This window comes from Strongylocentrotus purpuratus, unplaced genomic scaffold (assembly GCF_000002235.5).
Source record: "Strongylocentrotus purpuratus isolate Spur 01 unplaced genomic scaffold, Spur_5.0 spur5_scaffold_10, whole genome shotgun sequence".
Lineage (NCBI taxonomy): Eukaryota > Metazoa > Echinodermata > Echinoidea > Camarodonta > Strongylocentrotidae > Strongylocentrotus > Strongylocentrotus purpuratus.
In genome coordinates this window covers 324225-396313 of record NW_022145595.1, presented here as the reverse complement: position 1 = coordinate 396313, position 72089 = coordinate 324225, and the positions used below count along the sequence as shown (strand labels likewise).

The window sequence follows — 72089 nt, the reverse complement described above, 5'->3', positions numbered from 1 at the left end:
GTAGTCTTTTTTAGTCTGTTTTGTGTAGATTGTTTTGTTTTTACTGTCCCTTAATATTCTGGATTCGTGGATGGTTTTGGTTGTGCCCGGAACTCCCTGAATGAGTTCCTTCATGGTGTCGTGGTTGATGACCATAGAATTGGCAGCATTCAAGGTAAAGCCTCTCACTTTACAGACCGTATTCCCCTTGTTTGTACGATAGCTGTAATTTTTTGGCCCCGCGCACAACCATGTTTCTATAAACTCCTCACCCGTTTCGTCGATCTCATCAGTGAGGTCCCCTACATAATCGCCAGTGGTAGGATCAAGGTGTTGAACAAGAGGGTCTGTCTTGAAAACGACGCTATCGGTATCGTAGTATAAAACCCTATCGTCTAATTGTTCAAGTACAGTGTACAACTTAAGTCGCGCTAAAGCGGTTGTGAAAGAGGCTAAGATAATGTTCGTATTCACATTATGATCGACGAAACCTTTTGCCATGGTATGGTGTACCTCGATCAAATGTTCATTCAAAACAATAATATCCTGGACGACAATAGATTTGTCATTCAACATGTCCAATAATGCCGCGCTTGTTCTAACAAAAACGGTCTTTCTCAAATTGCTTCTTTCGGCAAACTTTCCCCAAAGTACATTGATAATCGATTTCGCAATAGCACGCAAGCCGGGATTTTTTTCGATTTTTGCCGGATCCAGAGCGATACCCTCGTGTTCGAGGTAATCCGCGATGTATCGCTCTTTGTCTTCCGCTGTGACGACATGAGCGGGGTAACCCGAGGATTCTTGCTTTATTTGCATGAATTTATCGATGTATGCGGCAAATAGCCCACCTTCGCGCTCCTGACGATTGTATTGTGCAGAAGCTGGAAAGTGCCATACTTCTTCTAACTGCAAGTTAGAATACCCCATTTCCATTGCTTTTTTCAACTCCTCCGACACCCACGTCCCCTTTAATGCGCGCTCGCTGTCGGTATGGGTACAAGGGCCTTGGTTTAAAGTTGTCGTGCATGTTCTACATAGAGTGAAAGTCAACTTACCCCCCGAACGGAAAGGCAAGACAGGGTGAAACAATTTCTTTGGCGGTAGAATGGTACATTTGACGAGGCCAAAGATGCTTTCTAAGGGAGGGAAATTCGAGTGCATGATGGTGGGGTGACCGACGGGGTATTTGGCAGATTTATTGATGAAAGGGTAGAGGCTTGTAAAGTCGTAATATTTGATCTTTTCACCTGGTTTTGCCTGGTAGAAAAGTGAACATCCACCCGTCCTCCCACCATAAAAAGAATCCCTGGGATTGAGTGGCTCCCGAAAGACGTCTTGGAGGTGTGCAATGTGGGGGTTGACATCCGGGTATTTCCGTATTTCTTTCCATTCACACTCCCACGTGTAGCACACGGTGTAACCGGCATCTCTCAAGAGCTTGATTCTATGCATCGTCTCTTTGTATAATTGTCCCGCTGTTTTGCCTAGCTTTTTGTTTTTGAACCCCGGTTTGGGAAAGCAAGTGGTACACCCATGGTAGAAACAGCCTAGAAATTCCCAGATGTATTTCTTTCCATCCTCCCCCTCCCCATACCCGTCTACATAACGACCATGCACTTTCCTTTCCCCCCCGTTGAAGTGGTGTTTGATGTCAATACCACTTAGCATTGCCTCGTGGTGTAACCACTCTCCCGCTATAAGAGATTGGTTCTTTGCGTGGGCGTAACCGTCCTGGGGGATAAGCGCTATTGTTTTGGGTTTTAGATTATTAGTACGAAACAAAAGGTTGCAAGCACTGGGGAGGGTTAAACAACGTAAGAAAGGGTCGATTCCACCTTCGTTTGTCTCTGTCATACTGATGTATTTGAAATTGGCGCGGAAAACCTTACAACTTTGATGTAAGATGTGAACGTCACTTTGACAATAGTCAAGCATTTCTTTCTTGAAATCGAAAACATAGTTTTCTTTGAACAGCGCGTCGTACCATGCATGAAATTCCATCAGGGCACTTTTCCCCATACTTCCAACACCGTAGAACTTTTTGTCTGGCAAAGGTCCTACGTAATTTGCATTTGCAGCGGTGTTGAAAAGATGGGGAAAGTGCCCTTTCTTCATTTCATCCAGGCCGAAGGTTTTGGGCAATTTTGAGAGGGCCATCTGAAAGAAGTTCAAGGAGTCTTTGACTTCGATTTTAGGGTCTTTTGTTTGGAGGCTTATGATTTTCGCACCATTCAGTATGACATGCGGTTGGACTCCTTGTTCTACCAGATGATTCAGTAGAAAGTAGGAATCATACGCCTTGGCATTGTGCGCTATGGCTACCGATTGATGGTTTTCAACAGAAAACAGCCATTTTGAAAAGTCAACGAGGGTGGAATCGCCCGAGAATGCGACGGACCTTCCCTCCGGAGGGCCACACCGTTCGCAATGTTGGTTTTCGTCTTGCTTACCGTCCATGCAATGTACACACTCCCAAGTGGCATGAACATAATTTGGAACATGTAAACCCGTTTCCTGCGTGCATTCGAAATCGAAAAAAATATACTTTGTAGGGAAATCTTCCTTGCTTTTTCCTGTTTTTCTCTTTTTGGCGCGACGCGTGGAAGGCTTTGCATTTTCATGTTGGAAAAAAGGACTCTGCGGGGGTACCTTCATATAACATTTATGATAGCGGCCATCTACGGTCATTTTACATGTATTGCATTTCATATTTGAACATTTATGAGCCGACCTTTCTATGCCTATCAAGTCGGTGTCGAAAATTTTCTCACAACTTTGACATTTGAAGGTCCTCTGGCAAGAGGTTTTACCATCAAAAATGTGAACGCTATGCATTTTAAAGCAACCTTCCGTAAGAAAGGTCACGTTGCATTTGTCACATACAAGGCTTGTGTTCACGGTCTCACGGAACGTATCGCGATCACAATTCGTCGATTGACAATCTAAACACATTCGACAACAGCTGTGATATCTCGGATCGCGATACGTCTCGTGACACTCGGTACACACAAACCTGGCACATAGAAATGCTTCGTGGTTCACTATCACATCGTAGTGATTGCCCGTCAAATATAAAAAGAGGGGTTCACCCGTCGGAGGACCCGCATAAATGAGAGCCTCTTTACGGCGACCCCTGTAAACCATCAATCTATAAGCTGGTGAAAGAACAGCTTGAAAGGCATTGTATTGACTACTGTCGACCTCGCCTTCTGGTACACCCGCCAATCTGTGCAATGCACGCGCCTCGGATAAAAAGGCAGCCGGTGAAGCGCGATCGTTCCTAGACCAATTTCGGTACTTTTGATGTTTCAGTTTTTGATATTTCGCAATGAGGATGGCTTTCGCAAAACACATACCATCATCACCCGCGGGAACTGTGACGATGGATTTTTTTTTCAGAGCAGCAAGAGTTGCGGATATGCCATCATACTTGCGCGCACGACCCCCCGCAGGGTTCACAACATGATGGAATCGAATCGTGAATCCGGGATTGATAAAAAAATCCTGATTGCTATTGAGTACCTCTTCGATTCGATCCAAAATTGCGTCTATATCGAAATCCCTCACGGTGGCCCAGGGAAAAGCGATGGGGACGTTTAATTGATCAGACACCAGAACGAGTCTGACATAGTCTCGCTCCGATGTATTTGCCAAAATCAAAGTCCTAAGTTCCTCGAGAGACGAGCGAATGTATTCAAGCATGTCTTCGATCGTGGCAAAGGGTTTTGAATCACTTTTAAAGTCATACCATACCTCCCTAACCCCAAAACGTTTTGACATCCTCTGGTCAACAAACACCCATTTTGGAGAGGATGGTAAAAGATCGGGAATATCTGAGAAAACTTCCTCTTCTTCTTCTTCTTCTTCTTTTCCACCCTCCTCGGGGTATATAACGATGGAAGGGTCCGTTGTGTTTTTTGTTTTTCTTTTTTTCTTCCCACCGGTTGAAGTGTCAGAGTGTATGCGTTTCCCCCCAATTTGTTTTTTTAACCCCTTTTGTACATTAGTGGGCGGAGGATTTGGGTAATCCTCTTCATCGGAAGAGAAGTTAAAATTAACGTGGGGTGGAGGGACATTTTTGGAGCTATAGCGCGCTCCTGGGCCATCGTGATTGGACGTTGCTGGGATTTCGCGAGGTGCAATTGGAGGCGTTGCAATTTCAGACGCGCCAGAGCCACGCGCTGATTGTCCAGCGTTAGCGGGTGTATCGAGGGCATGGTCACTATTATTGGAAGAACCCCCATCTCTTGGTAAAAAATCGTTAAAAGCATCACGTTCACTTACCCCGTTTGTAGTACCATGATGAGCGCTGGTGGTGGATGAAGATGCACGGCGAACCCCATCCCGTACACTTTCTGCGGCTTTTTCAACCGTGGATTGTAATTGAGAAGATGAAAGAGGAAAGAAGGAGACAACCAACTTTCTCAATTTCTCCTTAAAATTCAATGAACGTTGAGAGTTAGATTCGTGGGAAGACATACCGGTTAAAAAATGATAGAACTGATAGAACACCCTAACAATATATGACACTTGGCCGTTAATCAATACAGACACCTTAAGACCCCGCCGTGAAATGATGATCCCTGGAGAGGGGTTACGTATATATCAGGTCGTGGGAGACAAAAGAAGTCCAAACAGGTCCACACATGAACGATCTTATTGAAGACTGGTTTAAAAACGTTTTGTTTACGTCTGTAAAGTTTAATTGAACCGTCCCGTCGAGGTCTGGGTCGTTCTTTGCCTTCATTAAACCGTCTCGTCGAGGTCTACGGCGTTCTCTTTCACCGTCAAGACACATACCGTCCCGTGGGGGTCTGCGGCGTTCTCTCTCACCTCCCTGACACATTTGTTTATAAATATCGCCCTGCAAAAGGGATCTGTGTAGCGTTTCCCCGTTGCAAGCGGTCCCTCTATCAATCCTTTCTGTAATAAGACTATGTCGAAATAGGCTCAATCACGCGTGACGTCATCGATAGGGTTCCTACGTATTTGCTCAGCTTCCCACTTGAAAGACCCAATAAGGTCACCCCTGCGAGAATAAAATGTCTGCCACGTTGCCACGTCCATCATCATACCATTTGCAGACACCCTTATACTATCTCGTTCATTGTTAGGAAGTAGAAACTTTCCAAGGAACATATACACCTGTCCTTCGATTTTACACACGCATGCATGGAGGGCTGTTTTCTTGTATTTTGTCAAGAATGTCCTAACCCCCGTGGATAATTGGACGTCATAGATATTGTCGTTGTCAGGGGCATTTGCAGCACCGATTACTGCCTCGTTGATTTCATCCGTATGTACCATGAAATGTTGAAACTCGTCTTGCATTAGAACTAACGAGGAACCATCTAATACAATCTCACCCTCTACCCGGTTAAATGTTCTAAAATGGGCGAACAATGACCCACTTTTTAATATAAGAGCAAACGCTTTCATTCCTCCGTCTTCCGATAGAACGTATTCCTCTAGGCGATGGGCAGTAGCACGTCGATAAAATCTTACCCCTAATCCAAGTCCCATATCACGAGTTCTATATATTGACGGTCCACAATACGGTCGAAAGCTGTTGGCGCGGTGTACACGGCGTATGTACTCGGTCTCGATAGACATGATGCTTTGAAGAATAGTCTCGGTTTGAGGATGTAGCGTAATGTAAAAATGTCACTTAAACTATCTCATATTTATAGATGGGATAGTAGTAGCCTTTCAATAACCACCGGTGTAGACACCGACAGTTTAACATGGAGGAGTTCACCCTCTCCCCTTTGATACGCCCAGACACCCTGTGTATAGGTGCTACCCGCTTAACCCTGCAATCAAATCAACGTTGTATTGTTTTTTTGTTTTTGTTTTGTTCTCGCTGTATATTCTTTAATCAGACCGTCTAGTCTATAGCAGGATGGTACGTTGTGTTTTCGTTCTTGTTAAACATGCTTGGATTAGACCGTTTGTGGTATAACAATAAAACTTCTTTAAAAAGTCTTTCAAAGAGTAATTGCCATTTGAAACAGCGAGACGATCGCTGAAACGTTTAACAAGCTGTTCTCCTCGGTTTCTTTCAAAGAGTAATTGCCATTTGAAACAGCGAGACGATCGCTAAAATGTTTAACAAACTGTTCTCCTCGGTTTCTTTCAAAGAGTAATTGCTAATTGTAACATGTTACACAGAGATGATTACTGTCGTTTTTTAACGAGCTGTTCCCCTCGATAGATGCCTGCGTTGATTTTCTTCGCCACCGTTAGAAGAGATTTAAAGCTACTCGCTGGCAGTGTAATCCCTTTCTTTGTCGGAAAAAAAAGGCCTCCTGAACCATAAAACTCCCGAATGTCAACGTACACCTTCCCCTGAAAACTCCTCACTGTTGCATATTTTGGTCGTTTACTATCACCGCCTATATTAAACTTGCAAATATCCATGCCACTGGAAGTAGCCTCTATGGCGGGGGGTTTGCTAGCCACGGCGATCTCATACTCTGGTTTGGGTTGTCCATGCACAGCTTTCTCTTCAAAACCCTCATCCTTCTCTATTTCACGCGAGGCGGTCGCTGGTACAGGGTCTGTGTACGCATGCAAGTCCATTTTTAACTCGTTTTCACGAGAGTTGTCCCTCGTCGGTGACATCGACGTCGAGCGTGATGAATTGTAATAGCTGTACATCGTTGATGGAAGGTCGGGATGTTGATACGACAAGCGTGTTCGATTCCCACCTTTATAGCTTCGGCCTCCTTTAATGATTATGTAATTGTCTATATTTAGAACTTTTACGCTCTTGTCCCTACTTGTTTCGTAAAGAACGTTTTTCTTACGTTTACAATTTCTTTACTTTTCTTTTGTTTAAGGATTATACATGAAATTTCTTGTTTCGTACTTGGCCAACTTCATGGTCTTGTCGAGGCGTGTCGCATGGATGACGTCATTGGGTCGTTGTGCAATACCATGACGTCATTTGCACCGTGGTACCCATGACGTCATTTGTTTTTTCGTCAAGCACTACGTCATCGTTTATAATCCACCTATTGTTTTTAAGGATTATCTTTTCATAACTCTTTCATACGTGTCTAATCCCTTCGTCATTCATCCCTCGCGTTATAATCCCTTCCGATATCATCCATACATTTATAATCCATCGTTGCTATTCCATAGCGAGGTAATCCCTCCTTTGTCTTTCATTTCTTTAATCCTCTTTCCTTCATATTCTATTGTTTTTGCTTTTAATCCATTTCATAATTTATTATCCGTTAATCCATAATTCATACTTCATATTTTAATCCATATTTCATATTTTAATCCATATTTCATATTTCATATTTCATATTTCATATTTCATACTTTCATAATTATTGATCCATATTTCCATAATTCATATTCCATTGTTTGTAAACAATAGGATCATATCATAATTCATATTTCTATTGTTTGTAAACAATAGGGATTAGTATGACGCTATACGTACACCTATACTACTTTGGACTCTTTCACCAGAGCACTTCTTGGAATTTTTTTCGCGAAAACGGCTAAACAGTTGTGTAAAAAAAAATATGCGCTGCCCGGCAGCTGGGCAGAGGGTACGCAGGGTATAGCTGCCGATCATGTCATTTTTAGCGCGTGAAGCGCTACAAGTTTCCTATAGTTATACGGGCGGATACCATACCTAGCGCGCATTATGCCATATGAGTACCCGGTATAGGGCCAATGGGGTCCTGATATATGTGGTACCCCGGGGTCTAATTGAGTTTACGAGCTACGTATACCTCGTACACTGGAAGGCCCCGGATTTATTTAGAGATGGGACTTTGGGAGAGATTTAGGCATTTACAATGTAATGTAGGCTCGAGTATTTAGGAGCAAATCCGAAAAATCCGGGGGAAAATGAGGGAGAAAAGAGGGGAAAGGAATAAATGAAAAAAGGGACGCGTGTCTTAGGATTTTTTTTATGAAAAGGGGACCCATGAGTGTCTAAGGATCTTTCCTGAAAAAGTCACCCTTCCGAGCGGCACATCCCCGTATACCCAATATACGTGAGTACCCCCCGGGTAAAGAAGGAGAAAGGAAATCCATCAGATTAAAACAAAGAAATAGATGACGAACGAGAAAAGGATAGATTGAAGGAGAAACAAAAGAAATACATAACAAAAAAGAGAAGAGGTTAGGGTTAGAATAAAGGAGAACAAAAGAATAACATAACGAAGGAGAACTGCAGGGGGATAGATTGTGAAAAAACAAAGAAATATGTAACGAAGGAGAAAAAGGATAGATTGAAGAAAAAAGAAAGAAATACATGACAAAAGAGAAGAGGATAGATTGAAGGAGAACACAGAAATAAATAATGAAAGAGAAGAGAGGATAGATTTAACCAGAAACAAATAACGAGTATGTCATATGTGCAGCTCCAGCAATCCAACACTGCTAAGGGTAATGCTAGACTCTGTCTATGGTCGTTTGCACAGTATATTTGACTGAAGTGGCTTTTGTGTAAAAAGAAAAATATGCGCGAGCGGGCCCCTGAATACATTTCCGCTTTCTCTCTCATTAGGAAAGATGGTTAAATCTATCTCGCTGATGCCACATAATAAACAAACATCAAAAGGTCGCACACCATACTCAATGCTACACAAGACTGCTTCTGACCACTGTGCCCCTGACGGATAAATACCATTTTACGTAGTTTGCATGCAAGAGGGCGCACCTGCTTGTTGTGGGCAGGGGGTCTCAACTCCGCTTCTGCATCCGTCTAGCCATGGGTAGATTTTGGAGATCCTTTAGCCAACTTAACAAGTGATATTTTCATATTTTTAGTGTACAAATAATGAGTCATTCTCACCTCGACTTCAATGATCTTCATATTGTGCCCCATCCCCAATGAAATTTCAATTTTGTCTCGTTCTTTTCATTCTTGCATTCGTCGCCACTGATTTTTTTTGTAATTTGCCACCCCCCCCCAACAGTAACATTTCCTCAGTCATACAGCATTATCATTACAGAGTGCCTAAATCATCATAATCACCAGCATCATCACATAAATTTCACAAAATAAGAAAATGAAAAGAACAGAATTAAGCAGTATTAACTAATTTATTAACTTTTATGAACTCATTTATCAACATATTTTGTTTCTATAAAGATCTTTTAAAATCCGACATGACATCAACACAAGGATGACATATGGATGGGGGGGGGGGGGGGGTGCTGTCTCTTGAATTCAATTTTTTTAGTTGTAAAAGTTTACTGTAGATTTTGAGAAAAAAATATTCAATAATATCAACATGCTATTTTATTATGTAAAGCACAGGTATATACTGAGTTTTATGAGTAGTTTATCTTACGTTGGACATTATTGTTGTTGTTTTTACTACTACCTGTATTATCATTATTATAACTGCTATTATCATGATCATTGTCATTATTATTACTATTTTTAATATTGTTATTATTATTAATGTTATTAATTATATTACTACAGTATTAATATTGAACTACATCATTTTATCCCCCCCCCCCCTCTTCAATTTACTATCCAGTTCAGCATCCCTAATATTTTTGTCAGAACTTGACTTAAGATTAAATATCAAAAAACTATGTTACATGTACACGCATTTAAAAGAACCAATGATTATTTTCATGATCCTCGATATATCTTCTTCTTCTTCTTCTTCTGGTAATCTTCAAAAGGCGTTGTAGCCTATCACGAAGATGAACTAATACTTTAGTATCTAATGGTGTGAGGAAGACAGATTGTTTTTAAGTGGGATAAGGAGAGTAGATGCCTCAGGAGTAGTCCCTGGCAGTTCTCTGGACTGTCAGCATGCACTATATTTGCTGGAAGTCAGTTCCATTAACTTTGGGACAGAGTGTTGGGCAAATACAAACTTGTCTATGTCGCTTCTGGCTTGCTGCAACTGGAGGGTCATGTCATGGTACTTCCTGCTCGTGATTTGTTAAAGCCCGTCTGTACTAGTTTGGCCAGGGGGATTGGCAAAGTCACTGACAGGTGGTTATCTCATCAAATCAGCTCTCAATTAATATAAGAAAAAGAGGATCATGGGGAACCAACAGGCACCGATTAGGCATTGTTTGCTATATAGAGGGCGCAAGTAGCTATTAGTAGTGCAGTGGGAAAATTTCAAGGGAGAGCGGAGAGACCATTGACTATTTTGTGCACCATTCCCAGCTTTCTTGCAGAGTGCCTTGTAGCTGTAGATATAGTAGGCAACTAAATGTGCTGATCATCTCAGTCAAACTGCTGGTTCTCTTGTGGTCCCCATTGTGAAGTAGCGTCCTGGACATCTGAGATGTTGTAGGGATCCCAGACACCGGAACAGTTCTCAAGATGAGGGTGGACTAGGGACTTGTACAAAAGAAGCCTGGGTGTCAAACCTTCTGCATGGGACAACCTGCATAATAAAAACAAAAAGAAAGGAGAAATCAAATAAGATTAAAACTGCTGCATTATATTTGATTTTCAAAAATAGGACCTCCCTACTTTTTTTAGGTCTTGCATTTTAATTTTATTAAAAAATGATAAACTTATGTCTTTCTGATAGGGCCTTTTTTGAAGAGAAGAGTAAAAGTTTATATGTATTTCCAATTATTTTAAAAGTAACTTCCAATTTATAAAGTTATTATTTGCTAGACTTTTGTGAACAAAAGTTTGTTAGATATAATGTAATATTTAGGGAAAAATGCCTTTGAGTATGTCTTTTAATATGCTGAGAGAATAAACTGTAGCAACACCATAGTTTGTCACCTAAAAAGAGGTAGATAATAAATGAGAATTACAACACCAGATGACAGTTCCCTAAATGTTTGTATATAGTCCAAGACGAGTGCGGTGTTCGCAGGGGCGTACGCAGGATTTTTTCAAGGGGGGGTTTTAAAATCTGGCCCAAAATATTTTGCTCCCGAAAATTTGATAAATCGCGCCGGCCGAAAAGTCGCTCATTGGGGGGGGGGGGGGGGGGGGGGGGGGGGGGGGGGGGGGGGGGGGGGGGGGGGGGGGGGGGGGGGGGGTAAGAGGACACTTTTTTTTTTTTGGTATCGAAATTTGAAAAATTGACATTTTGCTCCGTTGGGGGGGGGGGGGTAAGGTCATCTTTTTGAGGTCGGTCATGGGATTTTTTTTTTTTTTTTTTTTTTTTTTAAAAAAACAACAAAACAAAACAACAAAAACAAAAGGGGGGGTTTTAGGGAAATTTAGGGGGGGGGGGTTACATACAAAAAAAAATTACCAAAGGGGGGGGGGGGGTTTAACCCCCCCCCCCCCCCCCCCCCTGTGTACGCGCCTGGGTGTTCGCATGGGCTTAGATTATACAGCCTGAATATTTTCCTATTCCTGATTAGATCTACACCATAACATTTGATGATCAGGTCCTGGTGCTCTTTGTTGCACTTCTGTGATCATTATCTGCTTCTGTATTCCATAGGATCTACAATTAAAAGAAAACAGAAGCTTAGTAAGGTTCCTGCTAATATCAAATGCATGCATTAGTTATCAGTTTATAACTTTGTTCGCATGTCCTTTAGAGAAAGAAATATCCATGTCATATGTAGGTTGGATCCAGAATTCTCAAAAAAAGTTAGGCCCCCTACCGTAAGAAATCCTAGCTGCATCCGCACCTGCTAGACACATCTTATCATTGTTTCATAGTTTATTTCAATTCCATCAATATTTATGTAAAAACTTTGTTAACATTCTTTGCAGTTCAAGTTAAATTGCATTTGTAAATTACAACATACCACGCTATCGAGATAGGAGCAATTAAGGGGCAAATAAATAGGGACAACATGCACAAACCGGCTGAAGTGGTTACGCAGTTGTGTCATCATTTTTCATATTCTATGCAAGTAAAGAATCACAGTGGAGCGATGTGAAATACCTTGACCTTTTATTAACACTTCTTTCTCCTCAATATTTCTTCTCTTTCTTCTTCTTCTTCCTTTCTCCTTAATTTGCCTTGTTTCGTCTTCTTCTTTGTCTTTTCTTCTTTGTCTTCTTTATCCTCCTCCTCTTCTTCTCGATCCCTCTCTCTCTCTCAATTCTTCCTCTACTTTCCCTCCTCGCCTATACCCCTCCATCATCCCCCTCCATTACTTCATCTGCTTGTTCTTTCTCCATCCCGTTTCTTTCTCTCCCTCCTACTTCCTCCTTTTCTCCTACTTCCTCCTTTTCTTCCACTCATCTATTCCTAATATAATGACTTGGTTATACACTTGTTTACAATTTAACCTATAATGTACCCTTAAAGTTGATACTCTAAGCAAATAAATGTCCCTTAATTTGTTACCTACGGCAAGTATATGTTAGTTTTAAGTTTTTCAATTACTTAGTATATCACAAAAAAATTCTGTCTACTCGAAATCCTCAATTGAAATGTCGAAAATATCCGCCTCTCTTTGCATAGAAAATCAGTCACGGCGCTGGTCTACTATTTATGACCTCACGTCCGGGAAAGAGTATATTCACGTACCCGGATGTTCCATAGCAAACATGTGCAGAGTGATACGATTTTCTGCATATTTTTGTTTCAAAGGCTGAAAAGTCTAATAAATCATAATTCTATGTACAATTCTTTACCTTCCCCTAGTACTTCATAGTATTAATATCAATTCCCCTTTTAAAAATTATGACATATTCATGCCAACGATGTGCTATTAGTCGATATTTTCACCATGTAATTTTTGTTTTGGTGTTGAAATCGGCCCAGGCACGGAGTGGACAGTAGCTGCATGTCTACCCATGCACAGTTCATTTCCATACACAGCGATCTCCCGATGGTTTTTTTTTTTCCTTTTCCCCATGTTTTTCGCCTTCCTTGGCCCTGAAGATCCTTCATCTACCAATTCTGACACCGGTAGTCAGGAGCAAGTCTTTGTTTTTCTTAGCTGGCAACGTCGCTTTCATTCTCTTGCAATTGCCGATAAACATAACTAGCGCACGTACGTTCCATCACAAGCAAGCAGCGCCTAGAGCAGCGGCTTGGTCTTACCTCCCGATTCTGCTCGCTTCACGAACGTTCATGCAAGAGCCGCATCACTCGCCAAAATATTATAGAGGAAGCGCGCTTGCATGATCTCGTTCAAGTTTTATATTTTACAACATAAAATGTTTAACAGGTACTGTATCCTTTTTTGAGGCAGTCACACACATCTATGATACTATCATACTATGGTACTATTATAGTTCTAGACCTATTCGTTTTACAAAACTGCTCCTGTACTTATCTGATGACAATATAATGCATCCGCCTATTCATACGTGCACGATTTAACTTTAATTCCTAAGCAGTAAACTCGTCTTAAATCTCTACCAAATAGGTGAATATGAGGATATAAAAAGAAATCAGCGACTGGAAAATGTTGCTTCGTTACCCGGCCCCCCCACTCAGGTTTGGAAATGACCGCATGCGTGTTGCCAAAATGTCCGGTAAAGGGGTACTTTTCGTGCGACAAAGTCCGGCCCGAGAATGTAAAAAAAGGGGGTGTATTTGACTTTCACCCGGAGATTTCTTTAAAAAAGGGGTGTTTTTCTCTCATCTCTTTGTAATTAAAAAAGGGGGTTATAAAAAATCTTGAAGTTGAACATAGAAAAATTGATGAAATCCCGCGATCAGATTTCAGAAATTCCTGCTAGTTTTGAAAGCTCATTCAGGATTATTTCATTATGAAAAGTAAAAACATTGAGTCCCATGCACTCCCGTCCCAGTACAGGGGCAGTACGGACTTCTCAAAATCTGTGAGAGAGAGAGAGAGAGAGAGATAACAACAGAACGTATAGTCTTTACGGCGCGCTCATCATGCATATCGGGCTAGGCTCGGCATCAAGCCGGGGCATCAAGATGGGCTATGAGGCGTGGGCCCTGCCAAAATTGTCATGATTGGGACGTCTTTGAGCAGGACCCACAGTCTCCTCGTTGTGGATGTTGTGGATATTGTGGCTGTCTACCTGTGGCTCACAGGGTGGCACATTCAGGTGAGTAGTTTGCCCTATTGTTTGATCGCAATAATAACACTTTCAAACTCATTTTCCTACACCCATGAAAATGAATATGTGGGACTTGAATCTAGACCTAGTATGTAGTTTTGTACTGTAGTGTAGGCTACCCTAATTCACACACAGCTGCATTAGTATTCCTGGCTGTGTATTAAAGGGATCGTTTAACAATGTTAAATCTGAGATGCAAGGCCCTTCATGTTATCAGTGTCTGTGATATGGTGTAATATTGAAGCCCTAAACAAAATTGTGCTTCAAAATGATCAAGAAGAAGAACTTGAACTTGAAGAAGTGCCAACCAGTAATGACAGCTTATCTGAGATGAGAGGGGGGGGGGGGGGGGGGTGTCTGCATGTCCTGATATAGGGGGGTACATTGAGCAGCGTTCCGGATTTAGGGGGGTCTTCAAGGCAGGAAAAGCCCGTGAAAAGCCCGCGAAAGGGGGGTTCGGAAATGTTGGCAGTGCTCAGATAGGGGGTCTTTTCAAAAAGAGGGTACAAGCATACGCGTACCCTAAATAACACTGAGTGGGGGGGGGGGCCGGGCTTCGTTATTCTTCATTCAAATGAAAACAGAAAATCCATCAAATATACTCCTTAACAACAACAAATCTTTAAAGCTCTGACAGGATAGCATTTACGTAGGGATATCATTGCCATTCACTCTCACTGAGCCCATGAGTCCCGTTCGTGACGTCACGGATAGAGGCCCGACTCTACGTGCACTTCCGGGTTTCAGACTTAGATATTTTGGTAGAGTTTACTCGAATAAATTCATTATTCTAAACTTGTTTTGTCGGGTGGACACCATTTGGTTTTATTATGGGGGTTAAAAGCTTTCTATTTATGTAATTATCTCAGTATTTGGGATTGTCTTAGAGTATCAACTTTAACTTTCTCATCTCTTTCCTATTTTCGTACATCGTTTCTTAGTCCCAACCTTTACCCACATGCTCAGAAAATCATAATTTTCTTATTTCTTTTTATTTTGTTGCCAAACTATGCATGATTAATATATAATTGTAACTATACATGTTTGAAATATAATTATAACGATTGTAGTAGTACGCTCATTTGGGCTAAAGGGGGCGCTAGAGCCATATAAGAGCCGAGCTGGGTTGATTAATTGTATTCACCTAAAAGTTAAATAACATTAATTATGTTTCCAATAGTATGCCGGGAACGGGTAAACAACCCCTGGGTTTGAATTCTTGCATTAGATTAAAGTGTTCATTTCGAAAAGCACGTTGGAAATGAATTCCTGCATTAAGATGTACAGGTGTTCATTTCCAATAACAAGTTAGACAATAGACTGTTTTGCCGGGGACGCGACATTCTCGCGAAGAGATAGACTCCTCCCATTTCTGTCGGTGACTAGATCAGATAACACTCATCTATTATGCTTTGTCATTGGTTATAATTAATTAAAGGTATAACTCCTCAATTAATTGGTCGGATGACCTAAAGGGTAATTGGATATATCCCGTTTTGCAATGGTTGGCTTCGTAAGAGCCCTCCTGGTTGGCTGGCAATATCATGTAATATCTAAGCCTCATCGGGTGCCGCGGTATTTAAATGCGAGGTGCGGGATTTTGAAGTGAGTTTAGTTCATATTATTTGAGAGTTTATTTCAACTGTAATTCCGAGCTTCTTGTGTTTTCATTTATGTTTGAACTTGTCATCTTCAACTCATTTACTACCACCACCACATTTGGTAATACGGATGGGGTCAACTTTCTTTAGTTAACGGCGAAGTTTGCCGTTGGCTTGCTAGCGGTTACCGCTGGTTCGTCGTGCCGACCCACCACTCGAACTCGATATCATTTGCTCGGAACACAGAAGTATTTTAGTTGCTGCTGCTGAACTGTTTCTCACCGGTGGAGTTAGCGACAGATTATCGTGGCGTTTATTGAAGGCATGTTTTTTTGTGGCTCAGCGGAGTAGTCCAGTACGAAAAGGGCCAACGGGCAATTGGAGGCCTTCTTGGAACACATTGCACATTCTTCCGGTGAATGTGATTAGGATCACCACGGAGAGAGAAGTTTCCCGAGACCCCCCTCTTACCTGTTACCAACACGTCCGCGACGGGAGAAAATGCCGCGAAATTGAACGTTTGGTATGTGCTAACGAAAAATTGTTTAGTCGACTGCCCCTCGTGGAAATTTTTGCACACCATATCTACTTGGGCGATCTGAATCGTATTACCTTTAGGAGGTTCCCCGTACAGGAGTTACTCAAGGTCTGACTGAATTCTCCGGAGCTGGTTTGTCAGCTGGCCTGGCACCCGAAGAACGCGTATCGGGAAGCTCTCGGGGAGGAAAGTAACGCCGATGCCTCGTCACGATACTCAACCCTGCTAGTAGCGTGGACGCAATTGAAGGAGGTTCCTTATGTTTATGATTCTTCGATTGTCAGCTGAACTTGGGTTTTTTGGTCTGCAACGCCAAGTTCGTAGGGAGCAACCTTCGGCGGGAGACAAGTTGAGATAAGGAGACAAGCTGAGCTGATTAAGGAGACAATTAAGCTGAGCTGAGGTATGTTTTGAAAGTCGAGAATTGGACAGTGAGAACTGAACTAAACTGAACTGATAAATTGAATCGTCCGTTGAATTTTGGATATTTTTGGATTTTTGTCCTAGATTCTTTAAAGATATTGTAGTAATGTTTAAGTGTTCGAATATTGTGTGTTGGTGAAATTATTTGTACCCGTTTGCTCTTCAAATTTTGGCTAGCATTAATGTAAGCATAGGATAGATTATTTAAACTTAAACCTACGTTTAATCTAAATTAGTATAATATAAGCACTTAATATTGATCAGTATCATAATGAGTGAAATGGAAAAACAAAAACAAATTTTAGAGCAAATGTTGCGTCTGAATATATTCACTCCCCGATCTCCATCTAATCACCCTCAGGATAACACATCTCAAGTAATTAGGGGTCCTTGCTGGTGTTGTGGTATTTTTGGTCATTTCGTTAGATTCTGTCCATTAAGAATACAGGAAAGAGGTTACAAGTGGCAGGGAAACGGTCGTCCTCCACTACAATTGTTGCGTCAGAGTTCCTCCACTTCCCGATCTCCACCCAATTACGTTCCAAATAACACATCTCAATCTCAATCAAGCAAGGGTGCTTGCTGGCGTTGTGGGGGGTTTGGTCATTTTGTTAGATCCTGTTCAGCAAAAGTAGAGGAAAGAGGTTACCGATGGAAGGGAAAGGGTGGTTCTCCACTACCAGGGGCCAGGTAAAGGGGGAATAATTTGGAAGAAAATGAAGTAGATATTTTAAGTAAATTGATAAAGAAAAGTGAAGTCCCAAGGCTACTGTTTTGTTAGCCAATACTCCTTGTGAGTGCATTTCGAACTCCTTAGGATAGGAAGGGAGTTGTTTAGGTCATATTGGAGGAAAAGTTTGGTATTTTAATTATCTTTTGCGATTATAAGTATAATTGTTTTAAATGTTTGCTAACATTCAAATTCATATAGAGGCTGGGAGTAGATGTATATTAAAGATGTTTTGTTTATCAATTTGCTAAGTTAGCTGCACCGTTGATTCAGTTCAACTAATTGTCCATTTAGTAAAAGGACAAAAAAAAAAAGGAAAACTATTTAAGCTTGAGCGGATTATTCTAACGAATGATTCATTTAATTTGCTCAAAGAATTTGATTCAGGCACCAGTTAGTTATCCGGGTTTTTCAAAGGGTTTGTTTTTAGGAGTTGATACAATTCCCTAAAAGGTTTAGGGCCTTGCCTATCACAAGTAGGGGAGGATGGAAAGCGTCATCATTTAGCATATGCTAATAGACAACTGAAAACTATAGGCAAAACAAATAACCAGATTTAGGTTCATGTTAATGAGAGTTAAATAATTATTAAAATAGACAGTAGTGGATAATTTAGAGACCATTTATTGGGGCGGTAAGAGGACACTTTTTTTTTTTTTTGGTCTCGAAATTTTGAAAATTTGATATTTTGCTCCGTTGGGGGGGGGGGGGGGGGGGGGGTAAGGTCAGCTTTTTTAGGTCAACCATGGGAATATTTTTTTTTTATTTAAAAAAAAAAAAAAATCCAAAGGGGGGGGGGGGGGGTTAGAGAAATGTAGGGGGGGGGGTTTACACACAAAAAATTATCGAAGGGGGGGGGGGGGGTGTTTAACCCCCCAAACCCCTCCCCTGTGTACGCGCCTGACGTAGGTCAATACATTTAAAACATCGTTTGTTTTGTAGATACAAAGCAAAGCAGACTGGTGAATCTAAGTTAAAGTATACTAAATAAAGAAATATACTGAGTTCTGCTCTGCGCCAAGCAAAGAAAGACTATTATCATTTTCAATTCCAGTCTACTTTTATTTTTATTTATTTATTTATAATCTTTTGATAGGGTAGCCCATTCAACAACAAGTAGTGGTCTTCCATGGGGCCCTGAATAAACATGAACATATTTACACCGTTTATAACGTTTATACAGAAAAGTTAAACAAATAATACTCGTTTGCAAAATAAACATATAGCATTAACCTAGTAAACAGTAATGTCAATAGGAAAATATTGATTCAAGATGAAGTTGAGCTCATGTCATGCGATTGCATTGTGAAAGAAACGGTGTGGAATCGACCAGAAAAGGTTGATCATCTAGCATAAGAATTTGTGTGTATTGCAAGGTTCTGGAATCATCAAAAGGATAAGAAATTTCGCCAAGTCTTGGTACTGTACACAGAAAGATGTATATGGGACTACACGAACACGTGGCGTAAAAAGCCTACCTGGATTTTTACGATGTTACATGACATATTTAGAATATAAAGGCACTTGAAGAGCCATGCTTTCTAGGGAACATGTCTTATCTGATGTTCTTCCACACTAATAAGATGATAACGCTCGAAATTATTTTTTACCTCTTCCCAGAACTCAACCTTCTAATTCATGTTAATATTACAGAACATGCACGTAGTGTATGTTCGGCTGAGCCATTCACAAATTACAACTTTGTTTAAACAATCTTTTTAATGAATTGACAGAGGAAGCCGTTGTCAACGAATTATCTAGCTTATTTCATTCAGATATGGAAGAAACAATTGGGCTACACTTATAACAATCAGTGTGAAATCTAGGCACACGTAAACATCCACTGTCTATTTGCCTTGTATGATGCTCATGTACGTCATTAGGATTGATTAAGCCTACCTGAAGGTAAGAAGATGCTAAGTTATGAACGCATTTATATATCATCATAACGCGACTTAACTCAAACCGTTTGTCTAGTGTCATCCATTTAGGACTTGTGAACAAATCAGCCGACGGTGTGTCATATATCTTGTTCAATATTATTCTTGCGGCCCTCTTTTGAATTTTTTGCAGTTTAGTTGTATGAGAAGAAATCTGTTCGACCATACAACAGAGCAGTAATCTAATCGTGGCAACACTAGACTGTTATAAAGTAACTTTAAGGATTCTTGAGGCAAAAACCTCTTTGCTCTCTATATCATGCTAATGTTTTTCTGGGTAAGTTTACTTACGTTTTCGATTTGTTTAGACCATTTCAATTCTTCATCTATCAAAAGTCCTAAGCATTTGGTTAATTGAACTCTTTTGATCAAATTGCCATTTAATGAAATGATGAAAGATTCAATTTTTTTGAGATTAGCACGAGAGCCTATTAACATGACACAAGTTTTGTCAGTGTTAAAAACAAGACGATTTTCCTTTATCCATGCCATGACTCTATTTAATGCAACAGTTAATTTTTCTTTTACAACAGTTGCATCATAATTATGCACTGACGGTAACAATGTTAAAGGAACATGGAAAGTTATTTTAAAATGTCTTGAAAACCAATCCTAAACTACAGAGTATTACAATACTCGTTTGGAAGGATGGTCTTATTGAAGACAAGAAGCTGATGTGTGAAGCATTTAATGAATATTTGTCTAACAATGGTGCTACTCTGTCTAGCTCCATACCTGATATACAGGAAATCTTTGAAAATTATTTAGCCAGTCTAACTGAAAAGACTTTATTTTTGTTTCTGTAGTGAATTATGAGATAATAGATATTGTAAGTGGCTTTAATTAAAAAGGAAGAATTTAAGAGCCCTGGATATAATGGTATAACCATGGAACTATTACGGATGGACATTCGTCTTTTTCTTAACGAATTCATTATGATCTTCTCCGTCAATGTCGTCTCGATAACATTCCGTATGTTTTTTCACTTTGATTTCATGAGGTCCGCCGCCAAAAAGCCGGGACAGAATCAACATATAGTCCATGGGCCAAGACCAGAAATTTGGGTTATTGGTACCACTCAAGGTGGCAAGATCTACTTATGGATTTTGAAATGTCCTATATCTATACATAATATTTTGATATGATAGCATTTGCAGACTGGCAGCTTAGTCATATAATTAGCAGTTTCCATGGCAACACAACAATACAACCGGTATTATTCAAAGAAACAGTTAAAGTCATTTATAAATTATAAAAACCCTTTTGAATGCGTAAAAATGTACCGTTTAGAATACCTCACCATAAAGGAGAGTAATGAAATGCAATTTACATCATCATTTATAACGGTTGCCATGGTAACGACCCCAGAATAGCCTAAAATCAAGGATTTTTGAGTAACATATCAATTCCTTTCATAGCAAAAGCGCTCCTCACAATTTCTGTAAATTTGGCAGTTTAACGCTACGCGTACCGCCTTGACCGGACTGTGCGGTATCTGTGCAGTCTGTGTGTAGAGAGGTCGGGCCGTATTCATTATTTCTTGGGGGTGCATAAATTGCTCTAATTATACGTACGCGTGTAATGCGCAAGTTTATTGTGACGGCACTAAACCCATCCCACTCATTGTTCCCCTATTTTCATAATGGTACTGACCCAATGAAATGTGCAGTGCGCTCACGAGTACGCGCTGCGCTGCGTGTGTACATGTACTGTATATGCATGTTCAGTTAATTATATGTGTATGCATAGCATTACGTACATGACATGCATACACGGCTAGCTGGCACAAAACCCTGGGTCGGGCTTCTAAAAAAATGGGACATGAAGCATGATTTGACATGAAAATTGACGGGGCTAAAAATGAATCAATCAAAATGAGCTTTATATGTATGAAAAGCTTACGTATCATATGTCATTGTCTGGGATTGAGGATTTACAAATTTGACGCAAAACGCGTTGCTGCAAAGTTAAAGATTGGTATATTGAAAGGCAATCGAGCACAGTGCGACCGATCAATAGACATTATGTATGAGAAAGTAAAACAAATTAAATGGATTGTAAAGTTCAACGTCAAAATGACGGAGGTTTTTTTTCAAGTAAGGGCATGGTTTTACATGGAATGTAAAGGAAATGTTTCCTTCTTCTCATATCTCGATTGAGGATATTATACTCAATTTCGATTTTTAATGGTAAAGAAAAGTGTAAAAAGATGTCGAGAATTTTACAATATGTCATGTAATATAAAATGCGCGCGGGTCGGTTGATCTCCCAAAAGGAGCGCGAAGGAATTGATATGTTTCACTAATATATTACATAATATACTTATTCAAGACAAGTTAAAGTCTCCTTTCCAAAATAATGACAAAACTATATGACTAAAACATCATAATTATCAGCCAAGAATATGCTACTTAATACCTTCCCATGGTTACCATGGCAAAATGAATTAGAGTTAACAAGATGCCCTGTACGGTACTATATGCCCATGGACTAATAGTGTTTTTACACATGTTAATCTACATGCGCAGAAGATAATAACTCGCTTAAATCATGGAAAATCGATGTGCAGTTCTGGTTTATAATCGGAAATTGTTGTTCCGTGTACTGTATTTCATTTTGAAAAAAAGGTTGATATTACCAGATAGAGGTTATATTTGGATTGGTTGTGATTAAAAATCCGGTTTCCACCAATTTCCTCATAATATTCCAGAGTTACAACGCACAGGGCTTATACAAATCATGGCCTTCTAATTGTTTTATAAGGTCATGGGTGTGTGCGAAAGTGTGCGAATCAGTCATAATACATTTGATATCACCAAAATCGTCTGCTTTTCAACTTCGCTGCTCCCCTTTGGGGATGTGTTGAGGGGCGTACACAGGGGGGGGGGTTAACCCCCCCTTTGTTATTTTTATGTGTGTAAACCCCCTAAAAAAACCTAAACCCCCCTTTTTTTTTTAATTATAAAAAAAAAAAAAAAAAAAAAAAAAAAATATGCCCATGACTGACCTAAAAAAGGTGACCTTACCCCCCCCCCCCCCAACGAAGAAAAATGTAAAATTTTCAAATTTCGAGACCAAAAAAAAAAAAGTGCCCTCTTACCCCCTCCCCCCCCCCCCCCCCCCCCCCCCGGCGCTTATCCAGCGGCTGGCTGAGTCGTTGCGATTTTTCGGGAACCACAAAAAAAAAAAAAAGTGTCCGCTTTCATGGAAGTGTTCCTAAAAAAAATGAAAATAGCTAAAGTTGTGCCCATGAATAAAACAGGGAACCCTGTAGAAACGGGTAATTATAGACCAACTTCTCTACTAACTGTCTTCTGATCTCCAAGATTTTGCAAAAACTTGTATAAATAAGATTGATACAGTTTTTGAAGTCGTGTTTTCTCATAGTCTCAGTTTGGTTTTCGCGAGAAACACACAAGTTCTCATACTGTTTATGTCTTATAGACAAAATATCTTCTGCACTTGATAAACACCTTCATGCGATTGGTATATGTTTGGATTATTCCAAAGCTTTTGATACGGTAAACCATACTATTTTGTTGCACATGCTCTAGTATACACTTGCATAATTATACTGGACCAAAGTATTGGAACTTTTTAGACTGTTTTATTAGGCAGTCTGTAAGCTCTTCTGTTTTTAAACGAAAGCTGAAATTTCATCTACTGTACACCTACGGGGAATAGATCTGATGTTTATTTACATTCAATATACATGTATAGGTAACTGGATTAGCATTGTTTGTCCCCCTGTATTGTATATGTATCCACCCTCTCTTAGTCCTTACTATTCTGTTATCATTATTCTGCTTCTTTTTTTTAATCTACCATAATCTATAAATTAGTGATAGATCTGATATTTTATTTATATTCAGTATAGGTAACTAGATTAGTATTGTTAGTCTTGTACGTTTATTCACATGCCCCATTTCTATTTCTATTCCTATTCTATTTTAAAATTCATTAAGTCAAGGAAGTCAAGCTGGCAAGTGCAGTGAAGGGATTTGGAATGACTATTTCAACAGAAGACATGATATCTTTAAAGGAGGATAATTGGCTTAATGATCAGGTATGTGAACCATCTCGAAATATTGTTTTAATCCCCTTTAAAAAAAAACTGAATATCAATAAGATGAATGCATAAATTTACATGGGTATAACCAGGGACGTACGCAGGGGGAGGGGGGAAGGGGTGGGGTTACCCACTTGCATTAAAAACCCCCCTTGATTTTTTTTTTTTATGTGTATGTTTTTTCGAAACCCCCCCCCCCTCTTGATTTTGATTTTTGATTTTTTTTTTTAATTAAAAAGAATTAAAAAAAATAATGCCAATGGCTAACCCAAAAAATGTGTCCTCTTATCCCCCCCCCCTCCGCTTATTCAGCGGCTGGCTGAGTCGTTGCGAAATTTTGGGCCTGATAATTTTTTGTGTGTAAACCCCCCCCCTACATTTCTCTAACCCCCCCCCCCCCTTTTGGATTTTTTTTTTTTTTATATAAAAAAAAAAAAAAAAAAAAAAAAAATATTCCCACGGTTGACCTAAAAAAGCTGACCTTACCCCCCCAACGGAGCAAAATATCAAATTTTCAAAATTTTGAGACCCCCCCCCCAAAAAAAAAAGTGTCCTCTTACCGCCCCCCCCCCCCCCCCCCCCCCCCGCTTATTCAGCGGCTGGCTGAGTCGTTGCGAAATTTTGGGCCCGATTTTAACCCCCCCCTTGAACAAATCCTGCGTACGCCACTGGGTATAACTGAACTGAATGCACTTTTGCACCCAACATACAATTGCAGTTGAAGATAATTACACAATGCATTTTGAATTTATGCATGTTCTTTCTGTGCATGATATTTTAAACCTAATTCACAGTATTGAGATATATATATATATATATATATATTCAATTTTCGTTTCTTTAATGCAGATCATGAACTTTTATTTTGAAATGCTGACAGCAAGGAGCAAAGCAAAGGTGAGGAATAGTTTTTATTAGCATTTGGAAGTCTAGTGTATGTAATAATCTGAAATTTGCATGTTTTTTCTTTTTAATATTTGACTGATTTTGGTACATGCACAACAAAGTTTGATCATTATTTAAAGAAAAGCTTTATGTAATATTGACACTGACTTCAATGTATAAGGAATGTTTATTAACTAAGGGGGGGGGGTGTAAATTTTTTGCCTTATTTTAAAAATATTTGTTGTAATTATTATTATTTTAATTTGTTGGGTAAGGCTTATTATACATTGCATACACCAGCTAGGGCCCTGTTTCATAAAACTTGTTATTTCTAACAAGTGCTACATTTCTATAAAAGATTTGCTCTCAGCCAATTAAATGTCACGATTTCAGTAGCTTATAACAATTATTGAAGCTGGGCCCTGATTCAGCCTTTGAAGATGCGCATGCAGTCAGGCAGGGCTACATCCAATTTTTGTTTAGGGGCCATGCTACATTTGTAGAGTCTATAAGCAAGAGCCCCCCTGTTCAAATTTAAAACTATGAGGGGGGAGGGGTCCTGAGTTTGAAATTGGTTGCCTTGTGTCCCGGGCACCTGTTAGGGCTTATGCTAAACTCTAGAATCGCGGCGCGCTGGAAAACACTCGGGTCACGGCTAGCGCTAGCTGGGCCAATCTGTTTATTTTGATGGTGTCTTCAAATTGGCCCTACACGCTGAAAAAAATCCAACTGGCCTCTGCCCTGGTCGCGATTATTTTTCCGTACCACTAACGCGTCACATCGTCTAATTTTATTCCGCAGAGCGACTTGGTCAGAGACCACTCTCGAAACTATACGAACTGTGAACTGTACTACTCTGTCTGAGTGTGTTGTGTGTGTGTGAGGAAGTGGTGCGCTGTTTAATGTGTACGTGTGTTCTACGTGCTTTTTTTTTGGTGTCACGTGACACTGTCATGTGACTGTGTAAATGTTGATCACTTTGTTGTGGGCTACTCAAAGGTCCGATCTTTAGCGATCTATATATCAAATTGAAGCTCTTCGTGACACTAGTACAATATTGTAGATGAAAACCAATAGCTATGGTTTCATTTAATTTAGGCCTTTTTGGTCTGACAAGAATCGCCTACTATACAGTGCGTCCCAGAAAAAACGAAACCGAGAAGTATCGATGTTTTATCATAACTTAATCTCAACCATAATTAATGAATGATACATATTTAGAAAGCTTAGAGTCTCCTCTTTCTTTCCTCTTCAAATTGCTTTTAATCACATGATGCATATTCCACGCATGAGTGATTAAAAGCAATTTGAAGGAAGGAAACCAACAAGTAATTTGGCGGGCGGTATCTGAATTTCAAAGAAAAATTCATATTTCTAGAAAGTTCATTTTCTGTTCATATGATACCTCAATCAAGAAAAATGAGCCAGGAATAACAAAGTTCTGTTTATTTAAAGTAGCCCTTACATTTTCATAATTTTAACAAACGAATTCGTTTTCACTGGGTGCCTGCCGTAGCAAAAAGCAGATTTGACAAAAGACTTAACTCCGTTTCGTAAATAATCGTATAGTCCATGGCGATCATGAATATTCATGTTTTTGCTTACCTCGGCAAAATGTTTGCTTATCTTCACTGGAAAAATTACGGTGGGGGGTTGGTTAAAACGGACATAATGAACCGATCAGAACTGATTCATGTGTAATTTAGGCAACGGCGAGCTGGCAACCTATTTTGATCAAATTACGGTGGGTGATCTTACAAAAGTCAATGAGACATGAGGGTTCCAATGAAAGAGCTAGTGACAACGTACGTGTAATTCTTTTGTGTACACTTTGTTTCGCCGAATAAAATGATAATATGATAAATACAGTGCCCCCTCACTTTTTCAAATACCCCAAAAGTGCCCCTTTTTACATAGGAAAAGTGCCCCTTTTACTTTGACAAGTGTCCCATCGATTTTTTAAAGTGCCCCTTCCCCTTTCCACCTCTGATAAGTGCCCCTTTTATTTTGACACGTACCCCCTTTTCTTTGACAAGTTCACATTTTCCTTTGCAATAAGACTAGTGTCCATTTTCCATTCTCATAAGTGCCTTTTTTAATCGCTAGTAAGTTCCCCTTTTCAGGTACAAGAAGCGCCCCTTTTTCACTTTTGACAAGCGCCCCCTTGACCTCGATAATTGCCCTATTCACATCTCAGAGGTTCCACTTTTGGTTTGACAAGTTCCCCTTTTCCTTTGTAAAAAGTGCCCCTTCCCCTTTTAATAACCAGCCTACCCCTTTTTAACTCGGATAAGCGCACCTTATATTTTCACATGTGCCCCTTTCCTTTTTAATAAGTGCCCTTTTTCCTTCTGATAAATGCCCGCATTTAAAAAAGAGCCCTTTCCCTTCTCATAAGTCCTCCTTTTAATCTATGAAAATATTTCCTTTTCATTCAATTCTGAGAGATACTTGTTTTACTTTGACAAGTGCCCCTTCCCCTCCTGAAAAGTGCTCTTTTCATCTGATAAAAATGCCCCTTTTATTTGAACACGTCCCCCTTGTCATTCCTAATAAATGCTCTTTTCCTTCTTATAAGTGCCCCGTCCCCTTCTCATAATTACCCCTTTTCATCTTACATTAGTGCCCCGTTTATTTTAACATGTGCCTCTTTTTCTTTTTAATAAGAGCCACTTCCCCCTTTTCATAAAAGCCCCCTTTCACCTTCGATAAATGCCCCTATTAAAATCCAATCGGTGTCCCCTTTCAACAAATGCACATTTCCCTTTAACATTAGTGCATCTTTGGATAATTACCCTTTTAAACATGACATATGCTCCTTTTTCCTTTCTAATAAGGAACCTTTCCTTTTTTTCTCTTCATAAATGCCCCTTTTCACTTCTTATAAATGCCCCTTTTAAAATCTGATGGGGGCCTCTTTTCCTTCGCCAAATGCCCATTTCCAATTCTTATAAAATCCCTTTTCATCCCTGGTGCGTGCCTCTTTTTTTAGGTGTTAGAAGTGCCCCATTTTCAACTCTGAAAATTAGCCTTTGTACTTTGACACGTGCTCCTTTTCTTTTCTAATAAGTGTCTTAACCCTTTCGATAAGTGTTCCCTTTTCCTCTCATCAGTAAATGTGCCCCTAATTTCAAGCGACTAAGAGCAATTACCCCCAAAGCTCGCTGGCTACGCTCGCTCGTAATTATAGCCTAGATGTGATAATTATCTAACTTACCAAAGGTCTTTTAGTCTTCCGTTATGAGAATGTGCTTATAACCCCATCAGGATCGGGCTTTTCCTCTTTAAAAGATGTAATTTTTCGCGTTGCGACCTCTCAAATCTTTAAAAATTTCCTCGCTCGCTTTGCTCTCCCGCAAATGAATTTTTAGACCATCACACCCAACTGCAAAGTATGATGCTTAAGCAATATAATTATTATACGATGTAAAAAGAGAAATAAATATTGAAATCATCCCTGATAATGTAGTCACAATATAGGGGTATATATATATATACCAATGTCTAAAAAAATGTATATTTTCGCTGTGAGAATTTCCCTTTGAAGGTGCCCTTTTTGCCAGAAAGTGCTCTTTTTTGTTGGTGCCCCCCCCCCACTTTGGAAGTCGCTGCTGGTAGTGTTTGTGAGACTGATTGATGATAGTGGTGATGGTGGTGAAAATGATGATATTGTAATGATGGTGGTGGAGATATGATGGTGCTGGCATCGATGGATGGTGATAATAATGTGAACATTATATTACAAAAAAAAAAAATCTGTTTAAACAGGACCACCAAAACATTCATATTTTACAGCTTATTTGTACTGAGCAGTCTAGTGCCAGGAGGTGGTGTGGGAGTAGGTCAGAGCTTTTCCACTCTATTCGAATAATGCACACCCTTTGTGTTCAAAAGGCTTTTTTATATAATCAATTTAATCAGTTAAAATATCATTTTTTTCTTCTCCAGGTTTCCGGCTTAAAAAGAAGGTAATAAACATAAGCATTTAATGTATCAAAAGTCTATATGATATGATAGTATTTATTTAAAAATAAATAAGGTACAATAATTGTACAATGTATCAGTGGCGAATCCAGGGGGCCCATTTTACAAATCCGGCTGCCCCCCCCCCCCATTTTTCAAATTTGCAGGCTGTGCCCCCTTATTTTAAAATCCTTGATCCGCCACTGATGTATATAACAATATTGACAGCATAATTATAGCACAACATGAAATGCAAATTCAAGAAATCATACATTGATTTGATGGAAGCCTTTTCCACTTCTATGACGTAATGATTAACACGTAGGAATACACTATTCACTTCATATTTTTATTTTTTAAATTACAGCTAGTAGACGAAGTTACGAACCTTGTCAATCAGACCAAATAGGCCTAAAGTAAAGGAAACTAAAGCCATTGGTTTTCTTCTACAACATTGTACTAGTGTCACTAAGAGCTTTAATTTGATATAAAGATTACTAAAATCGGGATCTGAGTAGCCCATAACAAAGTGAACAAACCTGCAAAGAGTCTGTAAATAAACATTTGCAACGTCGATCGTCTGCTATCAAGGGGCGACCACATTTACACAGTCACATGACAGTGTCAGGTGACACCAACAAAAATCACATAGAACACACGTACACATTAAACAGTGCACCCCTTCCTCACACACACACACACACACAACACACACAACACACACACAGACAAAGTAGTACAGTTCAGTGAGAGGGTCCGTACGGTTTGCGCATATTTTTTTAATTTTTTTTTACAAAACTGTTTAGCCACTTCAGTCAACTATACTGAGCAAACGACTAGAGACAGAGTCTAGCATTACCATTAGCAGTGCTTCTTGAGAGATGTAGATGCATGTGTACAACCTCGTTATTTGTTTCGAGTTAAATCTATCCCCTCTTCTCTTTCATTATGTATTTCTCTGTTCTCCTTCAATCTATCCTCTTCTCTTTTGTCATGTAGACCTATTTCTTCTTTTTTCTTCAATCTATCCTTTTTCTCCTTCGATATTTTTTCTTCATCTAAGTCCCCAGTTCTCCTTCGTCGTAATGTATTTCTTTTGTTCTCCTTTAATCTAACCTCTTCTCTTTTGTTTTATGTATTTCTTTGTTTCTCCTTCAATCTATCCTTTTCTCCTTCGTCATCTATTTCTTTGTTTTAATCTGATAGATTCCCTTCTCCTTCTTTATGTATTTCCCTGTTTTTCCTTACTAGATCTATGATCCTCTTAGCTCTTCAATTATGTATTTCTATGTTCTTCCTTTGACTTATCCTCTTCTCTTTCCTTATGTATTTTCTTGTTTTTCCTTCTCCATATCCTCTCCGCTATCCTCGTTTTCCCCTTTCTATCATCTTCCCTTCCCTGGGTACGTGCTTGCACATATGGTGCGCTGACGACTTAGACTCTTTCACCAGAGCACTTCTTGGAATTTTTTCGCGAAAATGGCTAAACAGTTGTGTAAAAAAAATATGCGCGTACGGTTTCGACAGTGGTCTCTACCAAGTCGCTCTGCGGAATAAAATTAGACGATGTGACGCGTTAGTGGTACGCACAAAATAATCGCGCCCTGATCCAGGGTCAGGGGTGCGTGGGGAAATTTACTTAAAACAGAAGTTGGAAGTTGTGATTTTCTTTTTTTAATGGTAGAAAAATAAGCAGACAAGAATTAAGGCTGACATTAGGAAGGACAAAATACTAAGTGGATCATAAGTGGATTTTAGACAAAATGTAATACTACAAGGGAGTATGATAGGCATATTAATAATTTGGAAACAAGGAAGAATGGAAAGAGTGAGAAGATGAATTGTGGGAAATTAAGAACTACCAATTAAGAGAGGAATACAAAGGAAAATATATTTTAAAAAAGGAATTGAAAGAATTCATTGGCCAGATTTAACAGTTATACCCCAGTCGTAAAAAAATAGGAAAAAAATAGGGGAAAAATAAGGAAAAAATAGTCCCGAAAATATATTTTTTTTCTATTTTTTCCCTATTTTTTTTAAAGGAAAAAATAGGGAAAAAATAGTTTTGGAAATAGGAAAAAAATAGGTTTGAAACAATTTTTTCTATTTTTTTCCTATTTTTTTCCTATTTTTCAGACCTAAAAATAGGAAAAAAATAGGGAAAAAATAGTGTAGAAAATGGTGAAGAAAATAGTAAAAAAATAGTGATAACTAGGTGCTAGTGGACAGTGAAAAATAGTGAGGAAATAGGAAAAAAAATAGTGAGGAAATAGGAAAAAAATAGTAAGAAAATAGGGAAAAAATAGTAAGAAAATAGGGGAAAATAGTAAGGAAATAGGAAAAAAATAGTAAGAAAATAGGAAAAAAATAGTAAGAAAATAGGAAAAAAATAGTAAGAAAATAGGGGAAATAGTAAGAAAATAGGAAAAAAATAGTAAGGAAATAGGAAAAAAATAGTAAGAAAATAGGAAAAAAATAGTAAGAAAATAGGGAAAAATAGTAAGAAAATAGGAAAAAAATAGTAAGGAAATAGGAAAAAAATAGACAATAAGTGAGGAAATCAGAAAAAAATAGTCAGGAAATGGGGGGGGGGGGGGGGGGGGGGGGTCACTCATCCTTTACTTTCATGGATTTCTCAAGCACTACCATCTCACACATCCAGTCAACGACTCTGTACATTCAATTAAATCATACAGTGCAAACTTGATATAAAGAGATCAGTTATACCTGAAATGACAAGGTAATTTAACAGCTTTTGGGGGTTAAGATTTCTTGGTTGCACATGACCTCATTGTCAAAAGTTTCCACTGTAGAATAGTCACCCTACTCCTACAGCTCTTTTCTCTGCATCGATGCACCTACTCAGTTTGCCAAATTCACTTCATCCTTTCAGTCCAATCCATTCAGTAGAACATTTAAAATAGTCAATGGGTATATGGAAAATGTTATACAGTCCACTCCTATTATAACGAACATGGATACACCAAGATTTTATTATCAGGCAATTCTCATCAGTCCCAATTTTAAACAAACCAATGTGTTCAGTAACTTGAGTATAACATAATTTCATTTTAACAAGGAAATTGGCTTGGTCCCGAGCACCTCGTTATAATGGCAGTGGACTGTAACAAACAAAAAGAATAAAAGGGAACGTGTCAAATAAAATACATGTACTTTATTTTCGAGAGGTAAACACAATGACATGAGTTTAGTATAGTATGTGTGTTCATGTAAGCAAATAAATAAAAGAACTTAACTGATATTTACCATCCTAGGTTAAGTACTGTAGTGTACATGTTGTAGTAATAGAGTTGTTCATGGTTTGCTATGATTATACTCTAAAAAAAAAAAACAAGACAAATGCGACTGCGTCTCCTATATGCCTCCGCCTTAAAAAAATATCATCCACCTAGAATGTAGCTTTCTATTTTTGTTCAAATAAAGTATTCAGGTGAGTTTCAGGACTATTACTGAGCCGATGTGGATATGCCAGGCGATCACAAGCTCTCTCCCTCACTAGTAACCAAATAAAGCAGTATTCTTGACATGAGAGTGTTGTTTTCTGTCTCTTTTATTACAATTTAATTGCAAAGTGCTCTTAATAATGTAATAACATTTTCAAACCTCAAGAAAATCAAGAAAATCATGACAAGTAAAAAAAAAATTCTCGTTATTTACAAAGATAACAAAATAAAATAAATCATAAAACAGATTTTTCAACAATGCATGCATGCTGTATTGTACAGTTGACATGTTACATAATTTTCTCAATCTCAATTGAACTGTCAAAATCTTAATACAATCATCATAATCTAGAAACACTTACTACAAAATCAATGACATGTCATGTCATTGAGATATATATAAACAAGAAAATGACAGACTTACATGCTACTATTTTCAAATAGTTTTACAAAGTATACCATCATTACCATGTGTCATAAGTAATGGTCTTATGGTCCTTTATCTTCACAATATGCAGGCACTCATTGTGTACACATACATGTTGTACTTGCCTATGAATCTCAATGATTAGACATAAGAATTACATAATAAAATGGAAACAAATACTAATGTAAAGGATACAGATGTTGGTCATGCTGTTCACAGGCATCGAATGGTGATTGTACGTTACATGTACATTGTAGCTTGATTAGTTTCAATTGATCTGTAAAGATATAAATGAAATGTGAGTTAGGGGTTAGAATAATCATGCATTGGTACATTTATGAACATGCAATTAATACTTAGTACAAGTATTTATGTATTTCATAATGAAAAATTCAAAGGCACAGAACATGTGTGTACAAAAGTATGATAGCAAAAAAGATGCCAGGCTGACGACGAACGGATGGTGAAACAACGGAGTCATCAAAGAGCTGTCAAGGTGCATGAAATGTAAACCACTCAGGTAGGCAATTAATTAGAGTTACTTTATTCTTAGATATATTGGGTGAACATACATAAAATAAAACATAAAACACAGAAAAGAAAATAGTAAAGGAACAATTTGTTGAAGAAAAAAATAAAAAGGAAAGAGAAAAATAATGTAGATCTAGGTAGAACTTGTGCCACCTGCAAATTATTGTTCTAGCATAATGATGAGGTAAACTACTCTAACATTTTGATGTCAGATCTTAACTAACAAACATGAAATAAATAAACCCCAAAAAATTATCAACAATAGATTTAGATTTCTACTTAGTAAGGACATACCTCGCAGACACACTCTCGGACTTGGAAGACTTGCTCTTCTTCTTGCGTGGTGCTTTAGCAGGTTGTGTTTTCCGATTCCTAGAAAAATAATTTGAGATACAATTTAGCCTAAAACCACATCAAAACATTATATCATGCAAGGCAAAATAATTGACAGACGTTGTAATGGTACAAAATCTGAAATTTTTTACGTGGATTTATTGTAATCACGTTTGTTTACATTCACTCATTCACTAACAGACACTACACTGCACTTGGAGATTCACTACACTTCACTAAGAAGTTGTGTAGTCTACAACCTCAACACTAGTACATGGGAATATTGATACGTAAAATAACATTCTATAGGCCTATTATGTCTATGAAGTAGCATTATATTCAACAACAGACACAATAAAAATATATATATCATAATATAATTAAGTTTCAGAAATAAACGTACCTTTTCAGCTGTTTTCTGGGGCCAGTTCCGCTCGTCGATGGTCCGTAATTCGACAACAAACTCGTTTCTCTACGAGTGGGACTAGTAATATTTTGAACATTTGTCGGGCTCATTTTCTTGGGAAGAATCACTAAAATGGGATAAGGAGGCATCGGAGTATGAGGAGTCACTATCTCTTGATGAAATTTCATCGCTAGAATAATTGCTGGAAGACATTTTGGTGTGATTTGGAGACGTTTGATGAACGAAAATCAGCAAAAGTCCGATGCGCACAGCAGTGCCAGTGGGGAAAAAAAATAACGGGTAATTTTCAAATTACGTACTTGCGTACTGTCCTCTACGTTGAAACTTTGTGCACACATAGAACGGGAATATCTCGATCGAATGCTTTTTTTTCTATTAATAAAGGAGATTTTTTTTGGTTGAAATTTCTATGTGTACATTTTCTTTTTACACATGGTTTATGTATGGTTATCTTTGAGTGCACTAGTCACTACTATAGTTTGTAAATAAAATCAAGAATATTAATAAAGGAACAAAATTGAAATTTCGTACATTTTCTTTTTACACATTGTTTATTTATGGTCATCTTTGATCTCACTATTCAATATGTGCCCCCACAGCTAAAAACAACCAATAAGTCGCAAAATGAACAACAGAGATAATGGCAGGAGAAGCGGGCTTTTTGAATAGGATGCCAGTCATAAACAATGAAAATATGCAAGTTTAGAAATTAGACAAAAAATAGTTTACAAATTTGTATCATGTCATAAAAAATTTAAGTGCAAAAAATAGGAAGAAAATAGTACTCGCAAATAGGTAAAAAGAAGTCTGAAAAAGATTAAGGTGAAAAAATAGGGAAAAAATTGTCTGAAAAAGATTAAGGTGAAAAAATAGGGAAAAAATAGTCTGAAAAAGATTAAGATGAAAAAATAGGGAAAAAATAGTCCTATTTTTTTTGAGAAAATAGGCAAAAAATAGTCTGAAAAAGATGAAGGTGAAAAAATAGGGAAAAAATAGTTTGGTACTCGAGAATAGGAAAAAATAGAACTATTTTTTTTCTATTTTCTTTTAAAAAAATAGGAATAAAATAGTCCACAAAAGTTGAAGGTAAAAAAAATGGGGGAAAAATAGTTTGTGCTTAAAAATAGGAAAAAAATAGGACTATTTTTTTCCTGTTTTCTTATAGGAAATAGGAAAAAAATAGTCTGAAAAAAAATATAGGTGAAAAAAATAGGGAAAAAATAGTTTGTACTTGAAAATAGGAAAAAAATAGGACTATTTTTTTTTCTGTTTTTTTATAGGAAATAGGAAAAAAATAGTCTGAAAAAAAATATAGGTGAAAAAAATAGGGAAAAAATAGTTTGTGCTTGAAAATAGGAAAAAAATAGCCCTATTTTTTTCCTATTTTCTTGAAGGAAATAGGGAAAAAATAGTCTGCATTTCCAGAAAATAGGGAAAAAATAGGAAAAAAATAGGGAAAAAATATATTTTCGCAACACACAAAACTACTAGGGTATAAAGATAGAAAGAAAAGAGTGGAGAAAATCAAGAATTGATGGAAAAAATAAAAGGGAAATAAAGGGATAGAATAAAATGTAGAGAGATTATTTTTAAAAGACTGACATATGAAAATAAAGTGAGGAATACAATAAATAGGATGGAAATTACAAGGAATTATGGTAATATAGAAAGAGAATGTGAATTGTGGGAAACAAAAAACAAAATAGAACTGGTAAATCAACTGGTAATTATCTATTGGTTTTCAACTGGTAACAACTGGTAATCATCTTTTGGTTTCAACTGGTAAATCAACTGGTAATCATCTATTGGTTTTCAACTGGTAACAACTGGTAATCATCTTTTGGTTTTAACTGGTAACAACTGGTAATCATCTACTTGTTTTCAACTGGTAAATCAACTGGTAATCATCTATTGTTTTCAACTGGTAAATCAAATGTCTCAGTCCTAAAATACGCGGACGACACTGTTATTGTTGCGAATATCAGAGGAAGTGAGACTGAATACGAAGATTACCCAGAAGAAAAAAACAGTTACCACCAGTTGGAATTTCCAACTGGTTCCAGTTAACTTTAACTGGAACCAGTTAAATTCAACTGGTTTCAGTTGATTCTAACTGGTCCATGATGCACAGTCAAGCAGATATTTGGTGCGACTGCATTTCATTTAACTGGAACCAGTGATAACTGGTCTGTTTGCATATTTCCAGTTGCACCTGTCCAGTTGAGAACTGACTGTTGGCATATTTCCAGTTGAACCAGTTGATAAAATGGTCTGTGGGCATATTTCCAGTTGCACCAGTTGATAACTGGTCTGTGCGTGGCATATTTTCAGTTTCACTAGTTGATAACTGGTCTGTGGGCATATTTCCAGTTGCACCAATTGATAAATGGTATGTGCGTGGCATATTTCCAGTTGCACCAGTTGAAAACTGGTCCATGGGCATATTTACAGTTGAACTAGTTGACACCGGTTAATTTGCATAATGAATATGGGGTGCGTGCACGTCTATGTTTTTATAAAAATTTATCTGAATTTACAGCATATTTGTTAATTACTGATCATCTAGTTATATGCAATTCATTTTGAAAATACTACAAAATATAAATTGTCAATTATTAGGACATGTCACTACTAGAGAAAACATTATATGAACTAAAATACATTCAATAAAATTACTTATTACCAATGCCATTACATTGGAAATTGCAGACGAACTGGTGTTACTGGGTTGTTGCCATTGGAAAAAATTAATTAGTGCAAGTGCTAATTACACCTTATATTACTAATTAAGTCTTTCAACTTGTTGGCAGTTTTGCCAAATGATTTAACTAGCCCAGTTAGACCAGTTCAATCTAACTGGTAACCCTGGAAATTGAAATAGGCCAGTTCACCCAGACAACTTGAATTCCAACTGGACCAGTTAGAATTTGACCAGTTGAATTCTAACTGGTCTAGTTGGAATTCAACCGGTCAAATCCTAACTGGTCCAGTTAAAATTCAACTGGTCTGGGTCAACTGACCCATTTCACTTTCCAGTGTTACCAGTTGGCTTTAAGTGGTTTAACTGGACCAGTGCGGCAACTGGGTTTTCCTTCTGGGTATCTAAACTGTTTTACTTAGTGGTGCAATTACAATTTTCTGGACTCTCTGAAAACTCTATGAAAACAAAAGAAATGATAATTGACTTTAGAAAAGTAAGAACCGTAGATCTAAGTAGCTCCCCAATGAAAAAAAACGGAGCGGAAATAGAGATAGTGAAATCATACAGATACCTTGGCACTATTATTAACGACAAGTTGAAATGGGATGATAATTGTAGGGAGCTGTACAAGAAAGGGCAGCAACGGTTATATTTCCTTCATAAACTCAATTCCTTTCACGTAGATCGCTCAATAATGTATCTCTTTTACAAGTCTGTCATAGAAAGTATATAAGTACACGACTGCGTTGTATGGTTCACGGCATGTCGTAAAATAGACCTCTCTATGTTCAAAAGAATCGTTAGACAAGCGGAAAAATTGACGGGCAGCAAGCGCGTAGCCAGGATTTCATTTTAGGGGGGGGGGGGGTGGAGGTGGTAGTGAGCACGCGTAGCGCGCTCCCTAGGGGGTGGATGCAGGGAGGGGGTAGTTCCCCCCTCCCGTGCGAAGCGCGGAAGCTTTGACGTTTCATTAAATTATTAGCATTGACGTTTCATTAAATTATTAGCTTTGACGTTTCATTAAATTATTAGAAAAAGAAGACGATTCGTTGGACCATTCTCAACTCTTAATCCTTATCTAAACTCAGTTTCTTTTGACGTTTCATTAGAGAAAGGAGACAATTCGTTGTACCGTCCTCGACTCTTAAACCTTGTGTTTAAATCAAGTTTCCCTTCCTCCGCGCGTCGCGCAGAAGCTCTGACGATTCATAAATTATTAGAGAAAGAAGACGATTCGTTGTACCGTTCTCGACTCTTTGGCCGCCTTTTTTTTTGGGGGGGGGGGGGGGTGACCGCCCCCCACCCCCCCCCCCCCCCTGGCTACGCGCCTGACGGGCAGGAACTTGACTTCGAATATATATGTAGAAACGGAGTGCTTGAAAAGGTGAAATTGATATATCATAACAGTCGTCGCCCCTTAAATATTAATTATGTGGTTCTAAGGTCAGGAATTAGGCTGAGATCTCTGAGGTGCAAAACAAGTATAGGTTTCTTAACACATTCGCTCCTAGCTCAATCAGGCTGTTTAATGAGAAGGGTTTGGTTTAGATAGTGTGAATTAATTAAATGCTCCCAAGCTGATGAAATGATAAATAGGATACCCTCTTGTTCCAAGTATTACTATTATCGTTTGTACAGGCCTATCTTATTTGATCTGAATAACGAATTGAGCTTAATCTGAATTATGAACTGAATTTGATCTGTATTATGAATTGGATTTGGTCTGAATTATGAATCGAATTTAATCTGAATTATGAATTTAATTTAATTACTTAGTCCGAATTATGAATTGGATTTGGTCTACATTTTGTACGACAGTTGTAACGCATTTTGTGTTATCTATGTTAAGATCAATTGTATTATTCCGTATCCATTTGTATCTTATTTTTGTTTATAATCTGTAATTCTGTATTGACATGCAAACGAAACACATTTCCAATAATTGGACAATAAAATGTGAAATCGAATTTGAATTTGAAACTGGTAATCATCTACTGGTACCCAACTGAAATCAACTGGTATCAAATGATACCAGTTGCAATTCTCAACTGGAATCCAGTTGATTCCACTGTACCAATTTCCATATTGAAACCAGTTGAATGATTCATTTATTCGTTTGTTTTCTTGAATATCAATTTGAATATCCAGGAATACCCGAGTGTATACTCTTTCAACACATTCTTCTATCCCAAGTTGATCAAATCTGGTTTCGCCAGCCTCCGTCGATGGACCAAGAAGGTGGACATCTTCACGAAAGACCTGCTTCTGGTCCCGGTCCATCTAGGAATGCATTGGTGCCTAGCCGTAAGTTGATCTTTATATAGGATAGCATGCAAGGATGCTTTGTTTGATAGATGTTTTTACATGGTTTTAACATCAGGGGCCCATCTTCTAAACAGTTATTATATGCGATTGATATCAATCAGAACTATGTACATAACTCATAAGGCCTAACAAAAAAGATGTTGTATTGCCCTTTAATTTAGTTTAGGTGCCAGCACCTGGGTCGGTCGGTCGGTCGATTTTGTTCATTATTTCTTGTTGTTGTTGCTTTTCTCTCTCTCTCTCTCCTTTTGAATGCTGCAATACATATTTATTGATTCATTATTATATATATATATATATATATATATATATTTTTTTTTTGGGGGGGGGGGGTCGGTGGCATAGGGCAATAGTCCAATACAACAACTTTTTTTTAAAGGCTAAGAGATATCACTTCTCTTTATTAGCGTTGTTTTCTTGAGAAATATACAGCCAATGACTCATTCTTTAATGGTTGAACCTTTTATTCAGTTTTAACTACGATATTTCACTCAAGGTTTTAGCCAAATAATTGATAGTTATTTTTCACATTTAGAGTACTAGTCTAGACTAATTGTAGTGTGATTCAGTTTATACATCTGATCCACAACACAGATAAATTGCATCATCCATCACATGATTGTAATAAGACAAAGCCTAATCTACTTTTAGGGTTTATGTTATACCTTCATCTTATGTAAATGGTACACATTTCAATAATATGTAATGTATGCAGCTACACTGCTACGTATTAGGTCTCGTTCCAGTGTGGTTGCTTAATTTCCCCTAATTGGTATTTTTCTTGTTCTCTTTTCAATATTCATAGGTTGTAGACTTCAGGAATAAGAGCACAGTATTCTATGACTCCATGGGAAGCCACAATCAGCAATGTTTAGATGCAATGAGGTGAGTTGTATAGCTGTAAATAGTCAATTAAATTAAAGAGAAGGTCGAGTTCTGGGGAGGTGTGAACAATAATTTGTGAGTATTTTAATTGTTTTTATGTAAGTGTGGAAGAAAATCAGAAACAAAATGTTCCCTGAAAAGCATGGCTCTTCAATGCATTCATATACTAAATATGACATAGGTAACGGTTAAAAATGAGGCCCACATTTTATGCCACATGTTTGTGTAGTACACACCTGGAATCTGGCAGCAGAATGATACACATGTCATGAATATTGAACTGTTTACGTGCTTCAGATTGGGCGATCAGAGCGCTCGATCGAGCAGAGAATCTAGATTACTTGGCCCGGGTGTCGGTGAGGCGGGAGGGGGGGGGGGGGGGGGGAGAGCGAGTGAGTGGTTGCGTGATTAGAACATGACTTATTAGGTGGTCTATCCGACAGACCACCTTTTGAATTCATCAGAATTTTCGTTCTTCATTCTTCAATCTTTATTCTTTATTAGGTGGTCTGTCAACGACAGATCACCTAATAATTTTGTCAGAATTTTCTTTCTTTATTATTCTTTATTCTTTATTAGGTGGTCTGTCGGTCGTCTGCGACATATCAAACATAGTTTTCGTCAGAATTTTCTTTCTTATTAGGTTTTGAATTTATAATTTGAATTTATTAACAACACATCACAATAATGACAGTACATATGAACAATCAAACACTGCAAAAAATAATACTGATACATGTATACATAACATAAGGGTAATGTCGTAAGGGTAATGGTTTTAAAACGATGTTTAGACATACATCTGCATACTATTAAATGTACAAAAGATATATACATCAATATGTGTATTACTATATTTAGGTGAAGTTGTTAATGGGAACTAGAAGTTAGCGCAAGTGCTAGTCGAGTCTAGTTCCATTCTTCGGCAAGATTTGTTTCTGTTAATTTGTTTATACATATGAATGTAAAACTTGTTTGTTTTGTATTTACATAATTTCATACAACAAAATAATACAGTATCATGTAACTTTTTTACATACTAAAATGAAAAAAGAAAAAGAAAACAATGTAAGTGTTAAAGGTAAAGACCAGTTATGGTCATGCGATTGCATTGTGAAAGAAACGTTATGGAATCGATCAGAAAAGGTTGATCATCTAGCATATAAGTATTGGTGTGTACTGCAAGGTTCTGGAATCTTCAAAATGATAAGAAATATGGCCCAGTCTTCGTAAAGTTACAAGCACTGTACACAAAAATATGTATATGGGACTATACGCACACGTGCGCGACACGTGCGTTTATCTCTCACAGTCCAATAGATAAACTAATTTACCAAAGATATCAATTAGTAGGCGGTTTCTCGGCAAAAATGTTATCATCATGTATTAGTCAAAACATATTCTTTGACATGATTGGTAATAAGAGCTTCCATTTCATTTTTTTGAAATCGGGGCGTTTCCAATACTGGTCTTTACCTTTAAAGCATTATAATGGAAGAAGACAAATCTTTGAACAAATAAAATCATCAATGTGTTAAAAAAATGAAAAGGATGTATCAATAAACAATAATATCATACAGATGTGCGTAACCTGTGAATCCTGTGAAAGCTTAACCCTAATAAGGCCGGGGATGGGGGGGGGGGGGGGCATTATGGCCATTATGCCCCCCCCCCCCCCTCTACGATTTTCCTGATTGCTCAGGAACGCATATGAATGGCGCCCCGCCGCTCGCTGAATTTTTTTTTTCGAGTCTTGCGCAACTTTTAAAAGAATTTTTTTGAAAATCGGACCTACGGTTACAAGGTCACGTGACCTTTTGTCTTTGCATGTCAGCCCGAAAATCGCTCATTTTCGTGATTTGTGTACAAAACATATGGAAAAGTCATTTTTCCTAAAAACAGATCAAACATGGGTTATTGGGTCTTGTTTAAAATTTAGGTGGTTGTTTTGGGAGTCAAAATAGTTGAATTGTAGTAAGAAATGAAATAAAACAACAACAAAAATAAAATACATAAGTTTAAAAAAAACAATGAAATACATAAGAAATTATCAAAACAGGGAATAACATAAGGAATAAGCTGGCTCTTCCAAATTTTTTTTGTCGTATTATTATTCAGAATGGTCTAATGAATAAATGTAGTGAAAAAGAATGCTTAAATATGAATAATATATGATTTATGGGTAAAAATGTCATTTTTATGACTTTATTTGCATAAATTACCATAAATATGCAAATGAGTAAATTTTTCAAAAAATTGAAATTATCATATTATTCTATACACTTCACTTGACATGCGTGCAAATTTTCGCGGCGATCGGCCGCTTTGCGGCCGAGATCTTAAGGGGGCCATAATGCCCCCCCCCGGCCTAACTAAGACCTCAAATAGCCCGGCCTTTTTAGGGTTAAGGCAGCAAGTGTATACATATATAAAGAGGAAAAACCAAGGGGGATGGGATTGAGCCCACGTCATTTACAAAGAAGGTAGGTGGAAATATGTCTCCGAAAAGATAACCTCGATGTTTTTAATCTTATTTCATCTGGGAGATCATTCCACAGCATTGTTCCTACAAACGAAATACAAAATTGCCCTTGCGTTGTCTTGCATTTTGGTTGATAGAGTAAGTCACTTTCTTTTCTCGTAGTTGCATATCTGTGCTGTTTCATCTGACAATAATCCACTAAAGAGTGTGGTAAAACACCTTTTTACCAAATCGTATATAAATGTTGATACAAGAAGTTTATGAAGTTGACAAATATTTAAAATGTTTAGACTTTGAAAAAGAGGTTTGGAGTCTGTTCTAAGGGGACCGAATGTAATTGCTCTCATTGCCATTTTTTGACTTAAATATATACAATTTAGATTACTTTTGTACGTGCTCCCCCATACTTCTACTTCATAAGAGAGGTGAGGCTGTATAAAAGTTTTATATAATATTAACACAAGTATATTCTTGGGAACAAAATGTCTCAGTTTAAACACAATACTACTTTCTTTCTTATGCATTTGTTTATTGTCTGAATATGTTCTTTCCATGAAAGGTGATAATCAATTTCAATTCCTACAAATTATGCAACGGATACCTCTTTCAAATCTGATCTTGATATTCTCACAGATGCTTTTTTGTCTATTGACCTACCTTTGGATTTCATAATCATAGTTTGTTTTCTGTAGGTTAATTGTGACTTCATTTGCATCACACCATTCGTGCACCTTCATTAAATTTTCACTTACAATTTCTAAATCAATTTCTTTTTGCCTATGATTAAAAGTATGAAAGACATTTGAGTCATCAGCAAATAATCTGAAATTGAAGAAGTTTGTGGAGTTAGGTAAGTCATTTATATGTAGTGAAAATAAGGTTGTTCCAAGAACGGAGCCTTGAGGGACACCACGTGTTATATTCAATTTCAAAGACATTTTGTCTTTATATTGTATAAACTGTGGTCGTTTACACAAATAATCTTCAAACCATTGACATTTGAGTCATCAGCAAATAATCTGAAATTGAAAAAGTTTGTGGAGTTAGGTAAGTCATTTATATGTAGTGAAAATAAGGTTGTTCCAAGAACGGAGCCTTGAGGGACACCACGTGTTATATTCAATTTCAAAGACATTTTGTCTTTATATTGTATAAACTGTGGTCGTTTACACAAAATAATCTTCAAACCATTGCAAGGCTAATCCATAGTGTGAAATCTTTTTGAGGAGAATGCTGTGGTTTATAGTATCAAATGCATTTTGAAAGTCAATAGAGATGCCAACTTTTGTTCTAACTTCATCAATGTATTTCAATAGTGTATTTGCAAGATTAATCAAAGATAATTTAGTGCTATGTTTCTTACGGAAACCATACTGGTGTTGAAACAAGATATTATTTGCTTCCAAATAGTCAATTACACGATTATTTATTATCTTCTCAAAGATTTGACCCAGTATAGGTAACTGAAATGGGTCTGTATTTACCAGCTAGATCTTTTTGCCCCTTTTTATAAATAGGTGTCACTTTTGCTACTTTCAGAGCGTCTGGAAATTTACCTTTATCTATGGAAAGGTTGAACATATATTATGTTAATGAGCTTGAAATGTATAGGGCAGCATCCCTCAACAATCTTGCATGCAAATTATCATATCCACATGCTTTTTTGTATTTAAAGTATGTAAGTGGCATTTCAATTCATTCTCTGTTATTGGTTTTTGTGAGTTTTTGTGAGTGAATAGTGAGTTTTCTGTTCTTTATCCTAAATATTCTGTAAAGTCAGCTTCAGCTTTGCCAGCTTTAGACCTATGTTTACAAAAAGTTGTTAAATTCGTTAGCTATTTCATTGTCAGATGTTATAACTCTATTTTCCTCCACCACCTGAACTTGCTCATTTCTCTACATTTGGCACTTTATTTTTGAAATTTCCACCACTCAACAACTCGTTGATTTTTTCAACGTTTTACGACGAGGTTACTATAATATTGTCTCTTTGCATTTCGTAGAACTGTAGTTAGAACATTTCTATACCTCTTGTATTCTTCCTCATCTTGCTGTTGAAATTTTGATGCCTTTGGTTTAGAATACAACTTGGGCTTCTTCTTGACTGGTTTTAAAATAGCATTAGTCATCTCGGTTTTCTCTCACTATTTTCCTCCTTTTTAAGGTTCTTCGAAGTTGATGACATTATTGGTGCATGCTTGTCACAGACTTGCGTAAACAAGTCGTAAAATACAGAGTATGACTCATTTAATTTTGTACAACCACTTATATTGTTCCAATCAATTTCACCTAGATCATCATGAAATTTATTAATATCATAATTTATGCAGGTACGAAACACAGACTCTTTGTGGCTGGTTCTACATGCCTTCCTAAGATGCTCAAATGCAACAAAGACAGGGAAATGATCTGATATATCAGTTTCTATAACTCCAGCATGAATAGAACAAATTGTTACATTAGTGTACACATGGTCAATACGAGAGGAAGTTGTTTGTTACTCTTGTTGGTGAAGTGATTAGTTGCTGCATACCCAAACATTGTAAAGTACATTGTGTAGTACATTAATGTTAAAACTATACTTTTGCTATATCAATTTTTAGGTGGTCTGTCGTAGACAGATCACCTCTTAATTTCGTCAGAATTTTCTTTCTTTATTATTATTTTTCATTTATCAGGTGGGCTGTATATCGTACAGACCACCTTATAATTTCGTTAGAATTGCCTTTATATATTTACTATTATCAGGTGGGCTGTACTATCGTACAGACCACCTAATAATTTCGTTAGAATTGCCTTTATTTATTTATTTATTATCAGGTGGGCTCTATATCGTACAGATCACCTTATAATTTTGTTAGAATTGCCTTTATTATTTATTTATTTTTCTTATTTCGACGCACTTTTTTGTGTGCAAGATAATTTGAAAATGGCTCAATCATATGTCTTAAAATTTGGCACACAAGCATAGGAAGGTTTTCAACATTGACTTTCACTGATGACGTCATCTAGGCGCCATTTTGTAAATTTTTCTGAAAATCAACTCATGATCATATCTTCATAACCAAAAGTCAATTTCATTCGAATTTATCACGATCAAGGACAATATTCGTCCGATCAATTTTAGGTCAATAAACGCGCGCGTACGCGTACGTCCGCGCGTCAGTGCTCGCGCAAAATTAAAAAATGCTCCAAATCGTCAAAAATTTATTTTGCATACGTTTCAGGCCATTTTGAACATTTTTGTTTAAATGGCGCACGCGCGTAACACCATTTCACAACAAAGTATCGCCATTTGTTTTTCTTTCATGATATTCCACATTTTTTTACAAACAAATTGATTCCATGTTTATCTCTTTTTCACAATTAATAACGGAATTAGCGTCCGTTTAACATAAATGTCCGTGCGCGCGAGCTTATATAACACATATTGTGGGCAAATTAATTGGCCTTCAAACTCAAATTACGAATTTGCATATCATGACGTCAGCATATTTATGGAAAATTGATTGTATCTCTGTAAATATTGATCGATTTTCTTACAAATTTTGATACGTTGTAGCTAGAACAATTCTCTACAAGCTAAATGGTCACCATTTTTCATTTTGATGACGTCATCATAGTGAAAATTTCGATTAAAGGCCTCATGTCAGAATTTCATAATTTGCGCGTTATGTCTATTAACAGCGGCATGAGCGTCCGTTTAATATAAATGTCCGTGCGCGCGAGCTTATATAATACAAAGCATATGTGGGCAAAAACATGCTCATACAAGATCCATTATAGCTCTTTGGGATGCACCTGGAACCCCAATTTTTTCCTTCTTATTTTGATAGAATATGAGTCGGAGATATGATTTCATGTCTCATTTGGCCATTACAAATATTCTGAATATCTGAATAAGAATATCTTCTCCAAGATCAGTACACATTATTTTACATTTTGATGACGTCATCATAGTGATTCTCGATAAAACGCCTTGTGTCAGAAATTTCATAATTTGCGTGTTGTGTCTATAGAAGGTGAACTTTCACGTGTAGCTATGACTGTTTTTTTGTTTTTGTTCGGGCGCACTCCTCGAGCGTAGCTAGCGCTACATTATCCCAGCCACCTTGATTTATTATGAAAAGCTACTTTTTATTGGTTGAGAAAGTGCTACCGTTTCCTCTCCACGAATGAAAACAATCGTTAATCAACGTAAATGTGGGACGTCAAGGTTTCTGAATCCGTCCGAAGATTTTGTATACGTCACTCGTGTGAGATTTGCCGACTGGTTGACTGTGCGAAAACGGACAAAAAAAGGAGGGGGGGGGGGGGGGGAAACAGTGCAATCCCCGTATAGGCAGGCTGAAAAACGAAATCAAAACTTTTAGGGAAATGGCTACCAGTATCATTTAGTTTCATTTTTAAGACGAAATTTCAAATAGGCCTAATAAAAACCGTCCAAAGATTTAAAAAAAACAAATTTCCATTTTCCCATAATACCAGCAATTCTATAAAAACATGGTGTTTTTGGTGTACGTTCCCCGTGCTTAAAGATGAAGTTGAGTTCTGGTCATGCGATTGCATTGTGAAAGAAACAGTGTGGAATTGACTAAAAAGGTTGATCATCTAGCATATAAGAATTTGTGTGTATTGCAAGGTTCTAGAATCATCAAAATGATAAGAAATTTGGCCAAGTCTTGGTAAAGTTACAAACACTGTACACAGAAAGATGTATATGGGACTACACGAACACGTGGTGTAAAAATCCTACCCCCCGAGTTTTACGATGTTACTGAAATATTTCGAATATAAAGGCATTTGAAGAGCCATGTTTTTCAGGGAACATGTCTTATCTGATGATCTTCCACACTTGCATAATAAGAATTATTACGCTCACAAATTATTTTTCACCTCTTCCCAGAACTCAACCTTCTCTTTAACAGGATAAGCGACATGGCGCAGAGCAGATGCGCCCAAGTTTTTCATATGCAATCTTACGATAACGGACAATAGTAATCATATATCTCTCTTTAGAAATCTAGCCATTTGATTGGTCGAAATTGGAGTCGTAATTTTAGCCATGCCCGCCTAACGGTCAATAGTTTTTTTAGAAAGATGCCCGTTGCCCCGGGTTTAGCGGGCCACATACATGTACAAAATTCTGCTGAAGTTAAACCCCATTGGTTTACGTGTAAAAAAAATCTTTGCGCGAGGGGGGATACCATGCAGTGCAGTGTGTGTGCGATTCTCAAATGATTGTAACATTCAGTCAACTTTCCAGCGAAGATTAACAGACAGTGTCTCAAATTTTCTCTGATATTTTAACCAATCTTTACTCAAGAAAAGGATAAGGTAAGAATTCGTGGTAGATTTATAAAAGATATGGACTGCTTTAATATTCGAGGACTATCTGTTTCTATATTGGCTCTCGGGGACGTTACATATCCTAATATGAACCCTCGGGGCGCTGCCGCCCGCCCGCCCAGGCTCGGGGTCATAGTAGGATGTAACGTCCCCTTGAGCCTGTACAAACAGCTAGGCCTCTCTCTTAGCAGTCAATATATCTATAGTATTTACTGTAAAATAGACTTCCATTATATATAATTCCGTACTATTTCTAATTTCAATTACAGAGATTATCTTAAAGAAGAAAGCCTTGACAAGAGGAAGGAAATTTTTAAGGAGGATGGCTGGACATATTCATCTGGGAAAGACAATCCCCAGCAGTATAATTCAGCAGATTGTGGAGTATTCTGCCTCAAAACGGCAGAATTTATTTCAAGGGATGCCCCCCTCTTGTTTACACAAGTAAGATATTATGATGATGTAATAACAGTGATAATGATCTGTGCTGAATTAGCTCATAGAGCGTCAGGATGTGACAGTTTATTCATTACATTTTCACTCAAAGTGGTAGGTTTCAAATCCCATCTTGGCGCCAGGCTTCTTTGGCAAGTCATTAATTCTAATTTACCAGTAAGAATGAAGTGTAGAAAATGAGTTTGTGGCAGGAAGGAGTTCCTTGAATGCTTGAGCAATACAGTTAACAACTAAATTATTCATTGACCACACAATACTTGTTAAGAGACTACAGTCTCTTGGGGTAACAGGCACTGCGTTGCAGTGTTTTCATCATACATTCATAAAAGAACCCAGTATGTCTCTGTAAATAACTCCCAATCTGACAAAACTTATCTTTCATACGGTGTGCCACAAGGGTCTGTTGGTGGCCCGTTAATGTTTTCTGTTTACCTTGAGCCAATCAGTACAATAATTAGAAAGCATAATATAAAATATCATTGTTACGCTGATGACATTCAGCTTTTCATTTCTGTACATCCTTCCTCAGATGCAATTGCCGATGCTAAGAGAACTTTAGAAGCCTGTATTCATGACATGAAAGGCTTGATGGATTCCAACGGTCTTAAAATAAATGAAAATAAAACTGAGTTTATCATTTTGGGCTCTAAGAACTCTTTACTGAGAGCAAATCATACTCATTTAAGCTTGCATCTAGGTGACAAAGTTCTAAAGCCAGCCTCAAAGGTCCGTAACCTCGGTGTGATATTTGACAATAATATGTCATTTATTGAACATGTATCTAGCATATCAAAGTCTGTAAGATATCAACTGCGGAACCTTGGGTTCATACGAAAATCTCTGACTCAAAAAGCATGCTAACAATTAATCCATGCATTAATCTCATCCCGCTTAGATTTTTGTAATTCTATTCTATTTGGACTCACAAAACAGCAGCAAGACAGACTGCAATCCCTCCAAAATTCCAGTGCAAGACTCCTTACTTTCACACCAAGAATGTCTTCTATTACGCCTATATTACGCTCTCTTCACTGGCTACCTGTCCAGAAAAGGGTCCACTTCAAAATTATGTTACTTGTTTATCGGGCTCTCCATGGAATCTCGCCACAATACATTAAAGACTCACTACACTCCTACAATCCAACTCGTACCTTAAGATCTGGAAGTGATAATTTGCTGCAAATTCCCCGTACCCGTCATTCATGGGGAGACCATGCTTTTTCGCATGCAGCAGCCAAATTATGGAATAAGCTTCCCTCATCACTTCGCTGTATTGCAACATACTCTGCCTTTAAAACTCGTCTTAAGACTTACCTATTCCATCTGTAACCCAGTATTTCCTTAAGTTGTATAAGTTTATTTTACTAAATCCATAATTGATATGTCATTTGTATATACATTTGAAATTAATTAGTTATCACCCTTTAGTCTCATTGGCTGCCTGTGTGGGGCCTGTTGGCCTCAGATGCTAGAGCTTCTGTGAATAATGTGCTGACTGGGCTAGTCCCTTAAATTGTCAGTGAACGGAGCAGCTGGAGGGCACCAGGCCCCATCGGGCAGAGCTGAGGATTGAAATGGGTTATAACAAAATATCGCAAAAAATATTGCAAAATTATTTACTTTACTTGTATCAAAGAGAACTGTTGCTGAGCTATCGCCATGAGCGTCCCTGGACGGTGTGTGCGCTCTATAAGTTTACACTATTATTATTATTATTATTATACCTTTACCATGATTTGTAATTTTGTAAGTATATGAAAAATCGATTTGTCCCAATTTATTTTTTCTTGGAATATTTAATAATAAAGCTTATTTTAGAAGTATTCAATAGATGCCACATTTTAACCAGTCCACCTTCCATTCTTGATTTACAATTCTTGAAAAACACAAAAAACATCTAGCAGCCATGCTAAGCCAATGGGTACGGGATCCCCTAGAATGGCAAGAATGACAGTTACAAGCACCATATAAGAATCCACTGTCATAAATCGATACAATCTATATGAGCGATTGGGGATCGCTACCCTGTCATTGGCTCCTGCTGCCACTATCAGGGGATAGTGTATACAAGGAATAACTCACAGCTTGTACAGTAATTATTTACTAAACCCGCGTTGTGAACAAAATGGCTTGCCCGAGGACATATGAATAATTCAAAATCTGTACATTGCAGTCGAATGTGTGAATGAACCTTTTACCATGCTGCTCCCAATACAATTCCTAGACATAATAATGAGAGAGACACTAAAATACAGTGAAAAAGATGTGCCTATAGTGAAGCAATATTCTTATTTTCATTCCATAAGTATTTGTTCGTAACTTATCATTGTTTCTGTTTACCTCCTGACAGCACAGCATGCCCTATTTTAGGAGGATGGTGTGGGAGATACTTCACATGACCTTGTTGTAACATTCACTGCATGTTGACCTGCAGGAGACCAAAGGCTTGGAGCTCCCTGATTGGATCCATTTAAAGGGATCCGGTAACTTTGTCTCAGATTCTGAAACAAAATCCTGGATTTTGCTCATGCTGCAATGATAATTATTAACCTTTAGGTCAGTCAGGAACCCCATGACTTTTACAAGCCGATCGCCTGTCTGATTATCAAGATATTTATGATTGGAAATTGAAACCAAATTTTGCGTTTTCCCAACGGTTTTCATAACACTTTAGTACGATAGCACAAGGTACGATAATACGCCAACGGCGGACTGTACTATACTGGAAGAAGAAGAAGAAACGAGTGTGGTAAAAACCGGTCACCCAAAGATTTTTACTTTTTTGAGGCATTTCGTGACCATTTTGAAGCGCAATTTTTTAGGGCTTCAATATTACACCATATCACAGACATTGATAATAGGTAGGGCAGTGCATCTCAGATTTAACATTGCCTTTAAGATGCTGCTGGCTATGAATTGTCAACGTGACTTTCAAGCAATGAATACATTTTACCTCTCTTGTCATTTGACTGTCAATACAAATCAAGAGCAATGGGATTTACGCAGGACTGGATGCTTGAAACCAAATAGGGTCATCAGATTGAACGATTCCGTGCATGGAAATTGTATATACATAGTGTAAATCTTGAACACAGATATCAACGTTTTTTTGTTTTTCTTTGCCTCATCAGAGAATTTATTAGATATACAGGGTTTACATCCAAAGATACAATAATACAATCCAAACTTACGTAATCACAAAAGCATCACTATTTGGACTTAAACAAAATTTAAATTAAGTTTTGCTTTGCAAGGCATTTGAATCATCATTAATATAAGAATTATACTGATAGTTCCCCCCTTTTTTTTCTTCCCTTTAATTTTTTTTTAAAATGACATATAACAGCTCTTTTGGAAAAAACATGTGCTTTCTGGTCATATTTTTATTTGACTGACTTTCCAATCTTTTTATAATTTCTCTTTGGAAAAGTTGTTTGGAAGCAACGTTTCTTTTGTCTATTCCAGTCATATTCCGATCGACAATCGATTTATAAATGGTCCAAAAAGCTATAGTAAGGAATAAAGTGCAATGATTTTCACAATCTATTTTGAGCAAGTGTCGGATACTGAACGACAATATCTTTACTTGGTATATATCTCGTAATATTTCTTTCAGATGTTTAATAAAGGGCTTGTTCAGTTTGCATTCGATAAATGCGTGATTTATATCCTCTTTCATATTACATTTTGGGCATACATCGTCATTAGATATTCCCCATTTGAAAAGATTACTTTTTACTCACAATAGATTATACAGCAATTTCAAGTTAAACTCTCGTAATTTGTTTTCTCTAATGTGTTAAAGATTACGCTTGAATACAGTAGACCAATCAATATCTACATTAAGATTCTTTTCCCAATAAAGGCAACATGTGTTAGTATATGCAGTTCTCGAAGGAATGAGTTTATAAAAACGATTGCAGATATTAAAGAATTTTGGTCTACAACCAGTTCGTATACTATCCATATGGTTAATTAATCATTTCTTGTACTTATCTCTTGGCCTAACGACCACTTACGCTAATGGTATAGTCTAATCTAATTCCCAATTTGTCAAATGCCTATTTGGGCATTGATAATATAACCACAAATTCCATACTCTACACGGGAGTGCTGACATCATGAATAATATTGATGGAAAACAAAAATTAATGGTAGTGGTGCTAGCAGAGTTTGACACAAAGGAGAAACTCATATCTATTAGATATTGTCAATCATAAATGTATGTATACATTCAGTAGAATGTGATATCATTTGATTGATATGAGAGAGAGAGAGTAAATAAATACTGTACAATAAATGCACAAACTGATAAATTTTGTCTGTTTCTTCCTTATGTTGTGCTTAACTTTTTACTTGCAATCAAGCAGTACAAAGAGTAAAACTGTGGAAACAAATAAACAAGGGAAACGCTCTTGGCGGTCTCGCCTGTATTAATACTACGCAATTCGATATGATGAAAAATGAGGTTGGTCATTTTGTATAGGAAGGGTGGCCCATTAGCAGGCAGAGGCAGCGCTCCGGGGGGGGGGGGGCAGAGAGGAAGGGGGGGGGGGGCATAGTGCCCCCTCCCACTTTTTCAAGTACCCCAAAAGTGCCCCTTTTTCCTTTTTACATAGGAAAAGTGTCCCTTTAACTGTAACAATTGCCCCTATTAATTGTTAAAAGTGCCCCTCTGATAAATGCCCTTTTTATTTTGACACGTACCCCTTTTCCTTAGACAAGTTCCCATTTTCCTTTGCAATAAGTGTCCATTTTCCATTCTCATAAGTGCCTTTTTTTAATTTCTAGTAAGTTCCCCTTTCATCTACAAGAAGCGCCCCTTTTCACTTTTGATAAGCGCCCTCTTCACCTCTGATAATTGCCCTATTCAAATCTGAGAGGTTCCCCTTTTGCTTTGACAAGCTCCCCCTTTGCTTTGTAAAAAGTGCCTCTTTCCCTTTTAACAACTACCCCCTTTTTAACTCGAATAAGCGCACCTTATATTGTCACATATGCCCCCTTTCCTTTTTTAATAAGTGCCCCTTTTCCTTATTATATTTGCCCCAATTTTAAAAAGAGCCCCTTTCCCTTCTCATATAAAGTACCCCTTTTCATCTATGAAAATAGTTCCTTTTCATTCTCATAAGTGCCCCTTTTCATCTCTTGTAAATGACCCTATTCAATTCTGAGAGATACTCGTTTTACGTTGACAAGTGCCCCTTCCCATCCTGATAAGTGCTATTTTCATCTTATATAAATGCCCCTTCTATTTTGACACGTCCCCCTTGTCCTTCCTACTCAATGCTCTTTTTCCTTCTTATAAGTGCCTCTTCCCCTTCTCAAAATTAACACTTTTCATCTTTGATTAGTGCCCCGTTTATTTTAACATTTGCCGCTTTTTCTTTGTAATAATAGCCACTTCCCCCTTCTTATAAAAGCCCCCTTTCACCTACGATAAATGCCCCTATTGAAATATGAGGGATGCCCTTTTTCTTTCAACAAATGGTCATTTCCCTTTATCATTTGTGCCCCTTTTTCATTTTCATAAGTGCCCCTTTTCACCTCTGATAATTACCCATTTAAACATGATATGTGCCCCTTTTTCCTTTCGAATAAGGAACCTATCCATTTTTCATAAATGCCTCCTTTCATTTTTTTTTAAATGCCACTATCAAATATATAGATATAAATATGATGGGGGCCTCTTTTCCGACGACAAATGCCCATTTCCCATTCTTATAAAATCCCTTTTCATTCCTGGTGCGTGCCTCTTCTTTAGGTGTAAGGATTGCCCCATGTTTACCTCTGATAATTAGCCTTTGTACTTTGACAGGTGCTCCTTTTCTTTTCTAATAAGTGTCTTAACCCTTTCGAAAAGTGTCCCCTTTCCTCTCATCATTTAACGTGCCCATAATTTCAAGCGACTAAGAGCAACTTCCCCTCCCCCAAATCTCGCTCGCTACGCTCGTTCGTAGTTATAGCCTGGATGTTATAATTTTGTAACTTATCAAAGGTCTTTTTAGTCTTCCGTTTTGAGAATCTGCTTATAACTCCATCAGGATTGGCTTTTTCCTATTTATAAGATGTTATTTTTCGCACTGCGACCTCACAAATCCTATAAATTTTGCTCGCTCGCAAAATGAATTTGCAGACCATCATACCCAACTGCAAAGTATGATGCTTAAGCAATATCTTATATGATGTAAGAAGAGAAACAAATATCGAAATCATCACTGATAATGTAATCACAATATAGGGGTATATACTAATATCTAAAAAAATTGTATATTTTCGCTTTGAGGATTTCCCTTTGAAGGTGACCGCCTCTGTAAGCAGGCCCCTCCCCCCCCCCAAAAAAAAAAAAATTAAAAAAAATGGGATCCTCTAAAATATAATCAGCATTTTAAAGTGAATATTGACTAAGAATCATCAAAAGAATTATTTACTATTATTACCAAGATTGATAACTTTCATGAAATATGAACAAATCACAATAATTGATTTATTAATACTCATATTAAAGGGATAGTTGTGTTCTGTTTTCAGACCGCAACTGCCTTCAAAGTGCATGGTTATTGCTCTTATTCTTATCGATGACATTTATAGTGCCCTTTTAGAACCTAAAAGTGCTATGAAGGTAATTTTAGACCCCAAAATGTGTGAAATTTAGCCAATACGATCATACCAATTCAGCTCCAATTTAAAAAAAACATGGTGACCGTTAATTAATAATTTAATTTAAAATAAAAATGCCAACAAAAAAGCCAACATTGGCATTGGCTAAAATACGATGTAAAAGGCGTTATTTCGTTTTTTCAACGGGTTTTTCAAATTTTTCAAAATATCTAATATTTGTGGTGGTACACAAGTATTACTATTAGAAATCGTTATATTTCAGCCGTCTCTGAACCGGTTTTGATCAAACAAAGATGATTTTGTCATTTAAAATGATATGTATTTTCAAATTTGACACTCAGTTTTTCATTATCTGACAAAAAAATCATTTTGTGTAGCGCCCTCTGCAACAGAACTCAACTATCCCTTAAAGTTGTGAAAAACATAATCCAAGTCTACTGACCTAAAAATGACCTTGGACCTAGACTTCGTGACCTGGAATTTGTGTCATATGATTTGTGATACTTGATAACTCATGGGTACAAGTTTCATGGAATCTGAACATACACTTTAGAAATTATGCTAAAAAGCTAGGAGGAAGAGAAATGTAAAATGTAAATATGTATGACGTAAGGGAGGGCGAGGGAGATGGAAAAGAAAAAAAGAAAGGATGTTTACCTCTTTCATGAGGTGTCGTGGTCGAGTGGATACGTCACCGGGCTGTCGATAACAAGGTCCGCGGTCGAGTCCCGCCACGGCACTAATGTCCTTTGGCAAGACATTGATCTACATTTGCCACTCTCCACCCAGGTGTTAAATGGGTAGCCGGTAGGATACGAAAGCCAATGTAGTATGCTTAGCAATTTGAGCTTAGAAGCTCTTGCTGGAATGCTCCCCCAGGGAGCGGAGAAAGTACATAATATTATTATTATTATTATTATTATTATTATTATCATTATTATTATCATTATTATTATTATCATGAGCTGCATACTAATCTGGACAACATACGCCATTGGATGAAATGATTTCTACACATAAACGAGCTAGGAAAAAATAACTGTAAGAAAGAGACCAAAGAGGAGTTCTGAAGTTTGGAGAAAAAAAATAGAAAGAGAAGAAGAGGAGAAAGGAAAGGAGCAAAGAAGAACAAGAGGTAGGCTCAGACATAACATTATATGGAACTCCCTGCATGCCTTTGGATCAAATTAATATTCACCGTCAGAGTTTGCTTTTAAAGTAGTAGTGAAAAGAATGCTGTTCTCTCCCAATAAACTGTTTAATCATGAATGCTTACTAGTGTCTGCTTTATTAACGATGATATTTGCAATCAACATTTAATGCAACTCCTTCTCACTTCAACCCCTCTCTCCCTCTTTCTCTACCTAAAATTCTTCTCTTCTCTTTGCTGTACATTTGCATCATGGCAGCAGGTACTCCCTAATGTATGTATTTTGCTTGTACATCTCCTTAATTGTCAGCGCTCACACGGCATTAAAATTTGCTTATCTTGGAGCACTGGCCAGTTCTGTTTAAAATATATTCATATTTCTTTATGTATGTTTTAATGGTTATTTTGTATTCAGAACTGAAAATAAATAAATGAAATACAATAAATTAAAAAGGAATTGAAGACATGGTTTTAATGTTACTCTTCCTCATTTCCCTTTTTCTTTCGTCTTCCTTTCATTCTTATTTTTTGTTTCCTTTTAATTCATTTTTTCTTTCATAAAACATTTCTCATGTTTCTTTCTTCCGTAGTTTCGTTTTTCCCATATTCTTTATTTCTTCCATGTATTGATTCTTCATTTTTATTTAATTCTTTTACTTTCTTTCTATTCTTCCTTTTCTTTTCTATCTCATTTTTTCCCTCCTATATTGTCAATGTTTTGTGTATGGGATAAAAGATACCTACTCATGTATAATATATTCCAATATATTCCTGCTCCTCATTTTTGTCAGTTTTCTCGAGAATTGAGTCATCCTACGCTATTACTTTGATGACAGTCTATTACTCAAGTTCTATAGACAACACTGGACTGTTTATTCCTGAATTTATGCTTGATCTGGTGAGAACTAGATGAGAAACATTCTCCTACTTCCAAGTGAGTTGGGTATATATATATACTGTAGCCATGTTTTCAACAGTGTAACATATACCGGTATGTGCAAGTTCACTCAACTGCGAAACTAAGCTCTTGGATCTTCTTCTTTTGTACGGTTGATGATCACGTATTGTGTCTTCTCTGGGTATCAATGGAGTACTTTGGACTAATTACCCTCATCCTTACAATTTTGGGTCAACAGGATTGTTGCCCTATACTTCCTACATGCTATGAGTTATCTACCCTAGTGAGCTATATTCCTGTCAGGAGCAAGTATAGTGGGTCATCTGTATGCTACTATGCCAACTCTACTGCAACATTCCAGTTGCTTCTTCAATCCGGAGATATAGCTACAAATCCTGGACCTTCTACCAATCGAAATCCTACTATTGCACATGTCGATCATTCTCATGATCAACCAAAGGGTCACGTGACTGGACTTGTATTCAATGCACGTTCTATCCGACATAAAATGCCAAACTTACTCGCCCACTTGGCTACTGATCATACTGAAATCATTTGCATTCTTGAAAGCTGGCTGAACGCTGCATGTGAGGATGTCGAACTCGGGTTTCCATCTAATTACGTATTATTTCGCAAGGATAGAATGACCAAGCCTGGTGGTGGAGTATTGACTGCCATCGACGCTAGCCTTTGCCCTAGGAGATTAGAAAACTTGGAACATCCTGATCTGGAGTTGATAAGCATTGAGTTTCTTCTCCGCAAGAGAAAATGGCTTCTATTGTCTCTATATCGTCCGCCAAACTCCAATGCGCAGTACTGGAACTTGCTTCAAGCCCACATTGACAACATTCAGAGGACCTCAATTGATTTTGATGGTGTTATCCTTACCGGAGATCTGAATGTTGACCTGTTAGATTATTCATCAAGCGATTCATCGCGTCTTCTTTCTATATGCGACACTATGGAACTGACTCAGCTTGTTACTACTGTAACCCGTCCTTCCAAGGACGACCCTTCATCTGGTACCCTGATCGACCATGTGTTCACCAATCGTATTGACCGTTTCGTTGAGGCATCTGTCTGTCCCAACCCAGTTCCAAGTGACCATCACGGCATTGTATTTAAGATCATTTCCCCTAAACCCTTCGCTTCCAAGGCAGTTCTTCGTGAGTTCCTCAACATTCCCAAAGCGGACTTTGACCATATGAATCGCCTGTTGCAGCTTGTGCCATGGAACCTTTTCATCGATCCTGAAGACATAAACTCTACATGGGAAGGATTCTTAGACATCTTTGAGGCTGCCTCTAAAGATGCTATTCCGCGATCTCGGATGAGGACAAGGAAGTATAAGCCATGGATCTCTAAAGAGATAAAGCATATGATTTGCAAGAAACGTAAGCTCTTTGTTAGAGCTCAACGGTCCAACTTAGTTGCCGACTGGAGCCTCTTCAAAGAAGCTCGGAACCTTGTGAAATACGAAATCAGGGCTGCTTACTGGCAGTATGTCAATGCCTTGTTTCTTTGTTGTGATAATAGGAAGAGGTTTTTTGCCTACATTCGAGAGCATAAGCGCCACTCACCGCCTGCTACTATCGCAAGCGGGAGTCGCATCCTTAACAAACCACAAGACATAGCATCTGAATTTCTTACTGCTTTCCAAACCTCCTTTACTGATCCCCAGGGAGTTCCATGTCAACCTGAGAAGTGTGAATTCCCAATAAACCAGCTACAGAATTTTGATATCTGTGTAAGTGATGTTTACCGCCAATTACTTTCTCTCCGGGAAAAGAAAGTCCCTGGTCCAGATAGTCTCTCTCCATCCTTGCTGAAACATACTGCCGTTGTGTCAGCTCCCATCCTCCAGCGTATCTTTTCGGTATCACTAGCTCTTGGTAAAGTCCCAACTGTGTGGAAATCTGCCAATGTTACTCCCGTATTTAAATCTGGTGATAAGTCATCTCCGTTCAACTATCGTCCAGTGGCCCTTACTTCCGTTGGGAGTAAAATCATGGAATCGCTGATAGTTGATAAAATAGATTCTCATCTGGATTCTTCATGTCCAATCTCCACCTTCCAACACGGTTTTAGGAAAGGAAAGTCGTGTGTCACCCAAGTAATACGTCTCACACATGAGTGGCTGAAGTATTTAGAAGGTCCTAAATCTTGCCCGGTCGATGTACTGTATTTGGACTTTTCACGAGCCTTCGATAAACTGCCTCATGATGTGTTGTTGCAGAAGTTAGCCATTCAGTTCAACATCAGTGGTAATCTCTGGCATTGGATAAAATCACTACTATGCAGTCGCGGCCAACGAGTCATCTATAGAGGTGCTGCCTCTGAATGGGCTAGAGTGCCATCTGGTGTCCCCCAAGGGAGTGTGATTGGACCGCTTTTGTTTAATATGTTTATAAACGACTTGACATCTTTAGTTGACTCTCCTAGTGCGTTGTTCGCCGACGACACTATCATATTTAGGCCAATAAGATCAATTGTTGATTCAATTACCTTGCAAAATGATCTCACTAAAATCTCTAATTGGTGCTTATCTAACCGTATGTCTCTAAATGTCTCCAAAACGAAAGTGATGAGAATATCTGCAGCGCGCAAAAAGGTTGACCCGCCTGCTTACTTCTTGAACGATCAGCCAATTGAAATTGTCCAGAAAACGAAATATCTTGGAATAATCATAACCAGTAACCTGAAGTGGGATTCACATGTTGATTATGTTGTCTCACGTGCAAATCGTATGTTAGGTCTCATCACTTCCGTTTCTGGGGGTCTCTCATCACCGGCCCTACTTTGCCTGTATAAATCACTTGTTCTTCCGCTTGTTGAATATGGTATACCAGCCTGGTTCCCTGTCAATCGTAATCTATGTGACAGACTAGAAAGCATCCAACGTAGAGCAACTCGTCTGATACTAAAACAGTACCGACAACAGATGCCCTACAATCAGCGTCTAAGGTCACTTAACTGGTACACACTTGAGTCTCGTAGAAAGTACTTGCTGATGTCATTCATTTGTAAATCTCTTTACAGATTCATTGACTGTGATGTAGTTATACAAAATATTCTGATGATAACACGCCGCCCTAATGAACTGAAGTTTCATCACCTACTTGCCCGAACACAGCGTTTGAATAATACCGCTTTGTATCTCTTTCCTCGCTTCTGGGATGAATTCCCTGTAGAACTCCGTAATGACTTTCTATTGTCCCAATATCAAACTTGGCAATCCAAATTGAAAAGCCAAATCTTTTCTCAGCTCTATTAGGTTTTTAGTATATATATATATACATGTGTTTTATCCGCTTATTTTATTGTAGGATGATCAGTTATTATACCTTTTGTTTTTAGATGATAATACTGGTATATTCCTGCTTAACTTGATTATTACAGTAACTTAAAATTACTACTATCTACTATCTTCTACTACAGTGTATGTATTACTATTGTCAATTGAACAGCTTCTGTAATTTCTTTGCCTTGAAAGTACATTACCCCCTGTTTTTCTATAATTGGTTTGATTTTATATGATTCTTGGTTTAAAAACGAACACTGTAAAGGAATAGTTTGTAGTTTACAATTCTTGCCAACCATTTGCATTTCTGCCCCTTAAATATTATCTCATATATAACACAAAAGCACATTTGTATATTTTAATTTTGTATAATTCAACCATAAAATATTTATGTCAAATAACTGGACACCCCTAGCCTGTATTTTGATACCAAGACGGAGTCCATCATTCGTATTTGTTCCACTTTATATTTGTCCAATACGAAGACATGTTGCTTTTATTGGAAGGCTCTTTATAATTTTCCTTAAAAAACATATGAAATAATTTATACTTTATTGATTAATTTAAAAATTTGAGTTTCTTCTTTTACCATTGTCATATTGATTTTTGCTATACTCTTGTTACTTGTTACAATGTATTTATGTAGTGATCTCCCATGAGTACTGCAAGTCGGAATGTGGGACCTTCACGGTTTCGGTGATTTAGTTTGCCTGCCCCATTCCTGGCAACTTGTAATTGCTCATGGGAATCACGATGATTTTCATCCTTTGTTTTGTATGATTTTTTTCTTCTATGTAATCCTCTGTATACACTTTGTTTTGCCGAATAAATAATAATAATAATAAGACGTGATCTTTCCTATCGGTCTTTAAATGTTGAATTTGGTACACGTCTTTAGTCGAACAATTGCTAGCTAGCCCAAGCGAGAGCGAGCAGCATATTCACATACAATCATGTACAGCTAGCTACAGCTGTGCGTACGCGCCGCGCGCACGCAGCGTCTATTTTTTCAGGAGCTTCAGGGGCGGCCGAGCGACTTCCAAAGTGGGGGGGGGGGGGGGGGGGGACCAACAAAAAGGGGCACTTTCTGGAAAAAAGGGCACCCACAGTGGGAAATCTCAAAGCGAAAATATACCATGTTTTAAGACATAGGTATATACCCCTACATAGTGATTACATTATCAGGGATGATTTCAATATTTGTTTCTCTTCATATGTCATACAATATATTGCTTAAGCATTGTACTTTGCAGTTTGGTGTGATGTCTAAATATTCATTTGAGAGCGAGCAAAGCGAGCTAGGATTGTTTTTTTTAGAGATTAGTGAGGTCGCAGTGCGAAAAATTACATCTCATGTGTCCGGTGTGTAAAGTCAATACGAGCCGGATTTTTGTGTAGTACCCCTTTACCGGACATTTTGGGAACACGCATGCTGTACTTGCGACCACGGAGTGAGTGGGGGAGGGGGGGGGGCGGGGTACAATGATGAGAGGAAAAGTGGACACTTATGTGTGTTGGCTCAGTCAGTAGAGCGTCCGCCTCACAACCGGGAGGTCGTGGGTTTGAACCCCGGCCGCGTCATACCAAAAGACGTTAAAAGATGGGAGTTGCTGCTACCTTGTTTGGCGTTCAACAATAAGGGATAGAGCAACGTCGATCTGGCGCCGCTCAGTGGCTGCCGGGCTCACGATCAATTGGGCTTTCCATTTTCGGTTTAACTTAATAAAATTTGGAGTGGACTTTAAAAAGATTATCATTATTATTATTAGTAGTAGTAGTAGTAGTATTACTATTATTATTATCGAAAGGGATAAATTAAGACACTCAAAGGAAAAGAAAATGAGCGCGTGTCAAAGTAAAATGGGTAATTATCAGAGATGAAAATCAGGCACTTCTTACACCTGGAAAGAGGCACTTACCACGGATGAAAAAAGGCACTTATGAGAATGGGAAATGGGCATTTGTTGACGGAAATGGGGCACCCATCAGATTTTGATAGGGGCATTTATAAGAGGTGAAAAGGAGACAGGTCCCTTGTTAGAAGGAAAAGTGGCACGTATCATTGTTAAAAGGGAAATTATCAGAGGTGAAAAGGGGCACTTATCGCACTTGAAAAGGGGCACTGACCAGATATGAAAAGGGGGCAATGACCAGATATGAAAAGGGGCACTTGTGAGAATAAAAAAGGGGCACTTATGATAAAGGAAAATTAGTAGTAGTAGTAGTAGTAGTAGTATTACTATTATTATTATCGAAAGGGATAAATTAAGACACTCAAAGGAAAAGAAAATGAGCGCGTGTCAAAGTAAAATGGGTAATTATCAGAGATGAAAATCAGGCACTTCTTACACCTGGAAAGAGGCACTTACCACGGATGAAAAAAGGCACTTATGAGAATGGGAAATGGGCATTTGTTGACGGAAATGGGGCACCCATCAGATTTTGATAGGGGCATTTATAAGAGGTGAAAAGGAGACAGGTCCCTTGTTAGAAGGAAAAGTGGCAAGTATCATTGTTAAAAGGGAAATTATCAGAGGTGAAAAGGGGCACTTATCGCACTTGAAAAGGGGCACTGACCAGATATGAAAAGGGGGCAATGACCAGATATGAAAAGGGGCACTTGTGAGAATAAAAAAGGGGCACTTATGATAAAGGAAAATTTGCATTTTTGAAAGAAAAGGGCACTTGTCGGAGGTGAAAGGGTGCTTTTATGAGAAGGGGGTAGTAGATTTTATTCAAAAGAAAAATAGTCACATGTCAAAATAAATGGGGCACTTATAAGAAGGGAAAAGAGCGTTTATTAGAAAGGAAAAGAGGTGAAAAGGGGCATTCATCAGAGATGAAAAGAGCACTTTTTGGAGATGAAGGGGCACTTATCTGAAGTGAAAAGGAGTAATAACCTTCTCGTACCTGAAAAGGGTCATTGACCATAAACGAAAAGGGGGCACTTATGAGAATGAAAAGGGGCATAATTATGTTAAAATTAAAGATGCGCTTATCTGAGTTAAAAAGGGAAAGTTATTAAAAGGGGAAGGGGCACTTCTTACATAGGGAGAGAGGCACTTCTCAGATTTGACAAGGGCAATTATCAGAGGTGAAGGGGGCACTAATAAAAAGTAAAAAAGGGCACTTCTCGTACCTAAAACGGTGCACTTTCCAGATATTAATAAATCTCTGATGAGAATGGAAAAATTGACAATTATTGTAAAGGAAAAAAGGTGAAAATGTAGAGGATAAAGGGGCACATGTAAAAAGAAAGGGGCACTTATCAGAAGTAAAAAGGGGGAGGGGCATTTTAATGATGGAATTGGGGCACTTTTCAAAGTAAAAGGGGCACTTTTCCCATGTAAAAAGGGGCACTTCTTAAAAGTTAGGGGGCACTTTTCGTATGTAAAAAGGGGCACTTTTGGGGTACTTGAAAAAGTGGGGAGGGGGCACTGGCCCCCCCCCCCCGGAGGGCTGCCTCTTCCTATAGCCTAATGCAATTTTCTTTCTGATCGTATCCGTTTAAGCCTGTGCCAGCGCCCCCATTCCTTAGGGAGCCCGTTTGTCCTCGTCTGTCTAACTCTCTTAAAGTTTTTTGAAATTAAAATCAACGTCACCCCCTCTCCAGCCGCCCTCCTTCGGCACAGGAATATTTAGTACCACAGCAACTCGTGTGGTAATATCACTAGACTCCTGTGGTAATGTCAACGGTTGGCTGTGGTAACTTTGTATTTCCTGTGGTACTTGATGTTACCACACAAAATACCACAGGAATATTTAGTACCACAGCAACTTGTGTGGTTATGTCACTCGACTCCTGTGGTAATGTCAACGGCTGGCTGTGGTAACTTTGTATTTCCTTTGGTACCTGATGTTACCACACGAAATACCAGATGAATATTTAGTACCACAGCAACTCGTGTGGTAATGTCACTAGACTCCTGCGGTAATGTCAACGGCTGGCTGTGGTAACTTTGTATTTCGTGTGGTACCTGATGTTACCACACGAAATACCACATGAATATTTAGTACCACAGCAACTCGTGTGGTAATGTCACTAGACTCCTGTGGTAATGTCAACGGTTGGCTGCGGTAACTTTGTATTTCCTGTGGTACTTGATGTTACCACACAAAATACCACAGGAATATTTAGTACCACAGCAACTTGTGTGGTAATGTCACTAGACTCCTGTAATGTCAACGGCTGGCTGTGGTAACTTTGTATTTCCTGTGGTACCTGATGTTACCACACAAAATACCACAGGAATATTTAGTACCACAGGAACTCTTGAAATATTAACTCGACTCCTGTGGTATAATGTCAAAGGCTGCATGGCTGTGGTAACTTTGTATTTCTTGTGGTACCTGATGTTACCACACAAAATACCACATGAATATTTAGTACCACAGGAACTCTTGAAATATTAACTCGACTCATGTGGTATAATGTCAAAGGCTGCATGCATGGCTGTGGTAACTTTGTATTTCCTATGGTACCTGATGTTGCCACACGAAATACCACATGAATATTTATTACCACAGCAACTTGTGTGGTAATGTCACTAGACTCCTGTGGTAATGTCACTAGACTCCTGTGGTAATGTCAACGGCTGGCTGTGGTAACTTTGTATTTCCTGTGGTACCTGATGTGACCACACAAAATACCACATGAATATTTAGTACCACAGGAACTCTTGAAATATTAACTCGACTCATGTGGTATAATGTCAAAGGCTGCATGCATGGCTGTGGTAACTTTGTGTTTCCTATGGTACCTGATGTTGCCACACGAAATACCACATATTTATTACCACAGCAACTTGTGTGGTAATGTCACTAGACTCCTGTGGTAATGTCAACGGCTGGCTGTGGTAACTTTGTATTTCCTGTGGTACCTGATGTTACCACACAAAATATCACAGGAATATTTAGTACCACAGGAACTCTTGAAATATTAACTCGACTCCTGTGGTATAATGTCAAAGGCTGCATGGCTGTGGTAACTTTGTATTTCCTGTGGTACCTGATGTTACCACACAAAATAGCACAGGGATATTTAGTACCACAGCAATTCGTGTGGTAATGTCACTAGACTCCTGTGGTAATGTCAACGGCTGGCTGTGGTAACTTTGTATTTCGTGTGGTACCTGATGTTACCACACAAAATACCACATGAATATTTAGTACCACAGCAACTCGTGTGGTAATGTCACTAGACTTCTGTAGTATAATGTCAAAAGCTGGCTGTGGTTAACTTTGTATTTTCTGTGGTACCTGATGTTACCACACAAAATAGAAAGCGAGATCTTTATTTTCAATTTCAATTCCCAACGGCGCATTTCCACCATTACTTTGCCATTTCGCCAGATTTGTCTTCCTTTAAAACCCAGAGTATGGAGGGAAAAGGTTAGATTTACACCAGGAAAGACGAACTTTAAGTGTATTCCAGAGCAAGAATTTAACAAAATGGGGCAGGATCGCAGAGTTTACCATACCAGGCCAAGTTTAATACATGACTCAGACTGTAGTCCCACACAGCCACTCATGTGTGGGGAAATACAAATTGCCGGTCTGCAGAAAACCATTAACTTTGCTGCTCTGGACTGCTTGCTGCTGGAGCTACTTTAAAGATCATCATTTTGTCCAGGAGGTGAGTAATAAAATTATACATAATACAATACAGAATTGTGTTTGCTTTCTGTACAAATAGGAAATTTGGTTAGTAAATCTTACTCTTATAAATTTGGTTCATGAAAAATGAAAACCGATCGCATTTGATGAAGGTCGTAGATGGCCTACTGTATACTGCATCTATGACGGTAGGCCTACATAATTATAGTCACCTATATTCTGTGTACCTACATGTAAGGCTTTTCATTGGAAGTGAAATATCAAACATGAATCTTAATTAGTACAAAATGCGACAAAATTTTGCGGAATTTTTTTTTCTTCTGCGGGTTTTGGTTTCCCAATCCGTCTACTTTCATGGGTTGTCCGTCTTCCCTAGGATTTATCGCTCAAAACGTTAAAGTCTCTGTAGACAACAAAGTAAATGTAAAATTATTGCGGAACCCGTTTTTCGCATTGCCAACGTGCGGATCGGAAATCAGAATTTTCAGCGAAAATGCGGACGATCCTTATTTTTGCGTGCATGTCGCGTCATGAGTTTGTGAGGGATGCAAGTAATTGTAGTTTTTAGATGAATTTCATTTGTACAGTGTATGCCATGTTCAACTCTTAATTTTCGCTAGATTTATTTTGAGAGCATAATAGAATACTACAACGTACTTAATTTTGTATTTTTATTTTTTTATTTTTCAGGGTATCTTCGGCTGCTGGATAGTCATCAAAGTGGACTGTGTCGCACTGGCATGCTTGTCTTCTGGTGTACATGCAGACATGCAGTCTTAATTTGTAAGACTGAACTGTCCAAAACACATCAAGAAAATGCAAGACATGAGTGAGAGTGTGAGACCCATACTGGGTAAATGTTCATCGGTATGGGATTCCTATATTAAATGGAAAGCATTTCAAAATGATGTAAATTATGCCGACCAACAAACATTCAGCAAGTACTTCCAGGTCGCCATCACGCCCTGTCATAATCACCTTGCGTTCGGTCGGAATGAATCTGAGAAATAAATCTTCAATACACATCTTTGTACCAAGGCAATTATCTCGAATTAACTTACAGCGTAATAAAATATTTACATATATCCAATATCTGTGTGTGAATACATCTTCATAACTTTATTTCTCTACACTTTTGGCCATGACAGCTCATTGCTGGTATAGTTGATGCCAGTATTGTGTAACACTTTGTAGATGTGTATTCATGTATCTATAGCTTTTTTTAGTATTCATTTAAATGCATCTGAAGACTATTCATGTTTGACAATTGACATCTTTTGACACTTGACAGATAGACCTAGCTGCAAGTGCTATTAATTAACACTTTTAACATTTTTATGGATGTAAACTTATTTATGTATTGTATGCCTTTAATTGCCTTCACATGCATTCATTCATATACATTTTTTAAGAATTAATTTTTGGACTGTTTATGTTTGTCATGATATCTCATTGAAACTTGCCAGATAGCCTTGCTACTGGTATGTAACATTTTATAGTTAATATATACATGTACATGTGTATCCATGCACTTGTACACATATCCACATAAAGGTAGTGAATCCTTTTTGCTGCCAACATCAATTTCTGTTGAACTTTGCAGGAATTTTATATATATCACGTGTGTCCTATCTGTGAAATTTAAACGTTAGCAGTATCCAAGTATTCAAATTATGCAAGGAAACCCATTTATTTTCTAGACTTCACTGTCAGACACTATGAGTGACTGACTGACTTCTTTTTTTTCTTGGGTAATATCCCTGCATAAAATGAGCTGTAAAGGGTACATGAGCATTTGTACACATCAATAACCCGTTGGCCTATGGCCACAAAAAACGCATACATTTCCAAATTTGAACCAAATCTGACCTTTTTCTGTTGTAAAGTGTGCATTGAATGTATTTAAGAATATATCAAGAGTTTTATTCTAAAATGTTTGTTTTGCATGTTATTTTTTATAAGTCTAGTTTTGTCATCTCAAATTCCTGTGGTAATGCCTGGTATATGGTAGGCATGCTAGGTAGTCATGTGGTACCTGCCATGCGGGAATCCTGTGGTAACTGGCGTGTGGTAATCCTGTGGTACCTGCATGGTGTATGGTAATCCTGCACCCTGTGGTAACTGGCGTGTGGTAATTCTGTGGTAACTGGCGTGTGGTAATCCTGCGGTAACTGGCGTGTGATAATTCTGTGGTAACTGGCATGTGGTAACTGTCCTGTGGTAATGTCCCCCAAAACCACACAAATTACCACAGAAATATTCCTGTAGTAATTTGTGTGGTAATTTTATGTGGTTACTGGCGTGTGGTATTCCTGTGGTAACTGGCGTGTGGTAATCCTGTGGTATCTGGCGTGTGGTAATTCTGTGGTAAATGGCGTGTGATAATCCTGTGGTAACTGGCGTGTGGTAACTGTCCTGTGGTAATGTCCCCTAAAACCACACAAATTACCACATAAATATTCCTGTGGTAATTTGTGTGATAATTTTATGTGGTAACTGGCATGTGGTATTACAATGGTAACTTGCGTGTCGTAATCCTGTGGTAACTGGTGTGTGGTAATTCTGTGGTATTCTGTATGGTAACCGGTGTGTGGTAGTCCTGTGGTAATGTGTGTGGTAACTGCTTTGCGGTAGTCCATGTGGTAACTGATGTGTGGTATTCCTGTGGTAAATTGGGACATTCCCACAGGACCATTGTATCTAGTACCACATACTAATCCCTTCTGTGGTATCTGTTACCACATGTTAATCCATGTGGTAACTGGCGTGCGGTAATTCTGTGGTATTCTGTATGGTAACCGGTGTGTGGTAGTCCTGTGGTATTCCTGTGGTAAATTGAAATGTCCCAATTTACCATTATGTGGTAACTGGCGTGTGGTAATTCTGTGGTATTCTGTATGGTAACCGGTGTGTGGTAATTCTGTGGTAACTGGCGTGTGATAATCCTGTGGTACAGTCCTGTGGTAAAGTCCTGTGGTACAGTCCTGTGGTAATCATGTGGTATTACCACAGGACATTTTTGTAAGGGCGCCCCCTGCACCCAACACCAATTTGTGACCTGCCAGTGACACAAATAAAGTATAAAATATGCTCGTCTGACGATAATTTAATGTATAGAACCCCTTAGGTTAGTAAAGCGTGTAGATGCGCAACTTCAGCTTGAGTCGCCTTTTCACCCCCATCTTTCCCTTCCCTCTCTGCATGTATCCCTGCATGGCTGTCCCTTTATACCTTCCCTCTTGCTTTAATTCCTACACTATACCCCTCCCTTTTCCCCTCTCCATGTTGTATGTACAGATAGCATTTTTAGTCTAACTGTCCATAACCGCCTCTCTGCATGTAACTCAACCCCTACCTCCTCGTGGTACTAATCGGATACCTGGGCCTCGCGGTCTGGGGAACTGACAGGGGCTCTGGGTAGGAAAGGAAAACCCGATAAAACCTCAGGAGTGGGGTGGTGGCCTTCTCCTTGAATCAACAGAACATCGTTGTACCAGACTGGGAATTCATTGACCGCGTGCCCAGTTTATGTGCTTTAGCACACAGGTCAAAACTCCTTCGGGAAATCTACCAATCATGAACAAAAATCCAAAGCCATTGCCCCGAGTCCCGGTGGCTGCTACACGGCAGCATAGCGGCAGGGGTGCGAAGAATCTGCCGGTATTTTCAAGGCTGCCACCCTCCTTACAGGTACAAGTAGCAGAAGGAACAGCATACAACCCAAGGAAGAAGACTTCAGAGAAGACAGCAAAGAAGACGACAACAGAAGATCCATCAAGAAAAAGTAAGACTGCGTCATCAACAAGGAAGGCCAACAAAGTACAGTCAAGAAGAGCAAGTGTAAGTAGGCCAATTGTGACAATGCATCCCGCTCGTCAAGGGAAGCTACCTGATATGACTAAGGATACACCTGGTGGGGTCAAAGTTGGGGAGAAGATGAAAACTAGAGGCTTGAGTATAGCAGCCTGGAATGTGAGGACAATGAAGACAACCGGGCACTGGGACGTTTTAATGTAGGAAGCAAGGAGATTTCAACTAGACATCCTTGGCCTTAGCGAGACACACCTCACTGATGCAGAGACCCTCATTACTAAAGATGGGTACACCTTTTTACTGTCAAGCCGAAAAGACAATAGAAGCCGTGAGGGAGTTGGTATAATTATTTCACCAAATATACTCCACTGCCTACTGGGTTATGAAGCAGTATCGTCCAGAATGATTACAGCAAATTTCCAGATGAAAGGAGGAGTCATGAATATAATTCAAGTTTATGCACCCACAAGTGGACATAGTGATCAAGAGAGTGATGAATTTTATGATCTGCTTCAACTACATATCCAAAAAATCCCAAAGGAAGAGAAGTTGATAATTATGGGGGACTTTATTGCCAAGATAGGATCAGACTATAAAACATGGGCACCTGCCTTAGGCAAGTTTGGACTTGGAGTGATGAATAGCAGAGGAGAAAAGCTAATGGAGTTCTGTATGATCCATAGGCTAGCAGTCAGTAACATATACTTCCAACATAAGGACTGTCGAAGAGCAACTTGGACTTCGCCAGGTGGCCTATATAAGAACCAGACTGACTTTATTTTGGTTTACCAAGATGACTTAAAGAGCGTCAAAAATAGTAGGTCGTTCTGCTCTGCTGACATTGGGTCAGATCACAACCTCGTATTAGCCAATGTACAGTTACAGCCACCAAAAGCTAGAAGAATAAAGAGCGTACAGAAGTCATATGATGTGGGCAGGTTAAAAAACCCATCTGTTGCTGAAGAATTCCAAGCCCGAATTGGTGGAGCGTTTGAACCATTGTTGGTGCTGGAAGATACAGACATAGATGAGCTTTGGTTGAAGTTCATGAATGCAACCAATGAGATTACCAAGCAAGTTGTTGGCATCAGGAGAGGGAAACAAGTGAAACATCTCCCAGAACATGTGAGAGATGCTTGTGAACTCAGAAGGAAGGCTAGGGTAACTAAACTGAACTCCCCTCATAATAATCATAATATTATGAAGTATCGGCGCCTTAACAAAAAAGTTAAATATGAAGTCAAAAAGTGGAAGAGGGAGACTCTCAAGAAAGAAGTAGAGGAAATGGAGGCAGCACAGGCACGAAATGACAGCCATGAGCTATTTAAGAAAGTAAGAAAACTAGCTGGTGAGAAGGAGAAGATACAGCCAGCAGCCAAGAACAAAGAGGGGGTCCTCAAGACTGCTCCAGGAGATGTTTTGGATTGTTGGAAAGAACATTTCAGCACCCATCTTAATACAGAGTTCCCGAGAGACACCAACACACTTCGCAATATACCTGAACCTCCTCCTACTGAAAACCAGACTTCACCTTTTACCATAGAAGAGGTTAAAGCTGCGATCAAGGCTCTAAAGAATAACAAAGCAACTGGATTTGATAAAATAGCAGCTGAAACACTGAAAGCTGGTGGTCCAGCAATGGCACAGATCTTGCTGAAGATCATCAACACTGCTTTTACACAAGGCAAGACACCAGTTGAGTGGAGCAAAGGCCTTATTACCCCTGTGCACAAAAAGGGGATAAACTTGACCCAGCTAACTACCGAGCCATAACACTGCTATCAGTGCCGGCTAAAGTTTTTTGCAGGATGGTGCTCAGTAGGATCCAAGGGACAATTGAAGAGTATTTATTGGAAGAGCAGTGTGGATTCCGGAGCTCCAGAGGAACCACTGATGCTATTTTCATTGTCAGGCAAGTGCTGGAGAAGGCCAAAGAGAGACACATCCCCATCCATTGGAATTTTGTGGACTTCAAAGCAGCATTCGATACTGTCTGGAGGGATGCTTTATGGAAGTGCCTTCTTTCAATAGGAGTTGATAAGAAACTGATTGACCTCATTAAGTATATGTATGATCAGACCAAATGTGCTGTCATCGTAAATGGTAAAGTTATGGAATGGTTCCAAATTAAGACAGGCGTCAGGCAAGGCTGTATTCTTTCCCCAAGTCTGTTCAACATCTTCCTAGAGTTCGTGATGGCAGATGTAAAAAACCTAGACAGTGTAGTACAGATGGGTGGCATACGCATTAACAACATCCGCTATATAGATGACACCACTCTACTGGAACTCATCTATGACAAACTCCAAATATCAACAAACAAGCTGGTGGAAGGTTGTGATAAATGGGGAATGAAAATCAACACAGCTATATGCAGAATCATGACAATCGATGATGAGGAGACTTCAATAGATGGCAACCCTATAGAGAAGGTAGAAGACTGTGTCTTCCTTGGAAGTGTAGTCCCCTCGGTTACCAAAGATGTCAAGAGACGCACAAATCTAGCTTCCTGGGCATTTGGCAGACTGAGAAACAATATATGGACCAACCAAGATATTTCAAGAGCCCTGAAGGTCAGGATTTATAATGCCCTCATTCGTCTTATAGCCACCTACGGGTCTGAGACGTGGACGCTGAGAAAAAGTGACCGGGATAAACTGGAGACCTTTGAGATGAGATGTCTGCGGACAATAGCAGGAGTCCACCATCTAGATAAAATTAGAAGCGTAGACATCAGAAAGTCATTGAAAATCTCCAAGACAATAAATGAGGAAATATCCAACCGCCGCCTGAAATGGTTTAGACATGTGGTACGTATGCCACAGGAACGCCTACCAATACAAGTCCACACCAATGACTTTACTGTGCCACGGCCACCAGGACGTCCTCCCCTGAGGTGGAAAGACCAAATCCGCCAAGACTCTGGATTAAGCCTGGAGGCTGCCCAACACCAAGCCTAGGACAGAAATGAATGGAGGCAGACCACCCGTAGGAGCGCAAGGGGACACTCCGTCCTGTGCACTTAGGTCAAGTTAAGTCAGCTTCTTGGGGCTCCGCCCCCTGGATCCAACACCAATTTGTGTCCTGCTAGTGTCACAAATAGATTTTTGCAAAATATGCTCATCTGACCGTTCTTTATTGCCAAAAACCCCTGTGCTTCCGGCAGCTCCGCCCCCTGGACCCCACACCAATTCGTGACTT

The 72089-nt window shown here is 38.4% G+C and overlaps 2 protein-coding genes and 1 long non-coding RNA gene across 3 annotated transcripts; 1 reads left to right on the top strand and 2 right to left on the bottom strand.

Moving 5' to 3' along the window:
• Positions 1-6159: 6159 nt before the first annotated feature.
• On the bottom strand, positions 6160-6642 carry LOC115921810 (RNA polymerase II transcriptional coactivator KIWI-like). The gene has a single exon (XM_030980029.1). The coding sequence runs from the start codon at positions 6640-6642 to the stop codon at positions 6160-6162; it is 483 nt and encodes a 160-aa protein (XP_030835889.1).
• A 9646-nt stretch (positions 6643-16288) lies between these two features.
• LOC754797 (sentrin-specific protease 1-like) lies at positions 16289-50020 on the top strand. The gene is made up of 7 exons (XM_030979032.1): positions 16289-16505; positions 23161-23261; positions 24114-24161; positions 38144-38299; positions 39126-39205; positions 47306-47480; positions 49843-50020. The coding sequence occupies exons 2-7, from the start codon at positions 23202-23204 to the stop codon at positions 49900-49902; spliced, it is 579 nt and encodes a 192-aa protein (XP_030834892.1). The 5' UTR covers positions 16289-16505; positions 23161-23201; the 3' UTR covers positions 49903-50020.
• Positions 31935-33617, bottom strand: LOC115921542. The gene is made up of 3 exons (XR_004062986.1): positions 33271-33617; positions 32829-32906; positions 31935-32280 (listed from the first exon to the last, which is right to left on the bottom strand). It is a non-coding gene; the product is annotated as an uncharacterized LOC115921542 (long non-coding RNA).
• Positions 50021-72089: the final 22069 nt, after the last annotated feature.

Excerpts from the sequence above, each read along its gene's own strand:
- LOC115921810 (XM_030980029.1), bottom strand. The coding sequence starts at position 6,642 with ATGTACAGCTATTACAATTCATCACGCTCGACGTCGATGTCACCGACG.
- LOC754797 (XM_030979032.1), top strand. The coding sequence starts at position 23,202 with ATGACTATTTCAACAGAAGACATGATATCTTTAAAGGAGGATAATTGG. Across the intron at positions 24,162-38,143 it reads CAGCAAGGAGCAAAGCAAAG|GAATACCCGAGTGTATACTC; the intron begins GTGAGGAATAGT and ends TTGAATATCCAG. Across the intron at positions 47,481-49,842 it reads CCCCCCTCTTGTTTACACAA|CACAGCATGCCCTATTTTAG; the intron begins GTAAGATATTAT and ends ACCTCCTGACAG.